Source organism: Odontesthes bonariensis, chromosome 16 (assembly GCF_027942865.1).
Source record: "Odontesthes bonariensis isolate fOdoBon6 chromosome 16, fOdoBon6.hap1, whole genome shotgun sequence".
In the NCBI taxonomy this organism is placed as follows: Eukaryota; Metazoa; Chordata; class Actinopteri; order Atheriniformes; family Atherinopsidae; genus Odontesthes; species Odontesthes bonariensis.
The window spans coordinates 35950683-36017366 of NC_134521.1; the positions used below are offsets into that span (position 1 = coordinate 35950683).

General features: G+C 42.0%; 3 protein-coding genes and 1 long non-coding RNA gene across 8 annotated transcripts in view; 1 reads left to right on the forward strand and 3 right to left on the reverse strand.

Annotated features, from left to right (window-relative positions):
* Positions 1 to 6498: 6498 nt before the first annotated feature.
* Positions 6499 to 32919, reverse strand: crebrf (creb3 regulatory factor). 3 transcript variants are annotated; one of them, XM_075486984.1, is made up of 10 exons: positions 32776 to 32919; positions 27028 to 27178; positions 23973 to 24098; positions 21988 to 22163; positions 19208 to 20397; positions 18895 to 19092; positions 17991 to 18180; positions 17829 to 17902; positions 17540 to 17659; positions 6499 to 16067 (listed from the first exon to the last, which is right to left on the reverse strand). In XM_075486984.1, the coding sequence occupies exons 2-10, from the start codon at positions 27034 to 27036 to the stop codon at positions 15949 to 15951; spliced, it is 2202 nt and encodes a 733-aa protein (XP_075343099.1). In that variant the 5' UTR covers positions 27037 to 27178; positions 32776 to 32919; the 3' UTR covers positions 6499 to 15948. The 3 variants fall into 3 exon arrangements, with proteins under 3 accessions (XP_075343099.1, XP_075343100.1, XP_075343098.1); XM_075486985.1 differs by having other exon boundaries at positions 6499 to 11229; positions 27028 to 27275; XM_075486983.1 differs by having other exon boundaries at positions 27028 to 27275.
* A 4279-nt stretch (positions 32920 to 37198) lies between these two features.
* Positions 37199 to 49046, reverse strand: pcyox1l (prenylcysteine oxidase 1 like). Its single transcript, XM_075486988.1, has 8 exons — positions 48954 to 49046; positions 48624 to 48839; positions 46515 to 46721; positions 46024 to 46198; positions 44819 to 45030; positions 44370 to 44510; positions 43392 to 43803; positions 37199 to 39323 (listed from the first exon to the last, which is right to left on the reverse strand). The coding sequence occupies exons 2-8, from the start codon at positions 48730 to 48732 to the stop codon at positions 39074 to 39076; spliced, it is 1506 nt and encodes a 501-aa protein (XP_075343103.1). The 5' UTR covers positions 48733 to 48839; positions 48954 to 49046; the 3' UTR covers positions 37199 to 39073.
* Positions 49047 to 51159: 2113 nt separating this feature from the next.
* On the forward strand, positions 51160 to 52204 carry LOC142402029 (uncharacterized). Its single transcript, XR_012773267.1, has 3 exons — positions 51160 to 51316; positions 51631 to 51840; positions 51974 to 52204. It is a non-coding gene; the product is annotated as an uncharacterized LOC142402029 (long non-coding RNA).
* A 10305-nt stretch (positions 52205 to 62509) lies between these two features.
* The window catches only part of tcerg1b (transcription elongation regulator 1b (CA150)), a 15430-nt gene continuing 11255 nt past the window's right edge, over positions 62510 to 66684 (reverse strand). For all 3 annotated transcript variants that reach the window (XM_075486991.1, XM_075486990.1, XM_075486989.1), the window contains 9 exons: positions 66494 to 66583; positions 66267 to 66385; positions 65891 to 66041; positions 64862 to 65026; positions 64523 to 64705; positions 64160 to 64339; positions 63919 to 64002; positions 63677 to 63777; positions 62510 to 63304 (listed from right to left, as the gene is read on the reverse strand). In XM_075486991.1, the coding sequence (XP_075343106.1) occupies positions 63103 to 63304; positions 63677 to 63777; positions 63919 to 64002; positions 64160 to 64339; positions 64523 to 64705; positions 64862 to 65026; positions 65891 to 66041; positions 66267 to 66385; positions 66494 to 66583 (1275 nt within the window). In that variant the 3' untranslated portion in view covers positions 62510 to 63102. The remainder of the gene's footprint in view (positions 63305 to 63676; positions 63778 to 63918; positions 64003 to 64159; positions 64340 to 64522; positions 64706 to 64861; positions 65027 to 65890; positions 66042 to 66266; positions 66386 to 66493; positions 66584 to 66684) is intronic.

Below are 66684 nucleotides of genomic sequence, written 5' to 3' on the forward strand. Positions count from 1 at the left end.
GCCTGCCGTGATCGTATATCTATATTTTTTGCATTGCATAAAAAAGGTCCCACTTTAAACTTAGATTTCTCCATCTTTTTTTGAATTTCTGTCTACAGGCCTCTGTTCACCATCAAACGTCTGAAAGTATCAAACAGCACAAATGCATAAAAGGGGTCAAAGTATCAAACAGGCCCCAATGAGAAATAGAGCCTTTTTAATGAGTGGCAAGGCCGCATATGCTATGTGTTCTTTAGCTCTTCTAAAGGGAGGGTTTTCGCACACCGCCACGCCCATAGTATAAACAACCTAACAACAGAAGATGAAAATTGTGTGCCAAATGAATGGATGGATAGACCTGACAAAAAAGAACCAAAACAAAAAGGTTGGACTTTTGCACTGGACAATGTGAGAGTATATTGAGGATCAACATCTGTGTTGGACGATGTGGAGACTTTCCCAGATAGATGCCAGATATGTTTTTGTAACCACTAAATGCCTGATAGAAACTGAGGCTGATTTGATCTGAAACGCATCTGAAAGTGATGGTTTCTCATCACTTTTTGTGTGTATTTAACTGATAAACAGGCCCAAGCCCCTGGCTCCCTTCCATAACTCATTTGGTACAGCAGAGAGCTGCAGGTGTCCCATGATACGCAGCTTAAGCCTCGTTACATGCATTTAGTGATGTTACCTCCAACACCGAAACTCGACAGGGTAGTTATGGTGAAGCAGTGGGCCGGAGCTTGCTTCATGTGACGTCACTGATGACGTTTGAACCAGACCGAGTCAGCTGACTGCTTCGAGTTGATGGGCGGAGCTTTGAACATTTGCCGCGATTCAGTGAATTCAAGATGGCCGAAGCCCCGAACAGCTCTCGTTTCGGAGTTTTGGATTATTCTCTCATGGAGCAACCATCGAGGAAGCGTTCTAAAGTGTGGGAATATTTCGACCCAAACAGTTCCTTCAGCACACCAGCCTCCTCTGTTCCCTGTGACAGAGTATTTTCCAAAGCTGGAGAAATTGACTCAAAAAAAAAGAAGAAACCGTTTGAGTCCTTCCACTGAGCAAAAACTACTTTTCTTGAATAAAAACACCTGAAGTAAAACAAGCACCCTCTTTATTACACCAAGCACACTCCCAAAGAAAATATGAATGACAAACCAATAATGTTCACATTGTTTTTCAATTATTATTCCATCCATCCATCATCATCTCCGGGGGTCGCGGGGGCAGCAGCTTGAGCAGAGAAACCCAGGGTAAATTACTCAATCTTTAATGAGGTACTACAAACCCATATGTACAACACACATACATATATAAGTGTTATTATAGTGTTATTATATGCATCACATTCGCAGGGCTTCGTATAGTGCAACAATCGCTACTGCCAGTAGATGTCACCCAAGGTAATTGAATGAAGCTTCGGGTAGTGAACCACTTTATGACACAATGGTTCAAAAAGCCTCATTTTGCCCTCACTAGCCCTTGCCTACAAGGTTTTTCTTGTACTCCAGCCCATGCTTCTCAAGGAAGTATATAATCCTGTCACTTAAAGCAGCAGCATCCAGGTGTTCTGCCACTTCAAACTCCAGAAAGCTCTCATGAACCACACCATTGTAAAAATCTCAGAACAAATGACATTTGCTCTTTTTTCTGAACATCTTTAGTTTCATCAACAGTAACTGAAAACTGTTTGCTCGTTTTAACTTCCTGTAGGATTTCCTCTTTGACCATTGCAGCCAAGCACTCAAGTATTTCAATCTGTATTGTTTTACTGGTATATTTAGCATTTTTAGCTTGTTGTTCAAGTCTTTTTTTAATGATGGGGTTATGGTTACCCAGTAAGTCTACCATAGACAGAAAAACACCTTTTTTTTCTGAGTCGAGAGACTCCCTGTGACCCCGCAGTGCTATGTTTTCTGTGGCTGTTAGAACTAAAATTTCAGCTAATGTTTTAATGTAGAATTGGTTTTCAGCCACCTGCTTCTTTTTTTTCTCAATAGTCCAAACATTGAGGTATTTTTATCCATGCTTTTCTTGTTCTCTGTCCATGCAAGCATTGCATTTACATGGCCTTCAGATCTGGCATGAGAACAGAAACCACTGTCTTTCATTGTAGCCTTTTTCCAGTTACGATAACCCTCGAATAAGGTGAAAACAGTCCTTAGAGCATCTGGGAGAGAAAAATGCCTACAAGCAAAACAGTAAGCTGCATCTTTGGATTGCGAGTACTGTATTCCAATGAGGGATGAGATTTGTACCAGTCGCTGAGGAAGCTTCTCCTGGCTCCTGCTCCCGCATTGGCTGCACTGGCACCTCATATCTGGACTTGGATATGTCTAGAAGATGGAGGGGAGGGAAGATTCAAACTGCATTACATCTGAACTAATTATACAATATAACAACTCGTAAAAACATAATCAATTTGGAACTGTCATTGATTAGTCATAACCATCAGACTGTGTAAACATACACTAACATTTTAGCCTGGGAGAGTATTTTTTTTTAACTTAATTTGTTTAATCTTGGAATTTATTCTGAGCAATAGATCTAAAACACATTGTACATAAAATATTATGTGCACGTTATATTGTCCCTTGCTTTCTCCCTCCTCATCTTGGTGATGCTCTCCCTCCTCCATATCTTCACTGCTGTGATGTTCTCCCACCTCCTCCTGTCTCTGGTCGCCTTGGCCTTGTATTCCATCTCTGTCACGTTTCTGTTGCCCTTCTCTCTTTCCTTCCACCTCTTCTTCGTTTTCTCGCTCTCCTTCTTCCTCATCACCTCCAAGTTGTTCATTTTCTACTTCTCTCACCTTTTGCTTTGGTGAGAAAAAACTGCATATGCTCCCTTTCCTCTTCATTTCTGTAAGATGTAAATTTACAATGTTTTCCTTGACAGATGTTAAATGAATATTAGCTGTTGTACTTTACACAGGACTAACATTACATGTATAGTTAGCGAAATAACGTCCTTCACCGGATATCATCTCAAAATCAGAATCGCAACTATATTAGCACGTAAATATCAAATTGGCCATAACTTTTATTTTAATTTGTTGCTGCCAACTGGGGTGGCATTAGGGGTGGCAAGGCTTTCGTATAGGGTGGCATTTGCCACACTATGCCACCCCGGTAGATCCACCCCTGCTCTTCAGTATCTGCTGTGTTGATATGCAGTATGCATTCAATAGCAGTTCCAAATATGACCACCAGATGGACCTACCAAGGTAATAAATAGAAGGTCAACTACATAGATAGATGGGTAGAACAAGTGATGTTGAACATGTAAGACGTATGAAAATAGATATGGTGTAAGACATCAATCAATCAATCAATCAATCAATCTTTATTTATATAGCGCATTTCATACCACAGGCAACTCAATGTGCTTTGTATGAACTCAATGTGCATGTATGAAGATGTTCGTTTAATAAAGTTGAGTACAAGCTCATTGTTGATTCTACAAAGTTTATCGACGGAGTTCATAAACAACACATCTGCAAGAGTGAGTCCAAGGTTTACACATGAAGCACCACTGTTTGTCATTTGGGAGGATTTTCAAAACCAAAATAAAAATATTTGTACTGAAAATGTGCATGAAATGATATTTTAGAATAGAATAGAAAAATACTTTATTCATCCCCCAATGGGGAAAGTTAAAAAAACATACATCTATTACATCTATTTAAACAAAAAAAGATGAGAAAACATCCGTGATAAGATTCTGAGAAAATCCCAAATCATTCAGTTTGTTCAAATATCTGGTGATACAGAATTAAATCCTGTGCGTTCAGTATTAAAAAACAGTTAAACAATGAATATCACATCAGTCTCATTGTTTTCTGAGGAAAACCATTAAAAACATATTAAATCTAGTTGTTTTTCATAAAAAAAAGAAAAGGTCGGTGTTATTTTTCTGTAACAGAGCGATGGGAGACTCCGACCAGAAGTTACAGCGCAGCAAACATTTGCTGAACTTCTTTCAGCTCTTTGGGATGTGCTGGAGGTTTCTTTGTTTGTTTCAGATTCGTTGCAATGACTCACATCCGCGACCAGATTTTAAGAATCTAAAGGCCCTGGCTGTCTCACTGTTGCGTATGAGAGAAGCATATGAGTTGCGTATGAAAATGATCACTCATACGCTGGTATACGCTGACATACGCCAGGGGAACGTTAGGCATAGGTTGTATACGTTTCAAGCACGCTGGCATACGCTGGCATACGTTGGCATACGCTGAGGCGGAAATAAATTTTTGAACATGCTCAAAACTTTTGTGCGTATGGTTAATACGCTAAGCATACGCTATGCATACGCTGAATACGCTAGAGGTACGATATAGGTACGTTACTGATAGGTCGAGAACGCTGGACATAAATTGCCATATGTTGCCATGAAGGTGTACCGTACAGCGAGATGGAGGCGGCAGGCAACCGACGATTCACGGGAGCGGTCAGGAGGAGGAGTTGGGGATCTTGATCGCTCAGAAGCATGGAACTCATCAGCCGCAGGTGCATCAGGCATTTCAGCAGGTTTGGGTGAGAATGATTCTTGTGTTTTTTTGCCTTTTCCTCGGCCCAGGGCCCGGGCAAACGACGATTGCTTCTTGGGAGGCATGATCGAGATGAATGTCTCGAGAGATGTTGATAGCGCGTCGTCAACTGCAATAATGGAGCAATGTGGAAAGGCTGCTGATATTGACCCATCCCACGTGACGTCACAACAAAAGCGTCAGCCATTTTGGACGTGAAAACAAGTAGTCTACCACAGCCAACAACGGAGGAGCGGGGAACATTCAAAGGAAAATATCGATTAGATCAGTAAGGTTTACATCATGCCGGCATATTGTTGCGCGCCTGGGTGTACCAACAGTCAGCAGACGAGGAAAGATTTGTCTTTTTACCGGATCCCCACTGATCTTGAGCGACGGAGAAGATGAGTCGCGGCGATCAATAGGAAAGGCTGGCAACCTTCAGTATACCAGCGGTTGTGTAGTGACCACTTTGTTGGAGGTAAGTGTCGAATAAAGATATATAACATATACATATACATGCAAAATAAAGATAAAGCCTGAGAGGGATTTTCCACGGCACACCAGATGATCTCTCACGGCACACAAGTGTTCCCCCGTGCCATTTCAGGGTTGCCTTTCTACTAGATAAAACATAACACAGCGCCTTTAGTAAAGCACTACGACTTGGTCATTGCAATTCTCGTAATGGCAAGATTATAACACCGTGTCAACGGGTTTACATGTCATTTATCCTGGTGAACAACGTTAAATGAAAAATGTAAACAAACCTTAGCTGTAAAAAGATGGCGCCCACCGGCTCCAGGGACGATCCACTGGTAAAAGGCAGGTCACATAGCCCGACACAAAATATTTGTAGGCATCCAAACTCTTGTATGCCTTTAGATCCTTTCCCGTGTATGGCGATGGGTTTTTTTACAACATAAATATAAAGGTCGTGGGGGCCGAAGTCGGGTAAAGACGAGGCGGTGGCATGCTGTCGGACGTCTGTAAACAGCCCCGGTGGAAGCAAGTACACGTCGTTTTCTAAACCTCCAATTTTCAGCTTCTCCAAATACCTCTCCCTCTGCTGGCCCACTAAATGCCCGACCTCGCTGGATAGTGGAGTTTTTTTCTGCATCTTGTTCTTTCTTCTTTTATTCAATTTTCAGTCTGTCTGTATCGTTACTGTTACTATCGTTACTCGCAAATCGTTGTCTTCTATACGTCCAAAATGGCGGTTGCTTTACGAAAGTCACGTGACTGGGAAGGGTCAATAGGCGCGTTGAAACGTACGCTGGGCATGCGCAGTTCATATGCTACTCATACGCTAGTCATTCTTTATTTTCAAGGACTTTTCGTGCGTATGAAAATTATATTATTAATTTTCATACGCAACTCATACGCTTCTCTCATACGCAACAGTGTGACAGGGCCATAATGAGAAGGCGCAAAACAAGTTTTAAAATCCACGAAGCCAACGAGGAATAACACTGAGCTTTTACATATTTATGGACAAATAACACGTCTCAACTTTTCTCTAATCTACACAGGCTGAGATTTCTTTACTGATGAAAACTGGTTGAGAATATGTTTGCTTTTTAAAAAATGTTTTAAACACACCTGTTTTGTCAGGAGAGAAACAAAAGACTAAAGATCTAGATGAATATGAACAGTTTGATGATTTTTGCCTCCCACGCCATCAGCTGAAGTAACCTCACAGGTTCTTCTGTCAGGGAAGAATTGTTTGCGGATTGACTGATTCTCTTTAGATCAGGGCTTTAAATTATCACCAAACACTGGCTCCTTCACCTATCAGCATGGTCATAAAGGATATTTATCCCATCCTGTTTGATTAGACGAGACGAATGTTCAAATGTCCACCAAGTGTGATGAAGTAACTTGTGAGACTGCTGACTCACACTGAGAAACCCAGAAACATCTGAATGAAGCAGGACATGCAGGAGTTCAAGTCATTAAGTCAAGCAAACGCACGAGAACCAGAGTAGGGTGCTAATGGTTTTATTATTTTGATATTAAAATCAATAAACATAATCAGACTAACGTGGTTACAAGCAGAGCTGCAGTACCAACTCCCGGCTGATACAACAGAGAAAGAATGATTTAAGAAAAAAAAACGAGATAAAAAAAGAAACTCAAAGAGAGGCACGATAACACAACAGAGATTCAGGGCAGGTGTCTGCAGGGTGTCGAGCAGCCATAGACAAAAACTGTCAGAAGCTCTGAAACAGAACGGACTGTTACAGTACGAACCAAGACAATAAGAGACGTCTCCATGCCTGAGCATAAAGCCACCAACTGTGCCTCAAAGGGGGAAGAAGAAAAGAAATAACACAATGTAAAAGAAAAAGTTATTCAAAACAAAAGTAGAAACCCAGCACAACATTTATTACACAACATAAATATAACAACTGTCAAGATATTGTATTTGAACAGGCATATATGTGAACTACAAATATAGACGTCGTTGCTAAAGAGAGGATCAAGTTAGTTTCAGCAGGATACACTTTCTGCAGGTTTCGCTTGTTTATGAAATTAGAATCACCAAGAGATCTATTATAGAGCACTTAGCAATGAAGTACAGCCTTCCTACAGAGACTGGGGAGAGGAACACACAGGACTAACTACAGAAAGATCCCATGCTGTTGATCTACTCAAATAAGTTACCATACGAGACCAGAAGCATCATAACAATGGCATGTAGCTGTGGAGCTCAGGATGACCACACCTCCTGCATCCTCTACATGTATGGGCTTGTATGGGTTTCCTATAAAATCGTCTTACTGTCCGTTATTGTTCAACTATAAAAGAGAGAAAAGAAACAGAACAGATGCTTTACGATTACATTTTTGTTTGAGTTAAATGTGTCTTGCTCCGTGCGTTTTGGCAAGTCTGGAAGGAGATGTAAATCACTGCAGTGTTGGATAATGAGCTGGACGTGTGTAGGAACAGAAAGAGCAGTTTTCTTTCTTTTATTGTGGGTTGTTGTTGTTTGTTTCAGTAAAAATCAGTCTGCAGAAGAGGGGGGGAGCCTCCCCCCTTCATTCACTGCAGAGGGAAGGTGAGGGGTCTCTGCCCACCAGCCTTTAATGACCCCTGGCTAATCTCAGGGGCTCCCTGACAAGACAACTGCAAACCAAAGCCCTTCTAAAAAAGAAAAGAGGAAAAAAAAAAATCAATCAATAAAAAAAGAGAAAAGCACAGAGAAGGGTGCAACATCTGTCACAGTGAAGTTTTTCCACAAAAGCTCAAGACAGCGAGCAAACCGGTTTCTAACTGGAGCTGCAGAGTTGTGAAAACACACAACCTTCAGTCCCGAGTCGTGACCCAGAGCTGTAACAGGTTTGGTCTAGTTTGGTCAGTGGATGAGCCCGTTTGATGCCCCCCCTTCCCCACTTCTGACCAAATCAAACCCCCAAAAACAAAACTCTTAACGGACCTCACAGACGGAGATCACTCAAACTCACAATGAAATCCTGGTTTCTGTTGATAAGGCAGACAAGGCGATAAGGGCTGGAAATGAATGGGATCATTTGCATGTTTATACAGAAGATATGAGCTTTAAGAAAAAAAAAAGAAAAAATAGGCGAGGGGGTCGAGTTGCATCTATGAAGACATTACGACAAACTTAATTCTGGAAGCTTTCTGCACTGGTTGCTTCACAGCAACTACAAGACTCTTAGGAAGTCAAGGGACAATGTCAGGAAATGGTCTGAACAACAGAGTGCAACAGATGAGTGGGTTGTCATACGCGTTGGTCAATTAGTTTCAAAGAGCAGGCGTTTGGGCACCGTCTCCTTTGTACGGAGGCAAATATATTATATTATTATCATATTAAGCAATTTGATGAGGACATTTTAAAAAAGGGGTTTAATTATTCCCTTAAATATGTGCGACGCCTTCCATCTGAAGTGAGTTATTTGGGGGAATGTAGATGATAGCATCAACAGCACTGTCATCAAAAAACCATGAACTGGTGAGAGTGGAAATGAGCAAATCACAGTGGCTCCACACGCTTGAACATTCTTCTGATGTTTGGGACGACTCCTCTTACCTCCTTTTTTCAAGCCTCTTCTGAAAATGTTTTATTAAATCGCTTCGATCAAAAAGTAATCAACACATTGATGGATTCATTACTTTTCTAACCGAACAGTTATTTTAACAAGGACCCATCCATGAAGTGATATTACAAAGTCATGTTTCCATGTACAGATGCAGCCTAAGAACGTGCCACCGGATGGCTTCATGCAATAACCTGAAGGGTCAGTCGGATTTCATTGTGACTTTGAGTTCCGTCCAGGAATCTCACCAGAAGTCTCGGACTCGTGGACTCGTGGACGCCTGCTTCAGTGGAAAAGCTACTAAGTTTAGAGTGAATAGCCGTCTCCTCACATGTTAAATTATAGGACTTCACAAATAAATATCAAATAATGGTATGAACACAGAGACCAAAGAAAATGGCATGACATAATTTTTGAAAAAAAAAAAAAAAAAAAAAAGCATATAGAGTCAAAGCATAAATATCAAACAATAATATTAATAAAAAGAGGTTTAAACATATAAGCAAGACAGCAGCCACATAAAGATACAACATTCAAGATCTTTTCTGGATCCTGGTGATCAGTCTCTTCCAAACAAAGCCGAGCGACAGGAAAAAGCGCCACCAGACACTCTGGTCCGTCTGTGTGATCCTGCTGAGGAAGACTAGTCTACATTCATCAGCAAAGCAGCAGCAGCAGAGTTATACCTCGCTATGTCTCGCTATGTACAGCAGTGCAGCAGTCAGAAACACAGGACTGACCGGAGTCGTCAACACAAAGAATAATATGGCTAAAATTCAACACAGCCATGTTACTGTAGCACCCAGCCACGGACAGATTAGCACCACAGGTTTCCTCCATGCTCAGTTTGTCGCTTCCTTCGCCACCTGCGACTTAGTGCCAACACTGACTTTAAGGAGGGTCTGGCACTTCATTATAGCAAAGTTACGAAATGTAAAGTCCTTTTTTTCTTTTCTTTTTTCTCCATTGTCACGAAAAAGGTCTCAAGAGGCAGCAACACAGTGCTCCACGTCAAAACCTCTGAAGAAGAATGCATCGTTATCGACCGGTCTCCCTCTGTCAAGGACACAGTGGAAGTTTCCTCGTCTCCACACAGACGCACCAACACAGATAGCAGCAGCAGGAGCCAATACGGGAAACACAATAAGGTGGCGTAGTGGGCAGAGAAAGAGTTGGAAGGGACCGAACCAGGTTTCCCAAAACATCATCTGTTTATGATGCTTTTCAGCAATAATAAAAAAGAAAGCATCTAATTATTCAGACACGACAGACTGTTAAAGGGTGATCGTTTTTAGAAAACCTGCGGATTTAGGGGTTCAAATGAGGCTTTCGTTTCAGAATTGTACTTCCAGTTTCAGTTTTGGGAAACCCAGTCCCTCGTTTCTGTAGGGAAACCCCCTCCAGACTGACAGAAGGTGCAGATTCGTGTTCTCGTATATTTGATTAAGGCACCTGGTTTAGCAGGCATCATATTTCAAAGTATCGGTTTTTGTTTTGTTTTTTTCCTCGTAAGCTCAAAAACCAAGTGCAAGGTGAGTAACGCTGTTGGTCTTTTTGACTGTTGTAGGAAATAAAAGATGTGGAACCCCCCCAAAAAAAACAGGGGAAGGGTGTGTGTGTGTGTGGTGTAAATATACTGTAAATGTGTCGAAGACACCCTCAAACCAAAATCTGAAGTCTCTTTGTGCTCGTTCAATAGCAGCAAGTATGAAGTCATACGACTGAGAGTACAGAGAGCCCCAAAAGCCATGCAAGAACTTTGTGACGATTGCTTCCCCAATCTGCGAGGGATTCCAGATGTCACTCCCATTTCTCCCAGCTACGCAGGGATCAGCATGCAGAGGCATGACTCCTGCTGCACTTTCATCTGGGGGGGGGGTAATGTGGAGAGTAGTAAGCACATAGCCTCCAAGGATCACGTTTTTTTGTTTTCTTTTGTTTTTCTTACAAGAACAAGGGAAACATTTGAAATGATACAAAGGAAACTCAAAGACAGGCTTTGAGAGTCGACAGCACAGCCACCAGGTCTTTACTTTTTATTCCAGAATAGCTTTCGGACCGGACCCCCGTCACAGCTCTTTATGAAGTGGGGGGCATTTCTGGCCTTGCTTGTGTCAGTCTGCTGTTTGGAGCAGGGTAAGTTGTGTGCACTCGTTTCCTCCTGCTGCTCCTATAGAGTGCAGCAATAAAAAAAAAAAAAGGTCCAAGTCACACCAAGTATTACGGAAGAAATGTCCTGATATTTCTTCTGGAAATGGGTCTCATTGAACTCAATCGCACCATAAAAACATAAGAGTGCGCGCACGTGTTCCAAATAAAAACCCTTGGCTGCGGTGTCAGACCCAGAAGTCTGCCTTTTACAAAAGAAGCAACGCTATGCCTGAACAACAGCGATCATACAGGTCAACAATACAGAAATCATCATCATCCTGTTTTTATGTGTAGAGCAAGAATCCACGAGAATCCTCCTCCGATTGGTCCAAAAAATAAAAGAAATCATGCCATCAACAGAACTCTGAATCAATGGAAATGATCAGGGAGGGGCGCACTACTTCATGGATGATGAACAGTAATCAGCACCATGTGACAAACCCCAATTGGATCACTGGACATCGGAGTCAAGTTCTTCATGAAGGGAAGATGTTGCAGATTTTTCTAAAATGAAATCTTGTGTCAGTCTGTTGGCATTTTTTTTTTTTCAAACTTTTTTTTTTTTTTACTTTGTGTATAGAGCATTGCACCATAGTGATTGACATTTATAATTCATAACACACGCACGCACGCACGCACGCACGCACACACACACACACATGCGCGCGCACACACTCACAGACAATATTTTGTACAGAGTAAAGAATGGCGACAATAATTGGAATACATAAATATATTTTCTTTTTGATTTTTATATGTGATCACATATGTCAGATAGAAGAACGATATTACCCTGATTTGCTGAAGAAGAGCTTTATGGATCCACGTAGCTTTCATTGGACAAGAGTAGCACAAAGTTACACACTCTATTAGCTTAATAGTTGACTGTATAGGATTTAGGTCATCAGACATTAAAAAAAAAAAGAAAAAAAGAGAAGAGTAAGGAATAGTTTTACTGGCGTGGATTTCCACTCATTTCCTTGACTGTTAAAATGCCACAGAGTCTCCTGGTTTCAATGTAAAGTTGCACAGCTTGCGCCTAAATGTAAAAACCTGTGAGGACTCTTTCTTGAACCAGCCTCACAATCGACAGCAAAACACACGCCTCTCTCTCTGATCGGCCCGCTGGCCGTCAACCAGCAGCCCTTAACCACTGATGACCCCCCCCTGTCAGACTTGGTATCAAATCACAGCTGGAAAAAATAAAAATGCTTCAAATGTTATCGTAAGACACACGTCAAGTAGTTCAGACTTTTTGAAGCCATTTTTCAGACACTTTTCTTTCCACGTCTGCTACTCCAGTCGAGGTTGTTTTGAGCCAATCAGGCTGAATGGTTTCATTGCTGTTGTTGTTGTTGTTGTTGTAGTTGTTTACCATACTGACAGAACAGTGTCGTAAACCCTGGGCAAGCCCATTAGCTACAAACACATCTGCCATATTGTTATTCTTCGTTTGTGTGTGTGTGTGAAAAGTCATTTCAGAAGGCAATAAGTGTCCGGATTGAGTCTCCATTTGTAATTGGCTTGCCATACAGTACAGTGATATAGTAACTTCCCCCAAGGCGGCCGGGAACAACATCTTTCAAGCACGATCTGCCCGGCCGCTCCAGGCTAAACCCCCTCCTCATTAAGTCACAAGTAGAAATCAGTTTACAAATGATAACAATATAGCTCTCTGAAGAAATGTGTCTACACTGTACATCACCCTGAAGAGGAAGCCAAAGCAGAATCTGTTTTTCCATAGGAAACCTCTACTGAAGGCAAATGAATCATGACGCCAAGGGGGTCAGCATCAGGATCAACGTAGTTGCCCTGGAATCCAAACCCTCTTTTTTTTTTTGTTTGTTTAGTTTTTTCTTGTTTTGTTTAAGACCACAAACATACCATCACAGCGCCCCTGACCAGGAAATGGACCTCTCCTGTCAGGACGCGCGCGGGGCTTCCCAAAGCCAAGCAATGATACGCTCTCGCAAAATACTTCATATCATTTCACGGCCACGGAAATCTGGAGATCGAACCCTCGCCAGGCCACACACACACCTGTTTCCTGCTAGTTCATAGACCTAGCCACGTCAGGTAATAGACTTATCCGAGCAAGTAGTCGTCAAGTACACTTGCAGCATTCACACGAGGCCATTTAGCAGCAAATGGAAGAAAAAAAAATGCTTTTCTTTTTGTTTGTTTGTTTTTTTTCTTTTTTGGACAAAGTGCTTTTGTTTTTTTAAACGTAGAAGATAAGGTAATCTATACATATATCTAACACTTAGAAGAAACATATTAACTCAGTTTATTTACAAAAATGAATGAATACTAAGAAAATAGCTATGGACGGTCGGGCAGAGCAAGTCGTTGAGCTACAGCTACGCAAAGAAGTCCAATAAGATTTATGGATACTCGTCATTCTAGTTCCAGAAAAAGCACCGTTACTCCCTTTTTAGACCAAACAGATAAGATTGTGTTATATCATATAGATATATATATACACATATAGACCGACAAACCAAAACATTATCATTTCTGTTAAGGAAACTTTCACCATTTCAAATTATCCTCAATTTAAGCTCAGACTATTATTGGTGATTAAATCTGCCCGCTGGTTGAATTTTGACAATTCCTGGCCAGACGAGTGCTGCAAAGCAGAAGGCAAGGTGAGGCCAGGCAGTCAATACAGCAACGCAAGCCCAGAGGCAGCCATCCCCACCCCGGGGAAGGCTAAACTCAGCTGGCTTCATGCAGGTGGAGTCTAAGTGAGAGCTGAATCCAGACTGAAATGCTTTTGGCCATCTTACAGCGTCTGAGCCTGCACTGCAGCTGGTTCCTCATCTGCCCACACATCTCCACAGTGTTGTCCTCTGTCCTCGCTAAAGTCAGCATATTCACATGCTCCTCACTGACCAAGGCTTCAGTGCACTGCGTCTTAAAATAAACCCGCCCCGGTTACTTTTATCCCACCCGGTCAGTGAAGAAGAACACGGGGGTCACGGGACTGTATTTAGATTAAAACGAGACGGTTTGCATTTAGAAGCGTTTTCCGCTCTTCTCTCAGTGAGTGAATACCTCCAAACAGAAAGGAAAAGCAGCCGGTAGCTAAAATACAAAAATATAATGAAAACTGGTTGTTTTTTTCCGGGTTTTTTCCTCTAACTTTCTCGATGCAAGGCTAGGCTTTAGAAATGTGTCATGCTTAAAAAACGAATCATTGTCATGAAAAGTGGCATTTCACCATTGATAGATACATCCTCAATGCTTCTATGTACAGTACTTTAAAACACAGATCAGTTAATATTTTGCTTGTGAACTAGACCTTGTCTACATACGGAACTCAAACAAGTAACACAGGAACATTTTGGTTATTGTTTGCGACGTTTTGACAAACAAGCAAAAATGTAACATAGCTTATCTACTAGCGCTTGGTTTTTGTCCTATCTAGCGCCATTAACACACTTAGCATGTGGAGGGAGGAATCAGTTCAGGAATGAAGTGCTTCCTAAGCAACAAATCTACAGGAGAAGCCCACAGACGGGGTTAATTTCTAGATTTCAAAACACAAAACGAATGTTCCTTTTCTGTACAGAATTGGACCCAAGCTAATTTCACAGTTCTATGAAGTTCCCTGACCCTCCCACATTTCTTACATTCAATACGGCGTCAGGTAAGCTGTGCAAAACCTTACTTTAACTGGCTGGTCGCCATTTCGTTGCATGTGTCTTTGGTACAAAAAACAATCAAAATATAGTGTGCAAATATTTTTTCTAACTCTAAACGAAAAATATCTGTTAACCCAACCCCGATCCCCAAACACAGAGTACCAAAAACCAAAAGTAATCTATTGCAGAGCCCTCCTATATACACAGACTCTGTGGCATCACGCAACAAGAGCTTCCATTTGTTTATGTACATTCAGAATATCTTTAAACAACGGAAACACACGTCAAACCCCACAAGTGCGTCCCTCCTATTCACTAATAATCTCCTAAGCTGGGAGTTCCAACCAATCACCTCTTCTGGTTCTGTCCCTCTCACACACACTCACTCAACCTTACGGAGACACACACACACACACACACACATACACAAGGCACAATGAATAGAACTCTGATCAAACACTAGTATGAGCACACCAAACTGCCTGGTCAACTCTACTGTACAAAAAAGGGAGCCGGTGCCTGGGAGACACTCTCACATGCTGTTTCCTGGAGGAGATGGGTCACTGTTTATGTCATCTTCACCACCATCATAATCATCATCTTCCTCACGGTCTCTGTTCCCATTACTGGCAGAAATGCCCGTTTTCACCCAGTCCAGTTGGAACCAGCACAAGGTCAAAAAGCCCCATGCCGCATGCGCTTCCTCCTCAAGTGGTCGACCACCTCGAATTAGCCACGAAGCTTTCTCCTGCCTGCCACCATCTTCCAATCAGCAGGGCGTCTTTCAATTCGCTTTTAAGTGATCCTTTTCTTCTGCTACTGCTTTTCTGTGTCCAGCATTGAACTATTTTTAACATCAGCAGAGCTGATTGGCAAACAGGGGATGGCATGAACATATTTGGACCTTCACTACAAAATGTTTCCTGCCACCCTGCTTTTTCCTCTGCAACTTTCTCAGCTACCAGAGCCGTTCTCAAAGTGCTTTAGTGAATGGGTCAATTTAACAACCTGGAATTCCTTTTTTGTCATTTGGGGTGATCCTCCGTATATATATATATATAAAAAAACCACAACTGGATCTTTCTCAATGTTTGACAATGTCTGGCATGTAACAAATCTTCCTCTTTCATCATTACCACCTCAAACAAATGGTGTGAAAGTATTCCAGTGGTTACACTCGTGTGACTGTCTGTCTCAGTCCTCCAACAGAGCCAACCCCACACAATGCTATGTTAAATGCACCAAATATTCAACTGTTTTAGGACGTGCTATTAGCTGAACACCTAACCATCACTTGCTTGTAGACGTGCTTCTCCCAACAGGCGATCACGATGGTTTGGGAGACAGTGATGTACTGAATCTGCAGGCGGCGTGCAGAGACAGGAAGCTAGGGTGTATGCCACACAGGTGCATGGCGAAAACAAGCACACATACATACGCACAGGGAGTGGTATGTGTGTTTCTGTGACTAACAATGTATATCTACTCTGGGTTGGAGGGGCATGCAGTGTATAGTTACAATGGGACAGCACGGTGGTAATGTTTAGTCCACTCCGCTCAGTGGACGGTGTTTTGTTTAGATTTTGGAGGTGGGGACTCGCAGGCCGACCAGTCCGCCGGTGGGATCGCCGCCTCCTGTGTTCTCCAAGATCTTGTTAACAAAGTCTGAGGTCTGCCCAGCAACAGGTGATGGCACTGCACACACAGACATAGAGATAAATTTAAAAAATGACCATTTTTAGGTATCATCTCAATAAATGTGGGGATGAAATATCTGATTTTACTTTACTAATCAGATGACTTGCTCAGGTTGTGAGTTGCAGACCATCTGAAGTATTAAACTACGAAGACACGAACAATGTCAGAACATGTTGGCAAAAAACTTCATGCTGAATGCAGTGTAATTTCAGGGGAATTTTTAACCATCTTTCCAATGTGCAGTGACTTCAGTGTGTCTGTTTTTGTTGGCCATCCAGCATTAAATGACTCCGCTGTCCTCCTGTACAGCCCTTTTCACACATGAAAGTAGAACCGGAACACTAATGCCTTCAGAAGCAGCATTCAGTCTTCCTCACCCTTTATTCAGACATGACTGAAAGAGTTATTTGATATTCGTGGAAGACTGGACAGTGAATGCAAAGAGGTATGATTTCATCATCTTTATAGTTTCGCCATAACAATCCTTCGCCAATTATGTCCGGGCGGCACACTGATTTTTCTATAGCAGTATTTTTTTCAAAAGAGGTTTGAAATCAGACGATACGTTTATCCCAACATGTTCCGGGGCCATCTGTTGACCCCGTAAAGCAGAGCTAGTCTGTGTATCTGCTGCTTGTGGTGCAGCTCCGTCCTTCGCTTTCTCTGTCGGCCACAGGCGGAGCTGCATTTCCCGTTTGTTGCAATGAGTTGTACAAAGCCAGCCTAAACTCTTTTCCTCCCGCAGCTCTCCATGTAAAACAAAAGGTGCGGCTCCCTATCAGCTGTGCATGGGAACTAAAAGTCTCAGTCGATTTAAATGCAAGAACCACTGACATCCAAACACAGACTTTGTCAGAGGGCGATCTTATCAGATGATGCTGTAGCCGCTTGCCAACCCGTAGTCTCAGGAAGCATTATTTTACTACGCAGATTTTTGTAGTGTAAATATCATTTTTTTGCACAGCCCTGTTTGAACGGATGTTTGGCTATTTAAATATAATAAAAGGCTATTTATTTCATAGATATTTTTCAAACTAAACCTACCTTTTTCATCTACAGTAATATACATGATGCAGCTGTAATCTTGTTGCTTAATTATTTGTAATTTGCAAAGCTGTGATTTGTTGAGCTGGAGAGGAAATCCCGGGAGGGTTATTATTTGATTACAGTCTTTAAATAAAAGTGTTTTTGATATCAAATGTGTGGCATTGACACAAACTGAATACTTCATCCAATTTGTATCAAATACTGGTGAGTGCTGCAGCCGAGAAATATCAGGATATGAATTTTTGTTTGTGTCACCCATCCCTGGCGCCTTCTGAACAGACTGTGTTATACTTGTGAGGGTTTCATCAAAATGCTACCAAAAAGCAGCAGGGGGAGTAATTCACTCCTGACACTGACACATTCAGCTTCCATCAGATCAAAGGAAAGCAGCGCCTGTGCCAAAGGAGCTTTGTGATGCTCACCAAGTGTCTCCTGGATGAGGCGCTCCAGAGTGTCAGTCATGTTGGTTGGACGCGGAGAAGAGTCCTCCACTCGCATCATTATCTCCTCCTTGATGGCGTTGATCACAAACAGCAGCCGATCTGCAAGATGGATCATGTTTCAGTACAGATGAACGGATTCAAAAGGCTTCTCAGGTCCAGCATTTTAACAAAAAGAGCAGCTGAAAATGAGGCGGTTTCTAAAAAACAAAAGGCTTGGGGATGACTATTTATAGATTTAGATAAACAAAAGTAAAAAGCTGCTACCTACCATACTCTGTGCTGAGTCCCCAAAGCTTCACCTTGTTTGCTTCATACTGGGCCTTCTTTTTTAATCGACATGCCCTAAAACACACACAGAATAGGGGAGGTTACTCATGAGTAGCAAATCCCTGCACGGGTCTGGTAGTGAACACATGCATGCCAGTTTTACCTCGACGCCAGCTTGTTCTTCTCCTTGCGGGACCGCGGCCGTGCGGTCAGTGGTAGCTCGCTGACTGGGGTTAAGTCACTGATCACCTTGTTAAGTTTGCGGAGCTCTGTGCCGATCTGCAGTAGCTTGCGTGGATTGGGAGTCAAGTCCTCCACGTCGGTGCGCCGAGACTTCTTCAGCATGTATTTTCCTTTGTAGAAAGTGACAAAGCGACAAAAGTAAGACATCCGCTGAACACTATATCCAATTCCTCTGCAGGCATCAAGCTGGCTACACACGGTCTGCAGTTTTTCTACACTCATCTAATGCTCAGTGACAAGACTGCAGCACTGACACTGTCAGAAGCATTCAGTCAGTATGAGGTGCATGTGTTTGAAACTTCATTGTGCATCCGGACACAGAACCAGCCAACTAAATGTGTCGTTTCTGAATTGTCTACATAAAGTTACTACTTGTGAGATAAGAATAGATTAGAATACCACATCAAAAATCGCCTAAATACGTAACCAAGTGGTTTTCTGCTTAGAAAAGGGCTAAATTTGTTTCCTCTACGATTTAAAACAGGTCTGTGCCTTTGGAAGAGTGAAAGCAGAAATGCACCTTTTTGTTGCCTCGAACATTTAATGTGATCACTGAAACTGAATCAGAGCAACAAGCTGTGCACAGCTGCTGCTCTTAAAATCCAAACCCTCACAATCTTATACTGCACATCACACTAAGGGCTTTAGATGAGCTTTACACCAAAGTAGATGTCAAACATAAATCAGCCCAAAAGGTAATTTTGTTTCAAAGGCCTTGAAGATCTTAAAAAGCTTTTTACCGTCATTACCAAGTCTTAAAAGCGAGGCTAATACACTTCAGCTGATTACATACAGTTTATATAAGGGTGTGTTTGTATGTGTACCATGGAGAGGCCCGTTCTTCTGGTACAGGTTGCTAGGCAACGTGTGCCTGTCCCACTCAGATGGCTTCAGCATGCGTTCCTGCTTGGAGGGGGTGAGCTGCTCGCTGTATTCCCAGAAGTAGCGGCGCTTGCCTCTCTTTCTGCTGGAGACGCCAGCTGTCAGGCCTTTAATGTCCTCCATCAGTTCCATGTCACAGCCTGGTTGGGCCGGCAAAGAAAAAGGGAAAGAATTAGAACAACAGAGAGAGAAATAAAAGAAACCGTGGAGAGCTTTTATTTCAGAAAGGAAAGCTCTCAAACAGTTGGCAGCTACCTGGCTCAGAGAAGGCGTCACTCATGTCATCATCTTTGTCTGCTTCATAGTCTTCATCCTCCTCCTCCTCCTCCTCCTCCTCCTCCTCCTCCTCATCCTCTTCCTCATTCTCAGACAGCTCGTGCTCACTCCCGAAACCTTCATCGTGGTCTTCATCGTCCAAGTCCAGCCCATCACCTTCCCCCTCCTCCGCTTCATCCTCATCGTCCTCATCCTCATCCTCCTCTAGCTGAGAGTGGGCTCTGTTCGCAAGTCCGCTTCGAGTCAGGAAGAGCGAGTAGTTGTGCTCTTCCTCCTTGCTCTGCTCCGAGTCCTCCACAACCAGAATGCCACAGTTGCCACCACCGTTCGCCCCTGCCACCACATCAGTGCTCACCAGCCCAGACGTGCTGCCCTCCAGAGCCTGATTCCCCTCCGCCAGCTGAGGCACAGAAGCGGACCAGGCCACAGGCATCTCCCTCCTCGCCATCTCCTCAGCTTTCCTCTCGAACATGGCCAGGCTGACCGAGCTGCTGGCTGCAGTGGCAGGAGGTCCCACCAAGGTGGCACTTGCTGAAGTGGAGGCCTTTTCATCTTGAGGCTGGGAGAGAGATAAACAGGACTCCGACCTGTCGAAATGTGGCAGGGGAGGCCTGTCAGCTGGAGCTCTGTGCACAGAACTCACACGTACTTTCGCCTTCCGTACAAAGTCAGAGCCTTGACAAATTGGGACAGCCATCTTTGTTCCTCGCCCCAGTGACTTGATTTGAGCAAGACTCTGGTCCTGGGTGAGGCTGAGGTGGCTCTGCGTCTTGGCCATAGTCTCAGTGCTGGAGGGGACGGGCCTAGTTGCTTTTTGGGAGCCTTCAGGGAAGTCTGGGAGAAGGCTGCGGGAAGCACGGGAAGAGGATGTGGAGCTGGGGGAAGGCCGTGCAGAGCCGGGGACTGACCCTTGGCCAGGGACCAGGAGTCTTTTACTGTGAGAGGGAAGCTGGGGCGTCTGGGGTAAAGACTGGGGGGCGGGCAGCCCCAGGTCAACAGGGGGGTAAAGTGCCTCACAGACAGGCAGTGAGTCCTCGCTGTTGAGCTGAGCCAGTGTTGGGGTTCGACCAATCTCTTCCTCATCCTGGTAGGGACTGGAAAAGTCATCCAATCCAAGGAAGTCCACCTCTTTGGTTCCCCAGATGTCACAGCTGGCCAGCCGTGTATATCTGCCAATGACATCGAGATGCAGTTGTGAATAACCACCCCTTAGATTTAACAGTTTCCTGTTTGGTTTCAATGTGAACAACTCAAGCACCCTTTTACAATTTGTAAACACTCGATTTCTGCATCTTAGTCTTTAGATGTAGCCTCCCACTTAATTTCTGTCATATAAGCATAAATGTTTGTGGGAAAGTAAATAATTAGTTTTAATTCAACTGAAAGGGTTGGAGTAATGCACATCACAGGTGCTACCAAAACTTCCAGCGAGGATACACCAGTGTATGCTCAATTATAGCTCCTCTGACACGTCTCCCCTCTCCTCCTGGTGCATTTTAGGATTTGAGACATCTTTCACAATATTTAGCTATGCACACAAGCAGGAGGACGGAGGAGTGAGGAGACGAGGGGGCTGAAATTATACAAATGTGATGAGCCTAAGCTTCTTATGTCTTCCAGGGATTATTTGCAATGCACTACTTATTGGAAGTGATATTTTGTCATCTTATTACTTCCTTGCATGAAATACGAATGACACATGGATGTGAACATGTTTGAAAATCTTTACGACTAAATAGCAGAAAGTTTGTCTGTTTTTTTTGTTTTACAGGATTTGCTTTGCTATATAAAAATAGAACATGACGATATTTGGGCTTCGAGGTGCTGTTGAGCCATTTGATACGTCGCGTTGGACTCCAGCTGAAAAACCGGCATGTGCATGTCTCACAGACGGGCTGCTAATGACTTCCACACCTTAAACTTCAGAATCACAGACAAGATTAAGAGTTTTTTGGGGTCAAAGCATTTACAATTCAAATATTCAATCACACCGCATAGAGCAAGTATGTAGCTGCTCAGATTTGTTTTTCCCCTTTCTAATTTTGCTTTGGGTTTAGATTTTAGCTTTTAACTTCTGTAACAAAACCTTTTCAAGAAGAAAAGCCCTGCATCTCGTAATTGCAGTTCAGACACTGCCTGTCTGCTTTAATCCCTTATCAGGAGGAAGCTTGTCTGTAAAAAGCAAAGGTTCTAAAAGAGCAAAATATGGGAAACCAAACAGCAGATGCAGGCAGCAGATTTCCGTAACCCTGCTGCAACCAGCACGATTCCACCTCAGTTTAAATTGCCTTTGGCTTTCACATTTGCGTCTGTCCTCAGCCGACACTTCCTGCGGAGGGAGACATTACTGCTACGGACTACTATTCAGATGTATTCTGGCAGCAAAGCAGCAGCATAGCTGCAGGACAGACAGAGCATCACTGCAGGTGGGACACAGAGGAGTGATGTGGAAAAGGCTTTGGATGCACACATCAAATGAAACTGGGTTACATGAGGGGAGCATGTTGGCAGAACACTGCACCCTTCATGTGGCGACTCCGAGGTTTGTTTAAGCTATTCCTTCATCTTTTTCTTTCTTTCTCAGAATCAATTGTTTTGGCACCTTTAAGTAAATGTCACCTCTTGTTACAACACTATATCAGTTACACTGTATGGTGTTTTATTTACACATTAGTTATTAGCTACCATGTCTGACCCACTGGCTGTTGTTTGACTTTAAGTGGACAGAATGTATGACAGATGGATAAATAATCTAGTACCTGGTGAGGTCTTCCCAGTAGGAGTCCCACTGTTCGAACGCTGAGCTGCTGCACACCGTCTCACACTCTCCGAGACTCATTAGCTGATCAGCACCTCCCTCCAGCTCTTTACCACCATCTCCGACTCCAACTATACTGTCCCCGCAGGGACTCTGCCGGTGGGTTATGTCTCTGTCCTGAAAAGACAAGCGAGAAAATGAAGGCGAGCCGAGCATGTCGTGGCTCGGAAGAAGCTTCGTTTTAAAAGTCAGTTTCGTTTTCATCAGCGAGGATCTTCTTTACTCGGCATTTATCAAAAAACCCGAATAAATGAGAGAAAAATAAGTTATTAGGGTGGAATATGTAGGTAAGGAAAGTTGGTTTTAGAAATGGTGAAAATGGACTTTTCTCAAAGCGACACTGACACTGAAGTACTGAGCAGGTCACATCAGCAGGAAGGTTTCTGATCAACACAAATCCAGCTGCCATAAACATAATGATGATCACATCATCATGCCATCAGTCTAGGATTAAATGAAGAGAAAAACTACGCCACGTTCTTCAAGGTGCTTTGAAAACATCGTGTTCAAGCCTTGAAGAGCTGCGGTAGTTTCAAAGTCCTCAGGCCAGTCACACCAAATAAAAAACTCCCATAAGATAAGTGGTCACCAAACACACCACCATCCGTTTAATGTGTTACTATGGTGCCGGAAATTGAGAGCGTGGCAGTGAATGATTATGTTTTAGTCTGCAGCAGACAGTGAAGTTGAGGTAGACACCTGCAGCTGACAGCATGAGTGGTGACAGGAGAGCTTTGTTTAATGCAACAAAGATGTCAAATGATAAGGGATGCCTTTTTGTTCCTATGAACCAGCAAATGTTGCCTTTATTAAAGAGCAGATAATCCACTGAGCTGAGCAGGCATCACCCAAAATGGAGCACAATTTTATCCCCGATTTTATGATGAGGCAGAAATATGTTTCATCGTTTTATATGAAATGAGAAATACAAAAGATTAAAAAATGTATGGGTATTTGTTGGACCAGATCGCGGTGACTTTATATAACCTGCTGGAAGTTCAGCTTACCTCAAGCCAGGGCTTGTTTACGGTTCTACCAAATCTCACATCTATTGTGAAAAATGTCTGACAAACTATGTGACATAACATGTGCAGGACGGGAGGAACTTCGGCCAACAGTATGTTTAATTTACATGCAGTTATTTCTGTGAGGCAGGCTGTTGCCCACCCCGCAGATATTTCACACTGTCAAAGCACAGAGAGCACAGCTGTTACCACTAACATGAGTGAGTGCTTTGTTCTGTTTAGGTGTCCCAGAAAGCCAAATTGCCTTCTGTTTGGTGTTCACACCCTGGCTGCATTCTGGTTTGTATAACAGTATAAATGCTCCATAGCAAATTGGACACATTTAGCTGCAAAATCTGTTTTTAATAAGATAAAAAAAAAAGCATTACCACCTGTACTGTGAATGTGTATGCTGGATGCTGTCGGTTGATGTGGAGTGCGATGTATCGTGTAGCCTGGTTTAATATGTAAATAACCTTTAAACCTGGTGATGCCAGCCTTGAGCGGCTTTGCCCACTGTGGCTGAGCTGGTACAGTACAGACTGAAACCCAATGTTAGTGTGTGATGATGAGTTGGAGGCATGCTCAAGATCACTGAGAGTAACATCATAAGTTGATCTGAAGAAAAACCAAAGCAACACTTGAGAAAGTGATTGTAGGTAAAGAAGGAGGTTGCTGGATTTTTGCAGCTGACGTTTAACTCATAAAGGCTAAACGCACAAGTTTCCTTGTGTCCACGTTTGGACAGCAACTCCAGACATAACGGGCGAACCTTCCCGTAGCTGTAACTCAGAGTGAGCAGCTGTAACTGATGTGCAAAGAAGGCCAGCTCAGAGGACGGGTAACGCTGCAAACAGGCACCGGGCCTGCTTGCAGCACAGCTTTGGCTGAGACGTGCGTGTGCGCATGTGTCCACACTCACCAGTTCGTACATGAAATCTGGGTCAGAGCTGGTGGCCAGCAGCTCAGTGCTGGTCAGGGCCTGGTCCGCAAAAGAGTAGTTCTGAAAGGCGTCCGCAAAGGGAGGCTCCATCCCACTGACGCTGGGCTGCAACACCACCAATGAAAGAAAACACCAACACTAAGATGGGGGAACTGAAACATACACAGGCACCACCAACATCTGATAAACACAGTCATAAGCTTGCTTTTCTTTGCTTCTACTCGCTCTGTTCTGTCTCTCTCAAGCTGCTCACTTCTTAACGGAGTACTTACAACCCCTGGCCAAGAATTATGGACTCGGCACATTTGTAGGATGTTCAATCGTCTTTTTTTCATTTGTAAAAGAAAAAAAACAAAAAATATACAAACAGCTCGACATTCTGACTTTGTAAAACGTACAGCAAAAATGTTCACAATGAGTAGACAAAAGGAATCACCTTGTAATTTGCATCTCTTAAACAAATACCAGTGCAAGTCTTAGTATGTAAAGGAGTGAAAGAGGCAGGGCTGAAGGACCTGTTGCAGCTGGCCGATCGACAGGAAACAAGAGAGCTATCGGTGAAAACAGTGGAAAGGAGTATAAAACTGCTCCAAGAGGGTAATTCAGCTCAAGAGTCTGGCAAAAGATGTTGGTTATTCACAGTCAGCTTGGTCTAAAATTTCAAATAAAATAGAAAGGTTTAAAGGGTGACACACAGGCCGACCAGGACAGGCATTAAGGCATCAGGACGGAAAACTCAGAGCCAGGCCCGGAAATAGAAAATGCACTAACACCTAAACAGAAGAAGTCGGGGTTACAGTGGGCTAAGGAGAAGCAGTCATGGAGTGTGGATGATTAGATGAAAGTGACATTCAGCGATGAATCACCAATCTGCATCGGACAGGGGAGGCGACGGGTGCAGGTCCAATGAGACGCATGCAGACGACCGCCTGAGGAAAACAGGCTTCATCACCGATGATACGGCGCTGACGTCAGGTAAAGGACCAGGGGAGATGGCAGGTGTGGCGACGCTGAGGTCATTTTTCTGGACAATAATGCGTCTTGCCACAGAGAAAAGAATGCTCAAACAGGAAAGACATGTCAGCTCACTGAAATGGCCAGGAAACGGTCTGGATCTCAATCCAATAGAAAATTTATGGAGGGGAAAAAGAATCCTGCTAAGCTGAACTTTAAACTGCTGTGAAAGAAAGTTGGAAACCTGAGCAATGAGGAAATTTGTTTTTCAGTGATGAAGTCCTCAAAGAATTCAAGCCGTCATTAAAGACAGAGAAGATGCAACAAGGCACCATGGGTTCTATAGTTTTGCCTATTTTAGTCGTAGAAATCATAACAAATGATTTGAGGTACCTTTTTACAGAGCCAGAATGCTCGGCTATTAGATCAAACAGATCGTATCTGTCTTATCTGTGCTTTGCTCATGCTATTTTTTTCCTAAAATAAAAAGCTGAATGAACATCCTCTAACTGTGGTGATTCCATCATTTTAGCCGGGGGGGATTTCTGTAATCTGTAATTCTGTAGTTTGTCTTTTGCAGAGCACTCACCGACGGATTCTGAAGGGACACAACTGTCTACCAGAGAGAGAAATCATGTCTTCATAAAGCGTGTCAGAGATGCACTGTGAGATAATCAGGATAGCAGGTGTTCACGGTGCATGTCTCACAACAACGCTAAGAAAAATGTGTTTTTGGAAAACATTACTGCTTCACAGAAAGAGGTTGAGGTAACTGATCTGATCACTCCATCGCATACAATCCAACTAAACAGTTCAGCTATTAATTCATGATGAGGAAAGAGTATTAAAGGACTTTCTTTTGTACTTTTACGCCGAAATCTATATCGATACAGCCTCTGCAATAAAGCTTTTATTAATTATGACAGCAAGGTTTAGGTTAGTGTTTGCAAAACGTGCCGTACAAAGTTAGGCAAATGACACTTTGGCTAAAGGAGTCAGTCTGCAGGGTTAATGCACAGTGGAGTCAAGCTAACATAAACCACAGGCCTGGTCTCAGTATGCGCCCACAGTGGGGTAATGACGTGACTAAACAAAGTAGGTCAGACACCACAGTGCTGTGTACTGCGTGAGAAACACACTGCTCTGTGGGAGATCACCGTACATGTAGCTTTAGCTTAATTCACAGGTGATTTATTTTCTGATGATGCTGCCGTTATAAAGTCAGGGTTTTATTAGAGCAGAGCCACAGTCCGTGAGTTGGCACATAGTATGAGTGGGCTGGTTTTCAATCACTATTTTTGACACGTTTAGCTGCATTGTCTGGGTGTGTTAGTCTGGTTCTGAGAAGCTCGATTTCAGCCAGACGAACATGTTTACATGCATTTTAAAAGTCCAGTTTTTGGCCCGACTCGCACAATAATTTGGTTTATTCTAGTGTAATGTAAATGTGCTTAATGGGTTAGCTGTACTGACATCTGACAGATCAATGCGAGATAATGAATGCTGCCGAGGAATCATCACTGCAGTATCCAATGTAAATACTAATGGGAGGAAAAAAAAGAGCTTTTTCATGTAAGTGAAACTTTTTAAAGAGCGACAATCATCCTCCTCTGGTGCCGACTGTGTCACGTTTCTGTTCTAAAAACTAAAATCATGTTCACACTCGGGCATCTCTTCACTTTTTCTGAGAAGGATTCAGAGAGTAGTCAGCGTGCACATCCATCATCTTATCACTCCAAGTTAGCCCATCTGCATCAGCAGCTGACTGGATGCAGCATCTGCAGACTTAGCACTGAGCCAGGGTCAGTCTCTAACCTCCTGTGGCTCCTCTGAACTGGGTTGCACATCTTTGATCCTGTCTACCTGCGCATGGCTACTAAAAGGCTCTTTTGTTTCAATCGTTTCTGGTAAAAGTCGGTCGATTCATTTTTGTTTTCTGCGGCTGACGGATTCAATAGTTGCATCTGAAGGGATTGATGACATGTTGTTTGGCTCCTCGGGTATTTTTTAGCATATAAGAAGTAGCAGAGCTGTCAGCCGGCTGATGGTACGGTTCCCTTCTCTCTGTCGTACTCCTTACCTGAGGCATTGCCACGCACAGCTTCGAGCTCCAGCGGCGGGAACCTCTGGGTCTCCTGTCCAGGCCCAGTGGTGTGAAGTTTTTTGATCAGCTCAATAAATTACTGCTGAAGGGGACGATCACAGAGTGCTGGGGAGTGCAGCCTGCGAGGCTGGAGGGAGGGGGAGAGGGAGAGGATTATTAACTGGGTTCAACCTGGTCTGGTCTGGTCGCTCGTGGTCTCCTTCGGTTATCTGTATGCTTCAGGTCTGTGGTAAAAAAAAAAAAAGGAGAAAATGTACAGAGTTGAAGAATTAAAACAGAGAGAGACTAAGACAGAAAAAAAACATGCAGGTACATTTCAAGTTCAGAAGACAATCTGTGTGATGTTTGCAGGTTTCCAACAAAACAAAAACAAACACTACATTTTTGTTTGATCATCAATAAAAAGACAAAAGGATATGTCATCTAATAGAAGCATGAAAGATGCAAACAAGATTAAAAATCCCCGTTACCAGAAGCACGAGCCACAACATTTCTGAGAAGTTAGTAGTAAGTAAGGTCAAGCCACATCATTTATAATGCATGTGCAGTTTACTATTGTTAGCATCTAAAAGCAAAGCAGTGACTCAAAAGTAAATTCTGAGACATTCTCATGCCTTGTCGATTAGTCTTTTGTAGCTTATCTCAATGATTAGAATCAGGAATGTAAATGTGCTTCAAGATCCCACATTAAAATTAAGTGTTAATTAGGAACTTTCCATACTTAACGAATACAGAATGAAAAACGAAGCTAAATCTGCAGAATACAGAGTGACTCTCAGAAACATGGTGGCTGATAATAATCAGGTTTTCAAGCTAAAGCCACAATTGGACCGAGCAACCTTTGCTTTATGAAGCAAAATACACGCGCTGCATGTTTCAATGATCAATACCAATAAATGGTTTTTTCCCTTAAGGTGGATTTATCCCTCAACTATCAACACGTGAAAAATACAACAGCGGAATGAAATTAATTTAAAAAAACATTTGTTTAGCAATTAATAGTTCGCTTGTCGATGTTTGTGGATCAGATTGGATTCCTTACAGTCCCTCCTACTTCCAAACCCAACTGTCTGCAAGCGCTTGTTCAAATATCTTTTGTTGCGTCCACCAGAACTCCGTCTTAACCTGAACTTAATAAGTTTCACCACCACCTCCGTCTCGTTTTGGGCTTGTTTTTTTCCTTTGCTCACTTCCTACTCAACTGAAACACGTGGACCAAATAAATAAATCCACCTGCTTTTGCATTGCAAACAAACGAAAATCTGCATAGAGATATGACCCCAACAGTGATCACATGACTCAAAATCGCTAACCAATCCCACTCCTCCAGAATGCCACAGAACAGCATCACTTCCTCTTGTTAAGTGCTGACACACACACACGCGCACACACACACGCACAAAAACACACGCACACACACACACACACACACACACACACACACACACACACACACACACACTTCTCACCCCTGACAGCTCTGTATACAGACTTTGCATGGAGACAGGAAGTGGCAGAAAATACACCAATAACACAAATACACACACTTCTGTTACAAATGCGCTTGCAACAGCAACACCTTAAACACCAAAACACATCCAAGCACCCAAGTCATACTCGTTTAATTACCACCAACAACGCTGGAAGCAGCTCAGCCACTGAGATGGAAATTTTGATTATCATCAGATCTAAAAGTGCACTTCCTTCCTGGGCAGCTGGGTCTGGTTTTATTTGTAACATAAAACGCAGAGTGAGGAAACATATGGCCTGAGAACAACAAAAACAGCAGCATCAATGCTAAATCTTAGCTATAGCAGATGCAAACAGGGTCTGTGAGTCCCAGTGCTGATGCACAAAAAAAGATGCAAAGAACACGTTCCAGAGGCAGAAGCGAATATAATCTGACTCACTACTCAATGGATGACACGAGCTATGAGCCAAATGGCAAAGAAAGAATTTCAGAATCTCAGACTTTGTTCAAACCTCAACAATAAAAAACTCCAGTAATTTTGGGATTGGGTTTAATTCAAGGCGACACCAGCCCGGGCTTATATCTCTACTGCAAGGTTCAGCATTTGAGATTTTCTTCAGCTCTTCTTTCCAAGACTTTGTTTCTTGTGATCTTTCTGGTGTGCACAAACCCCCTCACAGATGCTTGCCAAAGAAAGACGGATAAAATGCTCAAGAGGTTGCTCAATACAACAGAATTCGTGCTTAAATTTCTGTTTCAGTGCTTTCATGGAGCCTCAGCTTTTGCCCACCGAGACGAGTTAATAAATACTGTCCTCGCCCTGACCTTTCTTGAGGTACTAAGGCTGTATCGCCAGGCTGCAGCAGCTCACATTGTGCCTTACATCAAACGTCTTCTGTACTGTTGTTCTATTGAGCACCCCACGGCAGCTAACTTTAGTATTGTCTGAAATATAGTTTCAATAGAGATGTGTGGTTTCCTGTGCAACTATAATACACGTCACTGTCTGCTGCAAATGGACTTTTACAACAGTACTTTGGCAGGACTCTCAGTACTCAGACAGAAACAGGTTTTCTAACGCCTGCAGTTGTATAACAGCAAAAACACACGAAAACGAGTTAGTTGCATTATCAATATTTTCTACACGTATTTGTGGAGTAAGGCTGCCCGATCTTTGCTAACAACAGAAGACGCAGTATTGGAAAGTTTCATCCATCTTTTCAACAACTATCGCATGTAGAGAGAGCAGAAAAGAATTGTTTCGTTGGGGCTGTGTTGCACTCATCACTATCATGCAAACAGCTGACATTCTCCACCTCACAACACTGGACGTGATCCAAGTAGGCCAATCAGCAGTGTCTTATTCACAATGAGTTGCCTACTGATACCAGTGAGGCCCCGATTACTGCAGAAATAACAAGTAGGAGTTGCCAGCCTGTTTGAAAGGGACATGGGAGAGCAAACAGCACTAAACGTCATTAATCCACGAGTCCTGAATGTGTTTGTACAGTGCAGCAACAGGCCGAAAATAGAAGCTCACCAACAGTGGATTGTGCTTGAAGGCTGGGAATTTTCATCATTTATTTATGCCACAGTGGTATGAGCAGACAGGTGACAGGAGGGCTGCAATTAAATGTTAGTTAGTATTGATTTCGTATCTGAGGAATCGTACAGTGATAAATGCTTGGTGCATCAACATCTTTTGAAGAAAATATCTGAGTTTTACCTTCAAATCAGTTTGATAGTTTATGTGTGACCCTGCCACGTTGTTCACTGAGCAGTTCTCTCACAAGCGTACTGTAATTAATGCTACCTGCAGAGCTCATCCAGAAACATTCAAGCATTTCTTTCAATTAAATACAAGTTCAACTAAATTTGACAGGTTTATTATTGCAACGTCTTACTTGCAAGTGTTCCGGCTCATTGACTATCTCGATTTTACAAAATCCTACAGCTCAGAGTCACGAGTATCCTTGCATTCAGCACTTGAGAGACAGCGATCGAGTATATTGGATCGGTACTGCTGGCTGCTGAATTCCTGCCTTCAGATGTGAGGTTCTAGTCCACAGCAGTTCTGTGACACAACTCCATACCCACAGGGAGATTACTGTAAGCCAGAGGCTCCAAAACTGCAGAGCAGCAAGCACTGGGAGTTGCAGAGTCATTGTGATGATGCTTATGACAAAAAGAGAAATTATGAACCATATCTGATCTGGACTAAGCATTTGTCAATGTTAAAACATGCACACTGGGTGTAACTAATGCCACTATTGATCGCTGTGCAACAATTCAATCATTTCTGGAACTGGACCACATGTTCGTGCAGACACTGGTCTAACCGTTTGTTCAATTAAACTGAATGATCTGAATACTATACAGAAACAAGAGCAGTCTGAAGGTCACAAGGCTATCAAGAAGTAGGTCAGTGAGGTGAACTCAAAGTACAAGAAACGCTCAAATCTAAAATACGAAGATGCTTATTTTGATCTCAAGCTCCTCGTCATCATTGCAGGAATCTTGTGCGTAAAAACATAGTTTAGGTTTTTTTAATCTTGTTATTTAAAATGATATTCAACTCGGCCTCTTTGGTTTTATGTGCCAGTGGTAGTTTTTGTCATGCAGTAATTACTCTGGTGGAAAAAAATAAGGTTTGGCATCATTTTCTCTTAGTTAGAGGAAGGACTGATTTGTAGCAAACACCCAATTACATGGTTGAAAATTAAATAAACAAATACTTTTTTTGTAAGATACCACACCCAAAGTTGAATTTGGGTGTGGTATCTTACAACTAAGAAGTTCAATGAATAACTAACGACAACAAGCTTCACGTTCACAAAAACGTTCTCTGTCAGTGAACAGCTTGAACACAATGTTAAACATATCTGCATATAGTAGATGGATTCCTTTACTTTGGCAGCATAAAAGCACCTGCTTCTGCATCACAATGATACTTGTTACATAACAGGCAGATAAACATCACAAGCGACCCATCGTGTACACCAGTAAAGCCAGAATGTCACCAGTACCTCGCCAGTCTCTACACCCATCATAGATCCTCAGCAAAGCAAAACAAACCTCGATCTACCCTGCTGAGACAACGCCCACGTAATCCCGCTGTCCTATTGGTCGATCCAAGATAACGTCCCGCCCTCCCGCGTGCCTGACAGGACACGACGACTGTCAATCATAGGAGCTGCTTCATCATAAACAGCCTGTTTCAATCTAGGTTGAGGCAGAAGATAAACAACTTGGAGGCCTACATTCCCGTGGCCTAGATAGCAGTATTTAAGATGTCTTTAAAGTCAAATCTACCATCCAGCATACGAATCGAAAACACTACAGACATAAGCGTGAATATGTGACATCTATTCGTATTTATTCTAAAGAAGAAACACCGATTCAAATGTCTGTCTGGCCAAACTGTGTTAATAAACTGCAAAGCGGGTTGTTTAGGTGAAAATCCGAACTAATCTAGCATGCCTGATAAAGCGATACCGACGCCATCTCTTCAGTGCGTTATTCACCTCAGATGACATGTAAACACCTGACCGTGTCGAGCTTTTCTCCAGCAGCAATGACTGTGTTCAGTGTTGGGGGGCGTGTACCTTCAGAGACCTCAGCCTGCAAAAAGTCGGTGCTGAGCATGACACTGGCCCTCTGAACCGTTTTATAAAACAACTACACTTCAAAACTATTCAGTCATGTTCAACTGGACGTGTCAGAGACATATCATATATTGGTAAACGGTAGTTTAAAAGTGAAGTGCAACCCCCTCTTACATAAGAGCAGTTTTTAAACATACTAATTCAGAATCAAGCACACACTTTTGAGCACACTGGGCCTCGACATACACGAGGACACAAAAAACAAACTAAATCAGCGAGATGTTATCTTTTTACAAAGGTTTTGATGCTCAGTGGCCAAAATGTATTTCAGCTCGCCATGAAACATTAGCTAGCTACATTTCTGCACTTCCTCCAAGACCTCCACAAACAGCTGTGAACAATACGCGACACATCAGGCATCACCACTTGTCATTAACCAGGGGTTTTATTGCGGAAATCCCGAGTATTGCTTTCTTTTCACCCGCAGCTCAACCAGTATGGCCTCCGTCCGCCCCCTTCCTCATCCCAGCTGAAGCCCGATACACAACAACAACCAGTTAGCTTCAAAGCTAATCCTCCGCCGCGCTGAAAACACATTCGCTGCTCGGCAAAGTTCCCCAAAACTGGGTCAATAACAGCACCACTCACTTTTAAGGCATCTCGTATATGTCTCGCTTGGTGTTGGACCTCGTGTATGTTTCCGTGCTGGAGATAATATGGTTCCCTTTTCAATGGAGTCCACACGCTCTTAAAGCTCTCTCGGGTTTGTTTTGTTTTTCTCCTTCCTGACGGGTTTCTGGAAAGCGCGTGACTACCAGACCACGTGGTGCGCCGTTGGGCCAATAGGAGCAGAGCTCCTTACACTTTTGCAACTTATCACCGTTTTCAATTGAAAGTGATCTTATGAAATTTACAAAACAGCGTGCTGGGATGCTCTGAGTAACTCTGAGCTCTGCTTCAGGAAATTCCACAAACGTCAGGAATTAAGTCTTAATACAGTTTTAAATAGTAAAAAAAAATCAATTATGCTCTCTGTCACTTTTTTTTCTGCATAAATAGCTCAATCACCTATGTTTTTCTGTCTTTTCGGGCGTGAGATTGTGTGGAAAATCTAGTTTAATAAATATATTTTCACATTGATTTTGTCCATTCGCTGACTTTTCTTGCAACGGTTTGGGGCTCTTGATGGAAAAGTATTGTTGAAATTAGTGTGGCTGAACCTGAAATTGGCACTGCACACAATTAAAGCACCACAGCTAAACAATAGGACAGCACAACTAATGCCAGCGAAGGTGTCTGCATCTTTTACATGTGAGAGACTCTGAACAGTTTTGATTATCATAAGGTATTTATCGCAATGAAAGGAAACCGGTCTAAAACATTATTACAAAACAGCCATTAATAAGAATGTATGGTATAAATGGATTGGATAAAAACATATATAGTGTTGCACATTTACAAATGCTTGGTTCTTCCAGCTGAACAACTGTAGGGGGGAGAGGGAAACAAATTATATAAGTATGGCTTGGTTAAAAAAGGAAGAGGAGGAGGAGGAGGAGGAGGAGGGAAAAGCAGCTGTCCCAGACAGCCGCCACCCCCATTTCACTGGAAAGAGAAACTGAAATTAAACAACTTAAAGGCTGATTCCAAGATTATAAATCAACCTAAATAAATCAGCTGTTTTTTAAAATGACTGAAGCCTACAAACTTTTAAAGCCAGATAGAAAGATCCTTTATTGCCATTTACCAACTAAACTGAAATTCCTCCTCTACACTGCAAGTTTTTTTTTTTTTTTTAGAGCCATAAAAGATTTGATTTGAAAAAAGGACATTTTTCTCTCGTTTCAGAGAAAGGAAATGGCGACGCAGCCAGATACTCAAACATGTTTCTTTTAGTTTCACTATTACTCAGGAGAAGCAAATGAAAGTTAACCCACCAGTGGGTCTGAAAGCTGCTTTGTTTCAAGCCGCAGAGCCACAGCTGAGCAGTGAACAAAAGAATATCACAAGATGCAGAGGAACTTTGAGAGGAATTTATGACCTCCATCCCACAGCTGACAGATCTATCTATCTATCTATCTATCTGGATAAACACAGCAGCCCAAACAGATCCAATGGCCTCTGAACAAACATATCACACACACATGAAACAGACTGTGGGGAGCCTTCCAGGGACCCGGGACAATCATACCAGTAAAAAGAATGAAATATGTTGGGTGCCTGTGTTTGAGGCTAAGTGTGTGAGAGTTCTGTGGAATTTTTGAGCTTCTAGTGAAATGAGACCTCAAAGGAATTGAGTGCATCTCTACGGTTCCGTGTGTTTTTCCATTCAGCAATCATGTTATCAAAGCTCATTTCTATTTTTTAAAGCAAAATTATGGCAAATCTCTGCAAAAGTAAAAAGCTTCTTGAAATAAAAAATTTAAATTAAACTACCGATGTTATTCAAAAAAGACACAAATTCTTGGTTGGCTTCAGGTTCTTTTCTGTTTACATGGAAAAATAACTCCCATAATTCAGTCCCTATAAGGTTAGACGATAAACTGATGGCAGGAGATCCCAGATCATGATAGATCTGGGATGACTGTTTGGCTTTTAGGATCACAAACAGCTAAACTGATTTCAGCCACATTTCTCAATTTCCTTCAGGAAGCTATACGCGTGCCTTTGAGCTTTGCTTTTTGTCTGGCTTATAATCACAGGTCCTGTATTTTCTCTGCAGATTCTTCTGCTTGCCAATAGAATGAGTATTTGACTACTAGATGACTTGGATTATTCACATTTGTCAAATGTATGAACGTGAATTGTACCTTATACCCACGATTCCCCATAAGTTGTGACACTGTGTAAGATGTGAATGAAAACAGAATGGAATGAGCTGCAAATTTAAAAAAAACATTTTGTTCACAATAGAACACAGAAAACTCACCTTGAATTTGACGGCAGGAACTTCTTTAAAAAAGTTGGGAAACTGCCATGTTTACCACTGTATCGCATCCCCATCTCTTAAAAAAACATCTGGGAACTCAGGAGAGCAGTTACTGGACCTCTGGGAGAGGAATGTTGTCCCATTCTTGATATGGGACTCCAGCGACTCAACAGTCCTGCGTCTTCTTTGTAATATTTTGCATTTCATGATGTGCAAAATGTTGCAAATGTCTTAACACCATGTAAAATGCTGACTTCAGTCATGTGTATCACGAGTGTCCCTGATTTGTTTTGAGCTTCCATATCCTTGAAGCGCCTGACAGTGGAGGTCATCCTATTCCAGGATGCTACTCTGCAGCTTCTGGGCCCTGAACACACTCAGCAACCACAAATCAGTGATCCAACCCCACAGAGATAATGAGGGGTATCCTGAACCGAGCTGCACAGATGGAGCTGTCGTTGTGTGCGAAGCTCCTTTCTCTTACACAAAAGGGGGGAAAAACAAGGAAAAACAGAAACCCTGACGCATCAGCCATCGAACAGTGTGTCCTACCAGTCATAAGATATGCTGCTTGCATAATAACCTCTCTCTGGCTGCTGAAACCCAGGAGAGGCGAGGAGGAATTATGATGGAAGAATAAGCCTCTGCACGGCATGTACCACCAACAGACTGAAACCGTGTCTGATATCCAGAAGCCTATCAGTGGCTTGAAAAGGCTGGTCTGAAAGACGGTACAGAGGCACTAATCGTAGCAGCTCTAAAACAGGCCCGAAGCACAAGTGTGATAGAGACTCCCAGACCGGACCGGACCCCAGGTGCAGGCTGGGAAATGATCCCTCTGAGACAGTCCAGCACACAGCAGCTGGGTGTAAGATTCAGGCAGGTAGAGCATACATGGAACGCCATAACCAAGAGGCAGGAATAATGTACAGGAACCTCTTTGCTGAGTTTGGGTTGGAAGTCCCGAAGTGAAAATGGGAGACACCTTCAAAGGTAGTGGAGAAGGACAGAACTAAGATCCTGTGGGACTTCCAGATCCAGACTGATGAGCAGGTGGTGGCTAACCAACTGTGGCGGTTGACCTGCTACAGAAGAAGGCAGCAGTGATAGATGCAGCAGTTCCAAGTGACAGCAACATCAGGAAGAAGGAACCTGAGAAACGTGGAAAATACTTTGGGCTGAAGGAGGAAGCTGACAGATTGAAGGCAGCAGTGGTACCAGTGGTGATCAGAGCACTCGGGGCCGCGACCCCCCAACAGGGAGAGTGGCTCCAGCAGATCCCGGGAACAACACCAGAGATCTCTGTCCAGAAGAGCGTAGTGCTGGGAGCAGCAAGGATAATATGCAGAACCCTCAAGCTCCCAGGCCTCTGGCAGAGGACCTGAGCCTGAAAGAGGGGGTACCACTCACAGGAAGGGCGAGTGTGGAGTTTTTTGAATATGTATGTGTATATATACATATTTACACAAATATGGAAACTTTCAGTAACTGTGGTCTTCACAGAAATCAATCAATTATTTGACTGATTAAAAGCCAATCAACCACACAGGTTGTTAATGCACAAGAAGCATTAATGAACCATATTACACTGAATTGAATCATATGCGCGAGCCTTAGAAAGCTCATGAACTTCCCCCTTGATTCTATTTTCAGCATCGTTATCGTTTTCTTGCTGTTAGGAAGAGACACACAGTTCATTAGCTGTAGTGTTGTTGGCCTGCTGGTGGGTTTCATTCCTCAAGCCTTTCTTGACCCTGATTACATCAGATATGATGACATGGCAGTTATACTGGAGCATATTCAGACGTTTCATGGCGTTTCCACCCCATGGGCTTTAAGAGGGGCTCTGTTTACTTTTTCCTGGAGTAAAGTTTGAGGAAGTTGGTGGATCACGTAGTAATAAAACCACTGTGAAAGAATCTCAGTTGATTCTATTGAGATACATTCATTTGTCCAAATAACTCTGTCAAGTTGAGATGATGTAATAACTGGAGTGTTCTCACTCTTTTCTTTCAGTGGAAATTCGAAAGAAGTCAGCTCACTGATTGGCTGTGTAACTTCAGGCTCAGAAAACAGAAATCCTGAAAGTCTCAGGAGAACTGGAGGATGCTTTTTATGTACACATATGCCTGAAATACAAAATTCACAGCACAAGATCTTTATTTCATTAGCATGGAAGAAAATGCAAATATAGTTCAGATATGATCAGACACAAAATAACACAAAAGCTTAAAAAAAAAAACAAGTTAGGAATGTGTGCTGAGCTTCACTTTCTCATGCCAAACATGCGGTGTACACTCTGTAAAACTATAGCTATGAGCAAACACCTGCCAACATCTCACTCCAGAAAATGGAAATGATTATCAGAGGAAAGATTTGACTTTTTTGTCCAAATGTCTGGAAGCTGTGTGTTCAGATAAAGACATTTCCTCCACCCCAGAAACTTCACATGTAATTTCAGAGAAACAGTTGAGCGCCAGAGTTAAAATGAATAAATATTTCACAAAGAATTCTCGGCCTTTCTGTACATTTTGCTAATGGTTCTTTCATTTAAAGGTAGAAAGTAGCAGCTGTGTTCGGGTACAGAGGACGACAGACAGAGCCTGAATATGTGCGTAGCATCGAAGGTTGAATACGACAGGGAATCAGTTCTTTTCAATCCTCACATCCACATCCTGTGATGGCTGGTGTTTACTTGCTCTCCTCGCTGTACTTTGCAGTGAACACAGCAACAAAATGATCAGAGGAAGGCGTCTGCAGTGACAATGCAGCACCACACAGGTCGGGTGCACCGAACTTACAGTAAGATCAGAGCAGCAACCTTCATTTCTGCTCGTTCCCTGCAGTTTCTGATGTCACCACAGCGCTTAAAAACAATTTCATTAGATTAAAAGGGTCACATTATCCATCAGCTGAAGCCCTTTGTAGTCACAAGGTTTTCAGTCAACAGTAAAAGTGAATCTAAATCCAGAAATCCAGTTCTTACGGCTACAAGTGAATGTCCAAAACAATCTTCGCTTGTTATTATTCTTTTACAAGATACGGCTTTCATGCTCCAGACAAAAGCGCCATCATCACGAGCAGCAGCAGCAAATCTTTTTCTTTTCAGTCCAGTGTGAAAGCTGGCTGGCTCCACTTCCTGGGAAAAAAAGAAAAAAGTCTCTCCGCTGGATTACGCAACAATAGCAGCAGGAAGGGGAGATAATGAAAAGTCTGATGAAAGAGCCAATAGTGCATAGCACCAGTGGACACTACTGTGAGTCACCAAATAATTATTTTATTAATTTGCAAAACAACAAAACAACAACAACAAAAAAAGGCCCGAGCACAACAGAGAATCCTTTGAGATCTCACAGGTGCAGACAGGTCTGATCCTCACATTTACAGAGTCAGAGCAGTGCTGAAGGTTTGCTGAGGGGACAGATTCAGCCAGCAGCTGCCTTTTCTTCACACACCAGTACCTGTGACCCTGTTATCAGAGTAACATCAAACAACGTTCATTCATCACACCCAAACTTCGAACAATCCACTTACTTTCTACCCAGACACAGTATGTACACCAACAGGCTGCTGGCTTATGTTTTACTTTGGGCCCAAACCGCCACACCTCAGACCGAGACACAGTCAGCACAACCAATCAGGACTTTGGGCATCAGTGCAGGACTACGCTCGTACTGAATGGCACGATTAAAACAAGTCTTAGTTATTTACAATACTGCAGGTCGGATTATGTTTACCTAAGGTGGGCTATTATATGGGCGTATCCGGTGCCCTGATGATGATCACCAGGCCAGCATTTGCATGGTTGTTAACATGGATGGTGTAACACGGTGGAATTCAATTATTCCCGTAGCTCCGAGTGTGCGCTCCAGTTAACCTTTAGGTTTCAAGTCAAACTCAAAAAGAAAAAATATTCCAGTCCAGAATTCAATAGCGTGCAAAGCTCCTTCCTGGTGCAGATCGCCTGGCTTCGTGAAACACTTTGGTTTGTATGAGAGCGGCGTTCAGCTGACAGGATCATAGCTCAGTCTTGATCCTGTGCATCAGATCTTTCTGGTCCACCATGTCCGTCTGTCTGTTCCAGCGGTGGTACGCCAGCAGAGCGATGTTCTTGGCTGCCACTGAGCTCATCTCCATGGCGCTGCCGGCCCACTCGATGCCGTTGAGGTAGTAGAGATTGGGGTGAAGCTCCACTGGCGGCAGTTCCTGGCTGCTGCCGTAGTGAGGGTAGGCCTGCCACTCCTGCACCTGCACCGAGTAGTACGACCTGCAACACAGAGATGGGGTGAAGTGGGAAAAAAAGGATTATTAAGGCAGACCAATGTCAACCATAACCCATAACGCAGGCTCTCAACCACGCTGTGACGCCTGCCTCGTACGCCCGTCTGTCAGCCGGTGACCCACCAAGTCCAGACTGAAATATCTCAACAACTATTAGATCCCTGTGGTTTAAATCTTCCTACTCTATGATGCAAGTTATTCTGCCAAATGTCTTCAGGATGCATTGTAACTATATGTAAAAAAATAAAATAAAATAAAAAAATAATCAGTGACATCTCCACTTTTCAACCGCCATCATTAAAATGTAGCTCATAACTCTGCTAGTCCTGTCATACGTCATTTTGCTCACATTGGGCCTCATGCAACAACCGTTCGTACGCACAGATTTGTTCTTAAGTCGTGCGTACGAGTGATTTAAGAGAACTTGCCGCATTCACTAATTTATTCGTATTTTTTTACGTTTTCTTTCAGGTACGAACAGAATTTACGAGTGATCCAGACCTGACCTAGGGGTTTCGTAAAATAGTCCGCTGGTATTCCAATCAAGTTACTTTGACTAATGGATTGTATATTTAATTACTTTGAAGCAAACATAAATAAATATAAACATTATACCCCATAATGATGCTGACATTATTCTGTTTGACTTAAATTATGCACTAATTGAAGGTTAATTTGACTCTGTATATGACAAGGTCAATGGGAAGTGTAACCAGCGGCTGACTTTCTGCTTCTGGATGCCTTAGTGCATCAGGCTCTTGGAAGAGAGCGTGTGCTCCGAGATCGTGTAGATATCCTGCAGAAACAGACAAATGGCTGACATCGTGATTTATGTTGCCAAGGACTGTGCTGCTGCAAATATGCAGCTTGCTAGAGCCACAACTCCATAGAGAAACACGCCGATCAAACCCAATTCCACCACACGTCCAGGTCCTCACCACCCTTGGATTTTTGGCCACTGGAACCTTTCAGAGGGAGATTGGAGACAGATCGGGGGTGTCCCAGTCCTCTGTGAGTCGTGCGCTCCCCTTGGTCATCAAAGCTCTCATCAGTTTATCACCCATGGTACATCAGATTCCCATACACCGCTGTCCAACAAGTACAAATTAAGAGGGACTTTCATGCCGTGGCTGGACTGCCAAACATAATCGGTGGGGATGGGACTCAAGAACCAGTAGTTCGATTCCGTGGAATCGTTAATCCGCCTGCCTATAGTTTATAGGTTCTGCTAGCGTCTGACGCATGTGCGTGATGACATCATGTGCACGCTTCGTATTTTGGCTCAGAATGTTTCCAACATGGCATCGAGGCAGAACCGCTCCAAAGTTTGGTTATATTTCACCAAAAAGGACAATAATAATAATACTTTCCATTTATAGGCGCCTTTCTTCACACTCAAGGTCACCTTAAACGTCATAAAAGATAAAAGCAGACACGATATTAAAAAAAAAAATAATAATAATAATAATACACAATCTAAATTAGACAATACAGTTGTGATCAGAGGGAGTAAGCTAGTTTAAACAGATGGGTTTTGAGTTTGGATTTGAAATGTGGTAGTGAGTCCGTGTTACGGAGATCCGGTGGGAGTGAGTTCCAGGGCTGGGAGGCAAAGCGGCTGAGTGCTCTGCTTCTCATGGTAACAAGACAGGCAGGGGGGGCGGTGAGATGGATGGAGGAAGAGGATCTGTGCAATGTGAAGGAGGTCAGAAAGATATGGAGGGGCGAGGCTGTGGACAGCTTTGAATGTAAGGAGGAGTATTTTAAAGTTAGTGCGATGTGTGATGGGGAGCTAATGGAGCTGTTGTAGAATAGGTGGGATATGATGAATTGAAGGGCTGCGTGTGATGATGCGGGCGGCACAGTTTTGGACCAGTTGTAATTTATGAAGGGTTTTATGTGGAAGACCAAAAAGAAGAATAATCTAAACGGGAGGTGAACAAGAACAGCGGTGGAATGAGGAGTGAGAGAAGGACGGAGACGATTGATATTATGAAGATGGAAATAGGCAGACCGAGTGATGTTACTGACGTGGGAAGCAAAGGAGAGGGTGCTGTGGAGGATGACACCCAGACTCTTGATCTGAGGGGAGGGAGAGATGGAAGAGTTATCAATGGAAATAGAAAAGTTATGGAGTTTGTGCCTATTAAAAGAAGTTCTGTTTTATTGCAATTTAATTCAATGAAGTTTGAGGTGAACCAGGACTTTATTTCAAGGAGGCAATTGGTGAGGGAAGCTGGGAGTGTGGAGTTGGGTTTGGTTGAGAGGTAGCGCTGGGTGTCATCCGCATAGCAGTGAAAGTGAATAAGATGTTTGCGGAAAATGCCACTGAGGGGGAGACGGTAAATGATGAATAGCAGGGGCCCCAGGACAGAGCCCTGGGGGACACCTGAGGTGACGGGGACTGGATGGGAAGTGAATGATTTTAACTGAATGAACTGAGTTTGGCCCGAAAGGTATGAATGAAACCAGTTAAGAGGTGTATTTGTGATGCCAAGAGAGGAAAGTCTGTGCAGAATGATGGTGTGTGAGATTGTGTCAAAGGCTGCAGTCAGACCAAGCAGGAAAATGGATAGTGAACCGGAATCAGCAGCAAGGTCATCAGTGACTTTAAGGAGTGCTGTTTCAGTGCTGTGGAGGGGGCGGAAGCCAGATTGGAATTGTTCACATAAATTATTGCAGGATAGATGGGTATGGAGTTGAGCAGCAACTGTTTTTTCAAGAATTTTGGAAATTAATGGAAGATTTGAGATTGGATGGAAATTATTAAGGTTATTGGGGTCTGAACCAAGTTTCTTGAGTATTGGGGTTACAGCAGCTGTTGTGAGGGCGGAAGGAACAACCCCAGTGGTGAGAGAGGAGTGTATAAAGTCTGTGATGAGAGGGGACAGAGAGGGGAGGGTGGCTTTAACAAGGACAGTGGGAAGAGGGTCTAATTGACAGGTTGAAGATTTGGATTTGGTGCATTCTTGAAATTAAAGTGTTACTGCAACCAAAGCCATTTGGACTATACTTGTATAACAGGATGAGAATCGATAATTGAACCGGAATTGCTAAATTCTTAACAATTCCCATCCCTAATAATCGGAGCAATAGACTGCACACATATACGCATCAAAGCAGCCGTGCTGTTGTAGAGCGCACTGAGCTGAAGGCCAGGTGGGTGTGTCTCCATACAGCGGGGGGCAAACTGCTCTATAGCCCAGAGAAGGCATGCTGCGTTTTGCACAATATTGCCATGAACGAGGGTCTCCCACTACCTGAACCAGCCCAGGCAGACAACATGCCAGAAGACCCCCCCTCATGGACCACCCCATCAAAGTGCCATAATGATGAGGCAACAACTGATTGCACGGCTTTAGTTGCAGTCATCGAGCGCCTGGCCATGACAAGACGTTTTTTTTAAGCCATTTTCATTTCAAACCATTTCTTCTTTATTTCGGTGACATTGCGAACTACAGGTGACACGGAATTAACAGCACTCATAATAACTTTCCATTTCTTGGCTTTAGCAGGTCCCACTGCTGACACTGCTGAAAATGACAGATTTTCCTTTCTGGATCTCTGAAAGCAGAACTTCAGTCTCAGAGCCCCTAAAGTTGTTCTTTTTGCACCTTGATGCCATTCTCATGACTCAACACTTCCTGGCACAGGAGTGAGGAAGCACAGCCTTATATGGTATCATTTTGGCCGTGGATTATGCAAATCTACTATCCTCGTGCACGTGCACTTAAATACGCACGGTTGGCATTCATCATTTACACAGGACGTTTACACACTTTTTCCCAAGTTAAGAGCGTTTGTTGAATCTGACGTGGCGTGTTCGTACGAGACCTTCGTACGAAAAAAGTGAGAAATTTAGAATAAAAATACGAAAATGTTCGTGTATGAGGCCCAATGTGAGCAGAATGCATCTTTTTCTTTAAACTTCCTAAACCAAAACACCTGATGTTGGTCATTATAATCAGAGAAAAAGTCATTTCGGTACCATTAAGGTCATTAGGTCGCAGCTTGTGATTACTGTGATTACTTCACCAGCGAGAATTCGACTGACCTGAAGAGTGTTTTGAGCTGCGACTTGTCCAGCGGTTGTGGCGAGAACACCTTGTAAACCCCGGCCTCCTGTGGCTGCTTGCGCCTGAAGCCCGTTGAGATGTTGACGGGACAAACGCTGGCTACACTGTTGAAGAACACCGCGGGGGTTTCTGTTGTCAGAACGCTGGCAAATGGAAACAGGCGAGGGTCCGGGAAACCAAAGAACGACGTGTTGAGGTAACCGTGAACGATGGTTGCTACGGTGCTGTGATATTTGCCGGGCAGCTGGTCAAAGGGCGGTGAAAAACCTTTGAACCGGAGTCCAGACCCGACACTGTCCTGGAGTGGAGTCGCCAACACTACGATGTCATACAGCTCCGATTCCTCCCCATCTGCTGTGGTGTAATTAAGCTGGTACTGAAGTGCCTCCCCTGGAGTGCAAATACACAAAAAATTATTTCAACACTGATAAAGAAAAACAACATTTCTATGAGTCCTTCAGCAGATATCATCTTTAAACATCTGGCACATCCTCCTTCCTGATCTGCACGGATACGCTCAACTGGACTCAAATGGGCCTCGGCACTCTGTCCATGCTCCAAAGTTCCATCTTTGTGTAAAAATAGCAAAGTTTAAGTGTATAATAATACAGCCTAATTCCCAATAACGCTGATCTCGTTGCCATATTTTTCTAAAAGCTTCCAGACTGTTGCTCTGACCTAAGAACGAGCCGATTTTAGCTGCAGCATCATTTGACAACATGGATGATGATCTCCCTAAAGGAAAGTTTGAAGCAGTGGAATGTCTGAAATGTTTATTCACTCGGCCCACAGCGTCGGTCATACTTCAGTAAGAATAAAACAGAACAGATGAGCTGTAACTGTGGCTCAACTGCGTACGTAACCATGCCAACTGTTTTGAAATTATGAAGCAGACTGAATTTAATAGCCGAGTAGCTCAACGTGATCTCCATTCAGGAAACATGAGGTTGGAGTACCTGAGAGGACAGGGGAAATGGAGTTGACTTGTGCCTGCAGCAGGTTAGTGTTGGCCATCTTCAACAGGCCAGAACATACAAGCTTGTTGCCTCCTTCCACCGCCCACAGGTTGTTCTGGGCACCAGCTAAAGACACAGCGCCTGAAAGAAACACACAGACAAGAGATGCAGCCAAGCGCTATCAACCAATTATCAGCTGCCCACACATTTCCTGTTCCCTGGCTCCCACAGGCCACCCGCTCCTCTCACCTTGCTTCCCTCTCTTCCAGTCTCAACACCCTGATCCTCCCATCCTCGTCTCCTACATCTTATGTTTTCCGTCCTCTATCTGCTGACCTACATCACCTCATAACTTACCAATAATTCACCATCATAACCTTTGTCCTGTCACTTCCCTACTCACCAGCTTCTCACAAACTCAACTCATCATTTCTAAATACTTGGCTGACCTACAAAAGCAGGGATGCTGACGTTCTGGCCATAGTTGATCCTCATGACGGGTGCGATGACCTCATCAATGAAGCGCTGCGACACACCCAGCTCCAGCAGCGAATCAGAGAGCGGCCTCTTGGTCATGTTGATGAAGCCGCTGCCTCCAAGAGAGTTCAGGAGTTCCTCCACGGAGCTGAAAGCGTAGCCGTGGGCCTGGTACTTATAGACCCTGCATTGTATGAACAGATTAAAGTCAGTCAGGGGCTGACAAACGTCCCAGCAATCATCTGCATAACTAAACAGACACACTCAAGCTCACTGTTGTTGGTTTGGAAAGAAAACAAGAGAGACTGCGGTGATGCAGAGGTAACTCACTTCCAGAGGGAAGAAGCTGTGGTTCATGTAAAGTGGAGGAGGCGGAGGATGGGTAAAAGTGAAATTCTGAGCTTGGTTTGTGTTTCAATCAGAAACAATTAAAACAAAAGATTTGCGTCCATCATGTAAGAATTGTGTGAGGTCTAGCTCCAGCTGATAGCTGTGAGGCGAGTCTGTGCTTCATTACTGTAACGTTTTCTGGTAAAAGGATGAAAAGAGCTCAGATTTCATTACAACGGCTCCTTCCATGCAGATGGTTTACTGCATTCATGCAGAGCTAATCCTTGAACTTTCATAAAACGAGTCCAGGTTTTTCAGTGATCATGGCTGCAGATGCATGAGGCAAAAGACAGAAAGAATAACAAAGAGCTAAAACAGACCACAGATTATTGTGCAACCATTTCCCATTTCTACAGGAAAAAAAAGTCAGTTTAAATTAATAATGGCTCGTCCAGATCTAAAATACAAATGTGTTGGACATCAGTAAACAATATAATGCACTTAAACCAGCTCCCTATTGAATCAGATTTCAAGTTAGTTTAAATATCAATTAAATTGGAGAGATTTCAGTTGCAATCGTGACTGTCTTTAGATATGAAAGAAAATGACCAAAGGTTTGTGTTGCCATGCAAGACTAAGAGATAAAGATTCACACATCTAGTTCAAATCTGCATCTGTTATATTCACATATAATATTCACTGGAAATTAGATTTCTGTTTTTTAAGACCAAGCCTAGCTGACACTGGCCCTGCCACGCCTGCCTTTTGGTTTCAACATTGTACAAAAACCAAGCAAGTACCTGGTGAGAATAAAGAAATACATAAAGCATTAATATTTCTGACTTGCCTCATAAATTTCTCCATAATCTCCTCCACCCACATTTGTAGGCGTATAAAACTGATTCCGTAGCGCCACCACAGGCGGAACAGATCCAGCAAGTACCAGTCCGTCTCCTCCAGAATCACCTCTTCCCCGTTAAAAACCGCCGTCTTCCCTGCCACATTCCGCCGATATTTCAAACCTTGAGATGTGAACACAAGGTGGCACAAAGGGCAAGCGCACATTAATACCCAAAGGGGGGAAATTAATACGAATGATGTTTGGCAATAACTGGCCTCTAACAGTAGTCTGATTAAGTGTGCCTGGTCATTTATTCGGGAGAAATCAAAGGAGATAAACTGTACAAAAACAAATATGAGCACAGAAGAAGTAATAAAAAGGTTACCTTTCGTATTTCCTGACTATTCAGACTGTGACCAGAGATCATTTTCATTGAGAATTACCTTTAGAGGATTTCTTGGCCTTTCGGGCCTCCTGTGTTGTGTGTGTTAACTCACCCAGCTGTTTGACAAACTCCTGCATATGGAGGTTGAGGGAGTGGATGATGGAGCCTCCAGACTCGTAGTCATTGTGATTGACGGTTACAGTAGCCAGACGGCCTCCAACGTCACCCTTTTCAAAAACGTCCATCTGCACCTCAGGGCCAAAGTGTTGCCGCAGGAAATGAGCCGTGGCGCTGCCTCCAATCCCGGCTCCGACCACCGCTGGAGAACAAACGGCCAGAGAGCGACAGTGAAAATATGTTTGTGTCCAACGAGGACCAATCATTGAGATTTTACTGAGTGTTGAAAATGTTGACTCTTTATAAAAGAAAACGTGTAAAGACAGGAACACATCACCACCGGGCGATTTAGCAATTTTTTTATTGATTTTTTTTCCCCTCCCATTATTTTGCTGCTTTTTGAAAGCCATATGTACAGGAGGACTGATATGGGGAAGAAAAAGAGCCGTGTTTGATGGAGTTCAAGTGCAATGCTGCCAACAGCAAGGGTTCATCTTTAACAGGACCGTCATGATCAGATTCTGTACAAAAATCATACGTTCCTTTTGCCTTTCATTTGACTTTCAGAAGGGTTAAATAAAATGAGAAATAAAATACATCAGTCATGATAATCAATTAGCTTCTCTAGTATGAAACTTACTGGGATGGAAGTTACTAATTATATACTTGTCATTGTAACAAAGTAGGTCTGGATGCTAGCTCACAGATCATCTGTGTTTATGTAATCAATACTTTGGCAGTTTTGATTGCATTAGCTTCAGAAATAACACTTCTAAGTCAGTTATTGCCGTGTTTATTTGCAATTAAACCTGTGAGAGGTTTTGCTGAGCAGAAAGACGAGAATCAACCTTTTCACACAAACCTATGTCTTGGCTTGTGCAACTGGTTTGTTTTCGTGGCATAGAGAGCTTCATCTCTGCATTGTGCTGCTTTAGTGTTACAGGTAGCCGTTTATTTCTGCTCAAACCTCTTTACTAAAAGTCACTGTGGATAAGTCCTTTTTTGTTTTTCTGACAAATTATTGTAGGTTTGTTGAGGCACGTGTTGCATATTATAGAATAGAATAGAAAAATACTTTATTCATCAAATCAAATCAAATTTATTTATATAGCACATTTCATGTACAAACAATTCAAAGTGCTTCACATAAAATAAAAGCATTGCAGCAGGGAGTGGAAGAAGCATTAAAATACATAAAAGAATATAAAGAGAAACAAATAAAATAATTTAAATGAATTTAAAAACAAGCAACAGTCAAGATAAATTCAAAGATATCGTGCAGATTTCATGCATAGACACATGAGAAAAGAAATGTTTTTAACCTGGATTTAAAAATGTCTCCATTTGGTGAAAGTTTAATCTCCACTGGCAGTTTGTTCCACTTGTTTGCAGCATAACAGCTAAATGCTGCTTCTCCATGTTTAGTCTGGACTCTGGACTGGACCAGCTGACCTGAGTCCTTGGATCTAAGAGCTCTGCTGGCTTTATATTCTCTGAACATATATATATTTTGGGCCTAAACCGTTCTGGGATTTATAAACCATCAGCAGGCTTTTAAAATCTATTCTGTGACTGACTGGAAGCCAGAGTAAAGATTTTAAAACTGGTGTGATGTGTTCAGATCTCTTAGTCCGGGTTAAAACTCCAGCAGCAGCGTTCTGGATGAGCTGCAGATGTTTAATGCTCTTTTTGGGAAGTCCAGTTAAAAGAGCATTACAGTAATCGAGTCTACTGGAGATGAATCATCAATCGAAATTCAAATTAGTTAAGTAGCTAAATTTTTTTATTAATATTTACAATGATTGTATATTTATATACATATATTATATCATTTATCAGTCATATCTTCCAACACTTATGTCGTGAATTAAAATAAACCGGTATTTCAAGTAACTATAAGAATAAAAATGCATTCTAAAATTAAATTCTAAAATTATGACATTGTCCCAAACGAGATATCTGCTCACGAAAACCAAACGCACAAGAGTGGGATATTTGTCACTAAACATCATTCCTTCAACATTAGCCTAGCTTGTATCCCCGGGCTAACATTAGCTCAATTCAACGGCCGCCCTGAGTGGCTATGAAGTCACAGTTATTTCACCTATTCTTGAAGGTGGAGCTCCGTCGACATGAGCGGATGCCTCCCGGTCTCCGAAAGCCGACCAGGCTGCCAGCACCAGAGCGAAAAGCTGGAGGTGAAAGCCGCCCATAGCGGCAAAATATGAGAGATGACTGGAATGAGAGGAGGGAGGTCAGCGGGTTCAGCAGCGCAGCGAGGTTCAGGTTAGCTCCTGTTTGTTCTGGGAACAAACATCTTCTAAAGAAAGAGATCACAGAGGACCTTTTACCTCGCAGAGAATCGAAAAGACTGTATTATTTTAATTTTTCAGATACTACACAAAGAACCGCCTGACGATGCAGAAGAATTTACCTCGATCGCTCACGTCCGGCAATATCACGTGACTGCGCTCATGTCGACCAATCAGGGAAGTCTGCGCAGTGTAACTCAGAGGGTTCAGCGCAATTACGTCAACCGATGACGTTGAAATGTGATTCGTTACCGATTTCAAATACATGTAACATGTATTTTTTTTTTACAAAAAATTTAATTTCTTTCTCAAATATAATTTTTCAACAATTTGAATGTAAACCAAATCAAAAGAAGAAACCTTAAGGGCCATTTCAGACCAGGGCGGCAAAGCGTGGCGGAACGGAAGCGATTTTCACCGGCGGAGGTGAAAATACATGGAAAACAGATCTGTCCTTGCACACCGACGCGGCGGTAGTCGGGCGGTAGCGGCGCGGAGACGCCTCCGTCCCGCGCTGCTTTTGGAAAATAGAACTCAAGCGGAATTTGGACGGCAGCGGCCGGCGGCAGCCGGCGGTGTCCCGTTGAAATGAATGGGGAATGCAGACAGGGCTGGAGCAGAACTACTGCGGCCGCGGACTGTCCGGTGTGAAAAGCCAAGTTGAACACACCGCCTGATAACCGGCGTAACGACTGCCGTCGTTTCGCTGCCGCCACGCCACGCTCTGGTCTGAAATCGGCCTAAAGCTATGGCAGGTAATCCTAAAGAGCTAGCAAGAGAGCTAGCAAGATTCGAAAGTGGCCCCTCCCCTCCCCTCCCCTCCCCTCCCCATTCCGTCAGTGCTTCATCCAAAGCCGGTAGAACCGCATGCGCACACGGAGCAGGGAGCCGACAGAGGGGGGCGTAGGCAGAAAGCAGAGGCATCTGATTGGTTTTTGTAGGCGCTCCAATCCGAGATCAGCGTCAGCTTTTTCTCAGTCCTGCAGCTGCCACAGAGGTCTGATTATTTTCGTCCCTTTTTCTAAATACATCTTGTATAGATTTCTCTCAGGATAGACGGACCATTTCACCCAGTATTACAAAATGTGTTTCTGGACAGGATTACCAACCATGTCTTTAAGTCCTACTTTGACACACTACAGGCGCACTGCCACGTAGGGCATGTTGTGGTGCGAGTTCTTGATGTTAGTTTTATTTGAAAGCCATTTTAAGGTTGCTCGATACCTGTCAGAATTACAGCGGTTGGCAGTAGATGGCTTGGCATCAGTGGCGGCTCCTGACATTTTTTTTAGGTAGTGCAATTTCCAGTCTGTGAAAGCTGCATCAGAGTGTGCTGAGCGAAGCTGAACTGATTGCACTGATGCAAACCTGTTATGTTCCCACACAGGAAATAAAATGTCTGATCGTCCAGAAACTCCTTGTCTTCTTTAAATAAACACAACGCAGAGTCGAGGGGTTATTTGGTCTTCCAAATAACCAAAGTGACTGCAATTTCCCCCGTTATGTCCATAAGTACCATAAAAGTCCATAGGACTGAGGTATATTTGTCTAGGTAGCATAATTAATTGTAATAATTTTTAATAATTTTTTGTTATTTTTTGCATAATTTGCCAATCAGTTAATATTACACCATAACCATTATTTATTTATTTTCCTCATATTGTTCCAGGATTCTATGAGATAAGTAAACACATAAGCTCTTAATGATAAGATTCATTCAATTTTCATTCTAAAGAATGTAATTAAAATGACAACATATAAATCCAAGTGTTTATGGAAGTTTTGGAAAATATGACTTAGAAAAGCATAACCAGTTGTCAAACATGGTTAAGTGCAGCTTACTTATGTGAGATTTCTCTCTTTTTTAAATATAATACTGCACCATAAACAATGAATGTGTCATTATACATTCTGCTATCATTGTCAACATTATATAAAAGATTTAAATCATTACAAGTCAATGATTGAGCACAAAAGGGTAAGTTATTTAGCTACATCAAATACTACCTGGAAAAATAGCAGGGTTGGTGGAGCCCTGGGTTTCATCTTTGCCTTGCAAGGCTAGCTCAAAAATCCCGCAAAATTCTTCCAAACTTCCTTCTCCGCATTAGTACGACGACTAAAGGGTACTTCTGTCAGAAACACTAACGTATTGTTGCACTCGACACTCGCCATCTTCTTCATAGAATGTTTTTTTTTTTTTTTTTATTGAAAACCACAATGTTACAACAACAAGTAGAATGTTCACGGTCCCGCACATATGACGAAAGCACGTTGTGCGTCGTTTGTGCGAGCACATAAAGGCCCAATCCCAATTCACCCCTTGGCCCTTCCCCTTACCCCTCCGTTGTAGCCCTTGAAACGGAGGGCTTCGGCCAGGCAGACTCCGTTTGAAGGGGTATGATATATTTCCCAGAGTACAACGCGACTACCGGGAGATCGTGAGTCTTTTTAAAAATGGCAGAAGCAAGAGCACCACACAAATGTAAGTTCTTCTATCTTTTTGCCATAATTTAACTGTTTTAACCGTTTTAGGTTGTGATAACTGGTGTATTGTGTGAGTTTAACATGGTGGCAATGTGTAGTTATTTTCTGTTATAAACGCACATGGGAAAAGTCGCTATTTTACATGGAGTAATCGGTCAATGCATGTGAAGGTGCTGCGAAAGAGTTGTCGTTTTTTAAATTGTAACGCGAGTATTTACAAGCAATGTAGTTGGTTAACCATAGAGAAGTTCCTTTTGAGCGTCATTTCGCTACCTATTATCACAAGTATTCATATACGTGACTGATTCACAGGGACTCAAGCACAAACAAAGAGCCTGATCAGGTTTAGCGCCGAAAACGAAGATCTGTTTCTAAAGTCATCCCCATCCCCAAAAAGAAGTAGGAAGTCCAATCCCATAATGGATTACCTGATACAGGAGAGCCTGAAGGAGCAGAAGCGCCACGAGCAGAAAACGGAGCGCTTTTTAGCTCGGTTTGAGCGCATGATAGACAAACTTTACGGTGAGTTGATGCGCCATGCACCTATTGTACACACAGCCACCACTACCGCATTCTGAAACACCTTTTTTTTTATTTTTTTTTACAATGGATGAAAGTGCATGCTATAATGTCATATCGTGTCTTGTTCCCCCAGAACATCACTGAGCCCATGCAGCACCTCCGATGTGCCCTCCGCTGTTCCTGCTCCGGTCATCTCGTTCTTGATGATTGCACTGTTGCCCGTTTATATTCATACTGTTTATATTCATACTGTTTATTGTCCATATTTGCACCACACACTTTACAGCAGACACTTTGAGCTGTTATTTCTGAAAACAAGCTGCCTTACCAGTCTGTAATGTGAGTAGCCTAATAAAAGAAATTGAGGACAAAAGGTTTGTGAGCATGATTATCACATCAACATCATATTAACGACTGGAACGGATATTGGTATGAAGAGATTTATTATACAAGGGATAACAAAAAAATTGGGGTACATGTTGTGGTCCAATGGGCAATAATTTGTAGGATGACCCGTCTGCTGGAAAGAAAAACATGGAAAGATCAGGCTTTCACCCTCCCAAACCAACACATTGATAGCACACACAATGCAGTGCATTTATTTAAGTCATCAAATCTGAACCTGGTACAAAGAAAACCGCTTCAAAAACGCATTGTTTATTCCAAACGGAACGAGGCGAGTAACAAAGGCTAAACGTGAGCTTATGTTTTCAGCTAGGTTAGTCAGGTTAGGATACTACTCCAGTCAATAAATCAGCAAATCCAACGAGACAAGCAAATTGTTTCTATATTACACGATATCACAAATGTACAGTTAGAAGCACTTTCAAACACACACACACATTATCATATTCACACGCCGGCTCTGGAAGCTACCAGCTGCTCACTCACACGCGTTATTTGCATTAATTTCTCATTCTACATACCGTAACAAGATCCAGCAATGCTCCCACATGTCGAAGACGCGTTCACCTGATGGCACTCCGTCGATTCGACGCAGATATTTCTAAAAATATCCGAATAGCCCAGGACAGCGCGAACACCACAGCACCGGTCATGTTTGTTTACTTCTGGCTAAAGCTGTCGCTTTTGGTTACGTAACAACTGACGGCGCGGACTTATTACGTTCGTGAGTGTGAAGTGCTGTCCCAATTCGAAGGGGTGACATTCTTAGCCCTTCGCCTACCCCTCCGTTTGAAGGGGCGAGGGGTAGGGGCGAGGGGTAGGCGAAGGGGTAGAAAATAGAATTGGGATTGGGCCAAACTCTCATAGAGAATGCATTGGGAGCAGGATTTTTGAAAAAAACGGAGGTATTCACGTCAATGGGAGCTTCCTGGTGCAAATTCGACCCTGACAGAAATCGCACAAAATGGGCGTAGCAACACCAGGCGCAACATTAATCTGATTGGACAATGACATAAGCCGCTTTCGGACAGACAGTTCTAAGAAAGTAGTTATCAGAACTACCCTCCTCGAATTTCGTTCTGATAACTATCCTTCCCCAGCGGAACTGTTTCAGTCTGCATTCGCACATGAGTCGGGACCTGATAGGGACTGATACGCCGCGCGCAGCCGTCTGCTTCAGTGACGTGTTAGCCGTTAGCCGTTTAGCGCTACATTCAAACACAAAACAAAACGGTAAAAGTAAGGAGAGTAGAAAAAACACCACCAAGAAGCTAATATGGAGAGCGGGGAGGCCACCGTGTTCATGGTCTGCATGATGGGGATATTAATCATGGACAATCACATCAGGCGTCTAATATCGAGGCTGGAAAAGCTCACAGAGAGAGTCAGGAGATACTTTTTTTATTTCATGAAGGAAGAAAGGAGAGCAGCGCTGCAGACAAATGAGACCACTGTAAGTTGAACTTATTAAACACCCGCCGGTTGTGTCCTTGTATGAGGAAACATTTCAGCCATGATAGCATGACATGGGGCGTAGCTACCGACCACCACACACCTCCGTCAGATGCGTTCTATAGAACCATGAAAAGACCCGACCTCGTAGAAGACTGCGGTCAAGTGAGCCGCCACTCGTTCATCCGCCGTTAAGGCAGCCGCCACTTAACTTTCACATGCGCTCATATTCTCTACTACTACGGTTTTAAACGGCGCGACACACACAACGTTATTAGTTCTAACCTAAACGACGTGTGAAAGAGTGGCGGCTGGGAATGGCGGCTAGCTTGACCATCGTAAATGCACTGCCAGATGAGCGAGTTACAGCAGGCTTTAGCACAGTCTCTCTCTTTCTCTCTCTCTTTCTCTCTCTCTATATATAGGCTATATATAGCCAATATTAATTAACTTTTGGATCAGAATTTCCCTTCAAACATCTTGCATATTCAAGTTTTTGTCGTTTAGAAATCATGATATGTGAGGTTTTTGAAGGACCTTAGCTCCAAAATTGTACAGTAAAATCTATTGGTTCTGTGTTCAGGAAGGACTCAGTGGTACTATCAGTGTGTCCATGTACTCCATTGCCAAGAATAATTGACATTTGGGTCAACATTTCACTTCAAAGTGCTTACATATGCAAGTTTTGCCCATCATAACGTGAGGTATTAGGACAATTACTCCAAATTTTTAAACTGCTCACTGTGAGGTGTTGTGGTGATAAATTAAGTTTGGTTCTGTCTCTTCTCTGTGTGGCAGTAGTGCACTGATGAGAGGTGCAGACAAGGTATAGATGACCAGTTGATTTGGGCTGGTGGAGGTAGGGCTGGATGTCCAATAAGGAATATGATCACACACACACATACAAGGACATCAAGCAAGTAAAAGGCAAAAATGGTGAAATGAAATAACATTATGAAAAAGTAAAGAAGAAGAGGTGATATAAAGAGATGGGGGGATGTCACCGATGAATTCAGCATCAAATAATCACAAAATGAAGCAGTGAAACAACTTGAAAATCACCACAGAGGTAGTTGGGGACATATAGAACAGGAATCAGGTGGAGTTTGCAGAAAATAATCGTTTGTTTATTTTTTATGAATATTTTAATATAGCCATATACACCATGCATTGGGCAAGATTTCAACATCATATTATTAAACAATGATGCAGTGAAATGACTTGAAAATCACCACAAAAGTAGCTGGGGACATGTAGAACAAGAATCAGGTGGAGTTTGCAGAAAATAATCCTTTTTGTTATTTTTTATGAATATTTTAATAAAGCCATATACACCATGCATTGAGCAAGATTTCACCGTCAGATTATTAAACAATGATGCAGTGAAATGACTAGAAAATCACCACAGACGTAGCTGGGGACATGTAGAACAAGAATCTGCTGGAGTTTGCAGAAAATAATCCTTTTATTTATTTTTTATGAATATTTTAATATAGCCATATACACCATGCATTGAGCAAGATTTCAACGTCAGATTATTAAACAATGATGCAGTGAAATAACTTGAAAATCACCACAGACGTAGCTGGGGACATGTAGAACAGGAATCTGGTGGAGTTTGCAGAAAATAATCCTTTTTGTTATTTTTTATGAATATTTTAATATAGCCATATACACCATGCATTGAGCAAGATTTCAACATCATATTATTAAAAGATGATGCAGTGAAATGACTAGAAAATCACCACAAAGGTAGCTGGGGACATGTAGAACAGGAATCTGGTGGAGTTTGCAGAAAATAATCGTTTGTTTATTTTTTATGAATATTTTAATATAGCCATATACACAATGCATTGAGCAAGATTTCAACATCATATTATTAAACAATGATGCAGTGAAATGGCTAGAAAATCACCAAAAAGGTAGCTGGGGACATGTAGAACAAGAATCTGGTGGAGTTTGCAGAAAATAATCCTTTTTGTTATTTTTTATGAATATTTTAATAAAGCCATATACACCATGCATTGAGCAAGATTTCACCGTCAGATTATTAAACAATGATGCAGTGAAATAACTTGAAAATTACCACAGACGTAGCTGGGGACATGTAGAACAAGAATCTGGTGGAGTTTGCAGAAAATAATCGTTTGTTTATTTTTTATGAATATTTTAATATAGCCATATACACCATGCATTGAGCAAGATTTCAACATCATATTATTAAAAGATGATGCAGTGAAATGACTTGAAAATCACCACAAAGGTAGCTGGGGACATGTAGAACAAGAATCAGGTGGAGTTTGCAGAAAATAATCCTTTTTGTTATTTTTTATGAATATTTTAATATAGCCATATACACAATGCATTGGGCAAGATTTCAACATCAAATTATTAAACAATGATGCAGTGAAATGACTAGAAAATCACCACAAAGGTAGCTGGGGACATTTAGAACAGGAATCTGGTGGAGTTTGCAGAAAATAATCGTTTGTTTATTTTTTATGAATATTTTAATATAGCCATATACACCATGCATTGAGCAAGATTTCAACATCATATTATTAAAAGATGATGCTGTGAAATAACTTGAAAATTACCACAGACGTAGCTGTGGACATGTAGAACAGGAATCTGGTGGAGTTTGCAGAAAATAATCCTTTTTTTTTATTTTTTATGAATATTTTGATATAGCCATATACACAATGCATTGGGCAAGATTTCAACATCATATTATTAAACAATGATGCAGTGAAATAACTTGAAAATTACCACAGACGTAGCTGTGGACATGTAGAACAAGAATCTGGTGGAGTTTGCAGAAAATAATCGTTTGTTTATTTTTTATGAATATTTTAATATAGCCATATACACCATGCATTGAGCAAGATTTCAACATCATATTATTAAAAGATGATGCAGTGAAATGACTTGAAAATCATCACAAAGGTAGCTGGGGACATGTAGAACATGAATCAGGTGGAGTTTGCAGAAAATAATCCTTTTTGTTATTTTTTATGAATATTTTAATATAGCCATATACACCATGCATTGAGCAAGATTTCAACATCATATTATTAAAAGATGATGCAGTGAAATGACTAGAAAATCACCACAAAGGTAGCTGGGGACATGTAGAACAGGAATCTGGTGGAGTTTGCAGAAAATAATCGTTTGTTTATTTTTTATGAATATTTTAATATAGCCATATACACCATGCATTGAGCAAGATTTCAACATCATATTATTAAACAATGATGCAGTGAAATGACTAGAAAATCACCAAAAAGGTAGCTGGGGACATGTAGAACAAGAATCTGGTGGAGTTTGCAGAAAATAATCCTTTTTGTTATTTTTTATGAATATTTTAATAAAGCCATATACACCATGCATTGAGCAAGATTTCACCGTCAGATTATTAAACAATGATGCAGTGAAATAACTTGAAAATTACCACAGACGTAGCTGGGGACATGTAGAACAAGAATCTGGTGGAGTTTGCAGAAAATAATCGTTTGTTTATTTTTTATGAATATTTTAATATAGCCATATACACAATGCATTGAGCAAGATTTCAACATCACATTATTAAAGGATGATGCAGTTAAATAACTTGAAAATCACCACAGACGTAGCTGGGGACATGTAGAACAAGAATCTGCTGGAGTTTGCAGAAAATAATCGTTTGTTTATTTTTTATGAATCTTTTAATATAGCCATATACACCATGCATTGAGCAAGATTTCAACATCATATTATTAAAAGATGATGCAGTGAAATGACTTGAAAATCACCACAAAGGTAGCTGGGGACATGTAGAACAAGAATCAGGTGGAGTTTGCAGAAAATAATCCTTTTTGTTATTTTTTATGAATATTTTAATATAGCCATATACACAATGCATTGGGCAAGATTTCAACATCATATTATTAAACAATGATGCAGTGAAATGACTAGAAAATCACCACAAAGGTAGCTGGGGACATTTAGAACAGGAATCTGGTGGAGTTTGCAGAAAATAATCGTTTGTTTATTTTTTATGAATATTTTAATATAGCCATATACACCATGCATTGAGCAAGATTTCAACATCATATTATTAAAAGATGATGCTGTGAAATAACTTGAAAATTACCACAGACGTAGCTGTGGACATGTAGAACAGGAATCTGGTGGAGTTTGCAGAAAATAATCCTTTTTTTTTATTTTTTATGAATATTTTGATATAGCCATATACACAATGCATTGGGCAAGATTTCAACATCATATTATTAAACAATGATGCAGTGAAATAACTTGAAAATTACCACAGACGTAGCTGTGGACATGTAGAACAAGAATCTGGTGGAGTTTGCAGAAAATAATCGTTTGTTTATTTTTTATGAATATTTTAATATAGCCATATACACCATGCATTGAGCAAGATTTCAACATCATATTATTAAAAGATGATGCAGTGAAATGACTTGAAAATCATCACAAAGGTAGCTGGGGACATGTAGAACATGAATCAGGTGGAGTTTGCAGAAAATAATCCTTTTTGTTATTTTTTATGAATATTTTAATATAGCCATATACACCATGCATTGAGCAAGATTTCAACATCATATTATTAAAAGATGATGCAGTGAAATGACTAGAAAATCACCACAAAGGTAGCTGGGGACATGTAGAACAGGAATCTGGTGGAGTTTGCAGAAAATAATCGTTTGTTTATTTTTTATGAATATTTTAATATAGCCATATACACAATGCATTGGGCAAGATTTCAACATCATATTATTAAACAATGATGCAGTGAAATGACTAGAAAAAAATAGATGGAATTCTCTCTCTCTCTCTGCCTCTATATATATATATAGGCTATAGCAAATAATAATTAACATTTGGATCAGAATTTCACTTCAAACATCTTGCATAATAAGTTTTTTCAAACATCTTGCATATTCCAGTTTTTGTCGTTTCGAAATCATGATATGTGAGGTTTTTGAAGGACCTTAGCTCCAAAATTGTACAGTAAAATCTATTGGTTCTTTGTTCAGGAAGGACTCAGTGGTACTATCAGTATGTCCATGTACTCCATTGCCAAGAATAATTGACATTTGGGTCAACATTTCACTTCAAAGTGCTTACATATGCAAGTTTTTCTATCATAAATAGGCTTTTGATGGACACTATACAAATACAGCGTTCACGCACTGTGGCATTTCCGTACAAGGTGATGATGGACCCTGTCAAGGTGCTCTCCACTGCTGAGGAGTAAAACGCTTTTAGGATGGGTGTTGAAACTTTGAACTTTCTCAACAAGCGAACAAAGTATAATCTCTGCCTGGATTTCTTTATAATGTGTTGCGTGTTGTTTGTCCATGTTAAGTCCTTTTTGATATGTATCCCCAGGTATTTAATGCTCTCTACTCTCTCAACAGGTTGTTTGCAGATGGAAAGTGGAGTGAAGTCCACCACCATTTCCTTAGTCTTACTGAAATTAAGTGCAAAGTTGTTGAGCTGGCACCACTGTGAGATGTTTTCACAAAATCTGGCCCAATGCATGATGTATATGGCTATATTAAAATATTCATAAAAAATAAAATAAAACGATTATTTTCTGCAAACTCCACCAGATTCTTGTTCTACATGTCCCCAGCTACCTCTGTGGTGATTTTCAAGTCATTTCACTGCATCATTGTTTAATAATTTGATGTTGAAATCTTGCCCAATGCATGGTGTATATGGCTATATTAAAATATTCATAAAAAATAAACAAGCGATTATTTTCTGCAAACTCCAGCAGATTCTTGTTCTACATGTCCCCAGCTACGTCTATGGTGATTTTCAAGTCATTTCACTGCATCATTGTTTAATAATATGATGTTGAAATCTTGCCCAATGCATTGTGTATATGGCTATATCAAAATATTCATAAAAAATAAAAAAAAGGATTATTTTCTGCAAACTCCACCAGATTCCTGTTCTACATGTCCCCAGCTACCTTTGTGGTGATTTTCTAGTCATTTCACTGCATCATTGTTTAATAATATGATGTTGAAATCTTGCCCAATGCATTGTGTACATGGCTATATCAAAATATTCATAAAAAATAAAAAAAGGATTATTTTCTGCAAACTCCACCAGATTCCTGTTCTACATGTCCCCAGCTACGTCTGTGGTGATTTTCAAGTTATTTCACTGCATCATTGTTTAATAATCTGACGTTGAAATCTTGCTCAATGCATGGTGTATATGGCTATATTAAAATATTCATAAAAAATAAACAAACGATTATTTTCTGCAAACTCCACCAGATTCTTGTTCTACATGTCCACAGCTACGTCTGTGGTGATTTTCAAGTTATTTCACTGCATCATTGTTTAATAATCTGACGTTGAAATCTTGCTCAATGCATGGTGTATATGGCTTTATTAAAATATTCATAAAAAATAACAAAAAGGATTATTTTCTGCAAACTCCACCAGATTCTTGTTCTACATGTCCCCAGCTACCTTTTTGGTGATTTTCTAGTCATTTCACTGCATCATTGTTTAATAATATGATGTTGAAATCTTGCTCAATGCATTGTGTATATGGCTATATTAAAATATTCATAAAAAATAAACAAACGATTATTTTCTGCAAACTCCACCAGATTCCTGTTCTACATGTCCCCAGCTACCTTTGTGGTGATTTTCTAGTCATTTCACTGCATCATCTTTTAATAATATGATGTTGAAATCTTGCTCAATGCATGGTGTATATGGCTATATTAAAATATTCATAAAAAATAACAAAAAGGATTATTTTCTGCAAACTCCACCAGATTCCTGTTCTACATGTCCCCAGCTACGTCTGTGGTGATTTTCAAGTTATTTCACTGCATCATTGTTTAATAATCTGACGTTGAAATCTTGCTCAATGCATGGTGTATATGGCTATATTAAAATATTCATAAAAAATAAATAAAAGGATTATTTTCTGCAAACTCCAGCAGATTCTTGTTCTACATGTCCCCAGCTACGTCTGTGGTGATTTTCTAGTCATTTCACTGCATCATTGTTTAATAATCTGACGGTGAAATCTTGCTCAATGCATGGTGTATATGGCTTTATTAAAATATTCATAAAAAATAACAAAAAGGATTATTTTCTGCAAACTCCACCTGATTCTTGTTCTACATGTCCCCAGCTACTTTTGTGGTGATTTTCAAGTCATTTCACTGCATCATTGTTTAATAATATGATGTTGAAATCTTGCCCAATGCATGGTGTATATGGCTATATTAAAATATTCATAAAAAATAAACAAACGATTATTTTCTGCAAACTCCACCTGATTCCTGTTCTATATGTCCCCAACTACCTCTGTGGTGATTTTCAAGTTGTTTCACTGCTTCATTTTGTGATTATTTGATGCTGAATTCATCGGTGACATCCCCCCATCTCTTTATATCACCTCTTCTTCTTTACTTTTTCATAATGTTATTTCATTTCACCATTTTTGCCTTTTACTTGCTTGATGTCCTTGTATGTGTGTGTGTGATCATATTCCTTATTGGACATCCAGCCCTACCTCCACCAGCCCAAATCAACTGGTCATCTATACCTTGTCTGCACCTCTCATCAGTGCACTACTGCCACACAGAGAAGAGACAGAACCAAACTTAATTTATCACCACAACACCTCACAGTGAGCAGTTTAAAAATTTGGAGTAATTGTCCTAATACCTCACGTTATGATGGGCAAAACTTGCATATGTAAGCACTTTGAAGTGAAATGTTGACCCAAATGTCAATTATTCTTGGCAATGGAGTACATGGACACACTGATAGTACCACTGAGTCCTTCCTGAACACAGAACCAATAGATTTTACTGTACAATTTTGGAGCTAAGGTCCTTCAAAAACCTCACATATCATGATTTCTAAACGACAAAAACTTGAATATGCAAGATGTTTGAAGGGAAATTCTGATCCAAAAGTTAATTAATATTGGCTATATATAGCCTATATATAGAGAGAGAGAAAGAGAGAGAGAAAGAGAGAGACTGTGCTAAAGCCTGCTGTAACTCGCTCATCTGGCAGTGCATTTACGATGGTCAAGCTAGCCGCCATTCCCAGCCGCCACTCTTTCACACGTCGTTTAGGTTAGAACTAATAACGTTGTGTGTGTCGCGCCGTTTAAAACCGTAGTAGTAGAGAATATGAGCGCATGTGAAAGTTAAGTGGCGGCTGCCTTAACGGCGGATGAACGAGTGGCGGCTCACTTGACCGCAGTTCGGAGAAGGAGCTAAATAGTTATAGGAACTAAGGGAGAAAGCCCCGAGTTCCTGTATGTCCGAACACGGGAGAAAACGGCCCCGCGGATTAAAAGGTTATTAGAACTCCCAAAGGTTCCTACAGTCCGAAAGCGGCTATATACAACCAGTTTGCCTAGTAGATCAGTCCCGCCTTAGCAACTAGATTTAAAAAAGAAAAAGAAAAAACGATAGTGCGTCGCACAAATCGCCCCTATGGAGGAGCCGCCACTGCTTGGCATTATTTTATAGTCTAAGCAGAAAAACTAATTATGCATACATTTTCATAAAAAAGCAAATATTTAATTCAGCGCTAGAAAAACTTCAAACCTGTTCAGACTACTCCCAGACAAACTCGCTACCAAAATGTCTAACGGTTTAGTGTTTTTGTTGCATTTTACAAATTTAATTATGTGATAACAAGGCTTGCTTTCCTAATATTGATGGCAGCCGAGCTTCCTTCCATAATAATTTCCTCAAATGTAAACTGTATGACAGATGTTAACTTAAAAACAACACCACAACACATAATGTTGAAAAACAGTGGAAGTTGCCTTTATTTCATTCAACAGAGAAACTGCTGCGACATCGGAGTAAACCACTGAGCTCAAACTAACATTCACACTGGGCCGCTGAAACAATGACTGGCACAGTGGAGCTGTAAGGCTTAAGGACGCCTCAAACAAATGCACACATACTCAAACATGCGTGCATCACACTCATACGCATACGCACAACGTCTCGCACTCTCATCTTCATTTACATCAGCTATCTTACACCTGTGTAGCTGCTCGGGCAGCCGCCTCATCACTTCCCTCTCCCTCTTATGTGGTCTGTCAGAGGTGAGAGGTCATAGGTCACCTTGAGATCAGGTAACCTCTGATCCCTGCTGTTGCCTTAAATGCAGGGCTACTTCAGGGCTAAGAGGTGACATAACACAGAGACCTCAACCGTTTATCTCTATGGTACATCTCTAAGCAATATAACCCCCAGCAATAACACTGCAAGGGCAGTCGTGGGCCAGGAGGCCGGGGTTCAGGGGATGCTGAGGGGAGGTCATGCTCTGGCCAAATGGAGGGCTAGGAGGAGTAGGGCATTGGCCGAGAAGGTTATGTGATTGGTCACTTAGTAGAGCGTCGAGTGGGCTCAGAGGCGGTGGGTGGAGGCGGTGGTCCACGGCGGTCTAAGTCTTCGATGTAGAACATGATGAGCTTCCTGCGCTCCTCGGGGACGCACTCCAGAACGAGGTACCGCTTGTCGTTCTGAAGGATCTTCTCCACATCTTTCAGATGCTGCTCCGACTCTTGGATCAGCTTTCTCGACCTGGAAGAAGAAAGACAGGCAGATCATTTTAATGGATATTTGTAGACTTCACAGCAGTTAAAACAAACCAGGGTCCATACATTTCACAAAATGAAGATTTATCACCCACAGATCAACAGAAATGTTCAACTTTAACACACAAAAAGATAAAGAAAACTAATTTCACTCCATAAACTTCTATTTAAACGACTTCTCCAGCCATCAGCTTTAGATAGTCAACATTTCTCAGAACAAATATCTAAAGTAGTTCAAGAATAAACGGCCACCTGGAACTTTTAATATAGCAGGTTAGAATATCTACTGGTTCTGTCTGGTTAGGTATTGTCTGATGAACTTCTGTGCAGTAAAACAATCTGTGTGGAGTGTACAGACCTGTAAGTAATGAACTTTGTCTCCTTTAGCAGGGTCCTGAAGTCAGCCTTGGCGGTAATATATTTGTCTTTAATGTAGTCTTCAAACTCTCGCTGTCTTTTCTGCAATGAATGATTAACATATGAGATATAACAGTTTTTTTTTTATATATATATATATATATATATATATATCCCCTACATGAATGTTACAACATCATTAAAATCCAAATTAGTTGAAGATCTAGAATCAGATTGTCTTACTCTGTCACTGGAGGAGAACTTTATACAGCGAGGGTCTTCCTTGATGACCTTCTTCACCTCTTTCCATGTCGTTGTCAGAGTGATCTATAACATACACACAGGACAATATGCTCATCCATATGTGATGTGCTGAAGCTGCTGCCCCGAAGCTGCTGCCCCGAAGCTGCTGCCCCGAAGCTGCTGCCCCGAAGCTGCTGCCCCGAAGCTGCTGCCCCGGTCATTCATCCTAACCACTTCTTACCATGCTGGTCTCATCCAGCAGCTGTCTGAAATGCTCTTTCTTCTTCTTTGCCAGTGCTTCTACATGTTCGTTGAACAGCTTCTCCTTCTCCTCTCGCTCCAGCAGAGATGCAGACTCCCAGCGATGGTCCTTACGCAGATTGCGGCGGGTGTCTGACCATGTTGCGTCTGAAGAGCGTACCTGAGGAGTGGGTAGAAATGTCTTAATGCAGAGGGAAATATCACTTTTTATCTTCAGTCAAAGTCACTCTACTTGAACACGGATATTATGTCTTACCAAAACAATTTCTATTAATTAGGATGAAATGAAAATTGAAATGTGACCTGTGTTTTCATCAGTGTTTCAAGCTGAAGAGCCTCTCACCATATCAGACATGAGTGCTTTGAAATGCTGGATGGCCTCTTCCCTTTTGTGCTGCTCCCTTTCTCGGTCGATCTCTTTGGTCTGTTCTGATCGGGCCTTCTGCACCTCCCGCTCCCTCTCTCTGAGGCTGGCCTCAATGCGCGCCTGCCGCTCCAGCTCTCTTTCCTTGTCAATGTCGATGCTCTGTTGGGTGGGACAGTTTTCTCTGTGAATTCTGTTTGCCATTTCATGCAATTTGAAGAACTATTAAACTATTACAGAGCGTTCTGTGATATCATAATCACGGATGGGTCGGAAACATAAATGCTGAGATCTTCCTCCACTCAGAGCTGCTCCTACCTTGGCCTGTTTCTCCATGTACTGTTTGAAAAGTTCCTCTCTGAGTGCAGAGCTCTCCACAGCCTTGTATCGTGGGTCTGTCTCCAGCCTCTCTTTCACTTTGCTCCACCGCTGACTTCCCTCTATGTGCTGATCACTTAGCAGATCAAAAAAGTCTTGCTTTACCTGCAAGCAAACAGACACATCAGACTTTATAACATCTGTACAAAACTGTGGGCGGCACTCCTGTGGACGGTGGAACACAAATGACCCGCTCAGACAGGTCAGCACAGCAAAAGGAGCCTGCAGAGGTCTTGAAAGCTTGACAGACATTAGCAGCCAGCCACCAGAGGGCGCTATAAAATCAGCTTCACCTACCAACCAACCCGTGCTGCTTGCTACAAGAAAGGGGGACACGGCCGTTTATCTGATTCTTCAGACAGAAAAGTAATTAAAAAAGGTATTTCAGCTCCTCATCATACCGTCTTTGCATGAACACAAACTCTTTCATACAAATGTATCTAAAAATCTTATTAACCTTAAACATAAAAAGGCCATTTGTGTGTAAAATGCCTGAGTCATGGAGAAGTTTCACTCTGAAATCTGGCAGAAAGGAACATAACAGTTCAACTGTGTGAGAGCAGAGATAGACGTGTATAGCTACATGTGTTCTACAAAACAGATGAGACCAACAGGGGTTAGAGTGTGGAAAAAAAAAAAAAAAATAGATGCGTCTCACTTTGGAAAGCTTTCAGATTGCATTTGAAGGACTTGACAGAGATTAAACAGATTAAACTGAGGCTAACAATTTAAAAACACTTCTGTCTGTAGACCTTCATATTTAGGTGGTCAAACAGCAGAAGAAATAATTCAAAGTACCAAAGGCAGAAAGTCCTGCTGTGAATCTTCTGACCGACTGACAGATTTACAGGGAACGCAGCAGAAGTGTGTGCTTTAGTCCCACCTTCAGCTCCAACTTTTTGCCAGTCGGCAGTAAAGTACTACATGAGAGGTAAAGCAGAGCCCGGGTTTTAGGTATGTGAATGATACCTTCTCTCCTCTGCTTTTGGAGTCCTCCTTCTCCCTTTTCCTCATGGCGGTGATGAATTCCACGAAGATGGCCTCCCTGTCCTTCATCTTCTCTATGGTCTTAAATCGTGGATCTCTGCCGTGCTTCAGAGCAAATTCACTAAATGTTGTTCTGCAAAGATTTAGAAATAATGACAGCAAATAAGGCTAAAAAGCAATGATAATAAATCAGTATTATATTTATTGCAAAGCAAAATCATCTCAAACAATCTGTTAATACTCTACTGACACAGAAAACTATCCACATCCACCTTAAGGAATGTCAGCAGGTCACAAATAAAGGCCTTTAAAACCTTTCTCATGAAGCAGCAGCAGAAAATGGAGCTTGTTTCTTTACCTTGGTGTGAGCTTCCCCTCCTCCATCATCCTCCTGAACTCATCTTTGGCCTGCATCAGTTTGTTCTTCTTCTCCTTCCTCTCCTCCTCTGCTCGCGTCTTCACATACTGATCAAAAACCTGAGGAAGACCAGATCACAGGATCGTGACTGAAAGACTCTCCAGCCTTGTACGGGATCACAATTATAAGAAGACAGAGAAATAGATTTAGAAATGGCAAAGCCGAACCTGTTTCCTCTCTTTTGGGTTGAGCAGAAGGTAACGTGGGTCAAACACTATCTTGTGAAGCTCTTTGTCCCAAGTTGAGAATGCAGACACCTGCAGGCATGAGAGGAGACACTGGTATTAAGATGATAACTTATGTAAGACGTCCAGTGTAGCAACACTGTACTAAACACTGCATAAGAACAACAACCCAA

What these genes read in the sequence shown, in the direction of transcription:
- crebrf (XM_075486984.1), bottom strand. An exon ending in CAGATTTCATGTACGAACTG is followed by an intron (nt 22,164 to 23,972) that starts GTGAGTGTGGAC and finishes TTGTCTTTTCAG; the next exon opens with GACAGAGACATAACCCACCG. An exon ending in GAAGAACGGGCCTCTCCATG is followed by an intron (nt 18,181 to 18,894) that starts GTACACATACAA and finishes CTTTCTACAAAG; the next exon opens with GAAAATACATGCTGAAGAAG.
- pcyox1l (XM_075486988.1), bottom strand. Translation starts at nt 48,732, where the DNA reads ATGGGCGGCTTTCACCTCCAGCTTTTCGCTCTGGTGCTGGCAGCCTGG. An exon ending in AGCTCCACCTTCAAGAATAG is followed by an intron (nt 46,722 to 48,623) that starts GTGAAATAACTG and finishes TTTGTTCTCCAG; the next exon opens with CGGTGGTCGGAGCCGGGATT. An exon ending in CAGCATCCCTGCTTTTGTAG is followed by an intron (nt 44,511 to 44,818) that starts GTCAGCCAAGTA and finishes TGTTTCTTTCAG; the next exon opens with GCGCTGTGTCTTTAGCTGGT.